General features: G+C 48.0%; 2 protein-coding genes across 3 annotated transcripts; one reads left to right on the forward strand and one right to left on the reverse strand.

The window, feature by feature from the left end:
* Window positions 1-24,470: 24,470 nt before the first annotated feature.
* Window positions 24,471-26,493, forward strand: LOC133912570 (probable serine/threonine-protein kinase PBL15). The gene is made up of 3 exons (XM_062355383.1): window positions 24,471-25,287; window positions 25,377-25,513; window positions 25,619-26,493. The coding sequence occupies exons 1-3, from the start codon at window positions 24,732-24,734 to the stop codon at window positions 26,213-26,215; spliced, it is 1,290 nt and encodes a 429-aa protein (XP_062211367.1). The 5' UTR covers window positions 24,471-24,731; the 3' UTR covers window positions 26,216-26,493.
* A 3,967-nt stretch (window positions 26,494-30,460) lies between these two features.
* On the reverse strand, window positions 30,461-48,799 carry LOC133912571 (stomatal closure-related actin-binding protein 1-like). Of its 2 annotated transcripts, none has more exons than XM_062355386.1 (13): window positions 48,527-48,799; window positions 35,520-35,819; window positions 35,176-35,304; window positions 34,844-34,936; window positions 33,742-33,882; window positions 32,955-33,023; window positions 32,772-32,855; window positions 32,152-32,332; window positions 31,890-32,006; window positions 31,743-31,801; window positions 31,288-31,422; window positions 30,898-31,047; window positions 30,461-30,798 (listed from the first exon to the last, which is right to left on the reverse strand). In XM_062355386.1, the coding sequence occupies exons 2-13, from the start codon at window positions 35,805-35,807 to the stop codon at window positions 30,760-30,762; spliced, it is 1,485 nt and encodes a 494-aa protein (XP_062211370.1). In that variant the 5' UTR covers window positions 35,808-35,819; window positions 48,527-48,799; the 3' UTR covers window positions 30,461-30,759. The 2 variants fall into 2 exon arrangements, with proteins under 2 accessions (XP_062211370.1, XP_062211368.1); XM_062355384.1 differs by having other exon boundaries at window positions 35,520-35,827.
* Window positions 48,800-71,758: the final 22,959 nt, after the last annotated feature.

A 71,758-nucleotide genomic window follows, 5' to 3' on the forward strand; every position in this document is an offset into this window, starting at 1 on the left:
TTGATGCAAGGGAGTGTGCAGACTTGGTGAAGCAATCAACGATGACCCAAATAGAATCGTACCATAGAGAGGTTTTGGGTAGTTTGATAGTAAAGTTTGTGCCAATCTATTCTCATTTCCAAGAGGGAATCAACAATGGTTGAAGGGTACCTGCTGGTTTGAAATGACTAGCCTTCACTCTTTGGCAAACGTCACACTCAGCCACATATTGAGCAATCTCCCGCTTAATGCGAGTCCACAAAAACCTTTGCTTTAGGTCTTGATACATTTTTGTGCTTCCGGGGTTAATGGAGAGCAAAGAATTATGAGATTCATCCAATATTTTTCCCCTTAACTCATGGACCTTAGGAATAACTAGCCATTTTGCAAACCATAAGATGCCTTGATCATCTTTGGAAAAACAACTAACCATGTCCTCCTTCATTTTGTCCTGAATTCGGTCCATACCTGTGTCTATCTTTTGGGCTTCCTTGACTTGATCTAAAAGAGTGTATTTTATCTAAATGTTGGCAATAATTCCTTCTTTGACCATTTATAGACCAAGTCCACAGAACTCATCACACAGGGTGGCAACTCCGGGTTGGACCATAAGGCAATTGCATTGGGACCTTCAACTCAGAGCATCGGCAACAACATTAGCTTTGCCGGGATGATAGTAAACTTGTAAATCATAGTCCTTAATTAACTCAAGCCATCTCCATTGCCTCATGTTGCGATCAGCTTGAGTGAAGATGTATTTAAGGCCTTTGTGGTAGGTGTAGATGTTGTAATGATTGTCTAAAAGATAATGATACCAAATTTTAAGAGCATTTACAACGACTGCAAGCTCCAAGTCATGAGTAGGATAGCTTTTCTCATGACATTTCAATTGGCGAGAGGCATAAGCCACAACTCGACCTTCATGCATCGTGATTCACTTGAGTCCGATGCTGGAAGCATCGCAATAGACATCAAAGCTCTTCTACATGTCCGGTTAAGCTACAATGAGCGCGGTGGTGAGAAGAATCTTTAAGGTTCGTAAAGCTTGCTCACAATCCTTAGACCACTCATATAACGATAAGTGTACGGATACATTACACTTAGGGGTATAGGATAATAGATTAAACGTTCGATTGGTTTCCCTTATCGACTTAATTTTCTTAATACAGGAGTTGTACTCCTTGTGAATATACCCATACCCAACCCATGAAGAAAGGTGAGTCAGAGATCAAGACTTTTCCATATTAAGTGTGAAGAAATAAGATGCGTGCAACTTTAGGATAGAGAAAGAAAAAAAATAGAGCAACCATACTAAATTTCAAGTTTTAGCTCCGGTTAGTGAATTTCTCAAATTTTAATTAATACGCTAACTAAGCTATGGTTAACTCTGTCAACCTTGGCTCTAATACCACGCAGTTAGACCCAACTAAATTACACCTGATAGTCCCGATATATGCTCAAGATCACAACATATACCGTTTGCATCATAATTTTATCACAAGATATGAACATAGTACAAAAGTTTTACTTTTTATTACAGACCTCGTTCCAAGTTTCAATTTCTACTTAGATTAGAGTTTTCAAATGCAGTGGAAATATATTAATAAAACAAAAGACTAGTGACACTATTGACCATAAGGCACCACCGAGACTACTTTAGACATTCGATCTCTACTCCTAGCCATCTTCAACATCAGTAGGATAAAATTACTAGTAAACCAGTTCATCGTTACTTGCATCAACTTAAGGGCATCATCCTGAATACGAAGATACTCACAAGACTTACACAATATGGGTATATACTATCCTGACTTCAAGGATAATTTTTTGAGTTGAATAGCAAGGAATAGCCATAAAGTTGACTCAGCAAACAGTAATTTAACCAATGTAACAACATGAAACACTAGCATAAACTGATAATAAATATAATCTTCAATAAAGTAAACTTGTCTAATGCAATTTAGTACCAGCACATGCTTCTCCCGAAAGCCCACATATTTTCCATTTCCCAAACTAAACGAAAACTCTACGATATTGCCCAATAGACATAAGCATGCTCATAACCGAGAGCGTAACAAATTTGAATTGTTTTTACACCGTGCATGGGGTAAATCTTTACCCACATGACTCGGGTCCATCCTCTTGGCCTCTGAGACAACCTTTCTTATACCCGAAACCACCCACTTGCATATGCCCCTACGGTACCGGGGTTACTGTGAGAGTATCCTTGACACCTCTGACTCCTCGCCACCTTGTATCTCTTCATACTTTTTCTTTGTGTCATAGGGTCACAAGTCAAGCATTAGCACGACATACGAGAATTGACTTATCTTACCATTAGATCGACATGTGGAAGCACAGAAAGTGCTTAAGCCAAATGACACCACAGACGGTGCTTAAACGATGCAAGCGATCTTTGACACCCAGGTCTCTTCTCCCGAACTTCCCCTAGCACCCGCTCACATCTTGTCTCAATTTTTCCAACTTATTATCCCAACATATCATTTCTTTGTAACTGTAGTTGAAATTCCTGCAGCTCGCGAACAATGATGACATCCATCGCTCGACTTTTACCGATGACCTAAGCAATTACTGCATCATTTTTAAGTTGGACCATGTCATGAAAATACCCAGGTTACAAGGATTAGGATTAACTTCATCAAGGTAGGTGCTATGCAACAAATGAAGGTGATATGCCTTAGAGACAATCATCGAGATGATTGTATCACACGTCTATGTTCATGTACTACCGAATAATGTGTTATTCCAAGAATGACTATCATTTACATTGATTGGCAAGTATGTGACTTTTTCATGAAACTATTTGTTTATTTCATGATGTTATTCTTAGTCGATCCCTGATCGCATATCGTTGTGATGATACATAAGACCAGCACATGTATTGATTGATGATCACGTTTCATGGATCATTGTTATAGAGCTATCAGGTCAATAATGTGGACATTTATGTTAGAGAACATAATATTGGATAGACCCACCTTGAGATAGTGTTGGGATTGTTATTTATGATGTGCCATCAATTGTTATCTCAAATGGTGTACCTGCAGGATCCTTAGACCTAAGGCTGTCAAATACTATTTTGTAACTGGGTTGTCATAAAGGTAGTTTTCGGGTTTATCATGAAACATGTCATGGGGTATGAGCGATCAAGATGGAATTTCCCCTCCTTGATAACGGGAGAGATATCTCTGGGCCCCTCGAGATAGTTGGATTGAGAAAGTGCATGACCATGCCAATATGATTAAAGAGTTAATCATGATGAATCCATTACTTGATCGAGTGAATGGTTGAGCTATCACAAGGGTGGCACGTATCTCGTCTTGAGCTTGACTGGTATCGTGAGGCGAAAGGATCGGTGCATGTGTATATCAAGGTTCAGCCGATATGATCTTTTATGTATACTCAGGAGTCAACATGTCCTGCTGGGGACCGCTATTGATTTCGGTTTGGAAAGGGTTTTCGAGTCATAGCCGCTTGTACATGAACCTAACGGGTCACACACTTAATGGGTTGGAACAAAACATGCGAATTGGATTCGTATATGGGTTTTGATTGGATTGTGATCTATGAGAAGTTAGAGTCCTAAAGGGCTTCCAACATGGGAGTTCATTGGTGAGCTCTATATAAGGAGAGGCGTGGGTAGGGCGTGCAGAGGTTGAGCCTTTTTGAAACCCTAGCCGCAGCTTTCCACACGATCTCCCAAAAACCCTAGTCGCGCGTGCGGTGCTAGCACATCGGTGCTTGGTGTTTCTATTCAGTATGTGTGGATACCGTAGAGGCGTTGCTGCTATTCTGGCGCTGATCCTCTCAGCGAGTTAAACGCGACGTGTTCAGGACTGATCGCCAACTTGGTTGAGGAGCATGACCACCTGCCCAGAGTTAGTCGAGGAGCACGACCACCTGCTCGAAGCTGGTCGAGGAGCATGACCACCTGCTCGGAGCTGGTCGAGGAACTGATCGAGAAGCTACTCGAGGAGTTTGATACGCACGACGTTGGATTGGTCTACTCCAACACTTCTTCCACTGCACTACGCGTCGAGCGGTAACAATCTATGATCTCCTACTAGCATGATTTTCTAGGTGAATGCAGTAGAAGATTTTTGTTTTAGGCTAGCGTAGCCTACCCGTTCCCCAACAACAAACAAGATCTACCTGATTCCCGATATCGACCCATCATCACATGCATATACGACATATAGTAAAATCTAACAAATTGACCAGTAATTCACCAAAATATAGGAGAAATATGATATATACTTGCATGGTGCTTTCCTGATACTTCCTGCGCAATACTCATAGAATTCCACTTGTTCGTTTGTGGTATCAACCACGCGACACTCCGAAGCGTCGTTTTCTAAATAAAGATAACAGTGCATCGCAATAAATATGATGACATGCAATGAAAGAGACTACACAGTGAATGCCAATAGTGAAGATGCAATGCTTCATGACATGAGTTTAAATAATTAAGGATTTTCCTTAATTTAAATTATTGTTAATCATTTAAGAATTTATGGATTTAATTAAGGTTTAAACTAAGCTTAACCCTAAATCAATAGTTAATTATACATAACACGAGGGTGAGAATTTTTAATTAATAGGGCATAATATAATAAGATTAAAAAAATTGAATTCACTAATTTTGGAGTTACCAATAATTAATTATGAATTAATGAAGTGTAAACCAATTTCATTAATTAAAGAAACTCGGCACATATTTCATGGCTCCTAGGATTTTTAACATGGAGAGCATGATCATATTAAGCTAAAAAAATTAGTTTCATTATTTTTGGAACTATATTCATTTTTCTATGCATTTTACAAATTTTAGCCGATTTAATAGTTGAACAATACATCAATTTCACACTTTCTGGATTAACCGAATTAAAAAGGGCCTAAATACCTTTTGCACCCATAGCCAGCTAGCTCAACACATGATTGTGGGTCCGAGGCCCAACTAACTCGGTCAAAAAAGCTTTGAGGCCATGATTGCATAGCGACACGGTCGGCTGGCGGCTCGGCCTGTCCTCGCTGACAGCTAACGGTTGCCAAAATGGCCCAGTCGAAGGCACCTATATTATGACCTTAATTATGATACTAATGATGTTCTTGAATGCTTAATAACATATTTAACAATTACGGGCTATCACAGTAGCGATCAACGAAATATTTGCAGGTTCCATGCATAATACCTTCAATAATTCCAACAAAATGGGAGGGATCTTATACCCCGCATAACCCAGTTGTAGACCTCAGCAAGATTAGTTGGCATTATCCCATACCTTGCCCCTCCAATATCGTACATCAAGACCCACTTCTCTCTTGGCTCATTTTGTATCCACTACGAGAAGTTCCTAACAGATGACCCTAACCTCCTTACTATCTTGAGAGTATCTATTGGTATGAGTCCAAGAGCAACCGGCTCATCTCCGGTGTCTTCTACCTCAGCTGACTACTTTATGGTTAGTTCATCTAGTCTTACCCATAATACGTTGAACTTTCTCTGCTGGTTTTGGCTCCATAATTTTTTGAAAAGATTCATCAACTGCTTGTTTTTGAATTATCTATAAAAGTTTGCATCCATATGCCTCATGCACTACCTGCTCTTCAAGTCGGGCCACTTTATTGTTATACACAACATAGAACAATGCTATTTTGCATATCTAGCAAAGCCTGCAATAACCCTGCATGTGTATCATGAATCAAACAAACATCAGATCAGTCCAGAACAATATCATGTTTCATCCGCTTAAGGAACCAATACCAGCTATCCCCGCTCTCGTTCTCCACAAAAGCAAACCCTAGTGGTATGACTTGGTTTTTCACGTCTACCCTAATTGCAGACATTATCTGTCATTTATATTTCCTAGTGAGGAACGTTTCGTCCAAGCAAATGATGGGTTGACGGTGCCTAAATGCCTTAATGGTTATTGTAAATGCAAAGAAAGCACATGGCAGTACTCGGGGATAGGGTTTCTCACATCACTCGAGGGGTAATACTTGATGTCAAAGTAACTTATAGGGTTTCTCACACATATTATGGCTAATTAACGTGGTAAGTTATCATATGATACTTTGTATGTCCCAAACCTTATCTTAATAGCTTTCTATTTTGCCCTCTATTCCTTGGCGTAGCTTATTGTGTAATGGAACATTTCCTCAATAGCACAAATTATTGATTGTGGATCATACTTTAGATTGTTCACAATATCTTCGTACATCATATTGGCAACAAAAGCAGATGACAGGTGGGCCCTCTCCACGGCGCCCGTTGCCAGTGCATTTATGGTGACGGATGACCGGGTGTGGGACGCATTTTCCACCCCCGGTCACTTCGCCCAGAGGTGATGATGACGCCCTTTCCATTTATGGTGTGTCGGAACTCGTGCCCCCTCCCGTTCGGGGCACGCTACTGCCGGCGGATATTTAAAGCCGCCGGCAGCACAGACAAAAAAGAGAGTTTTTCAGACAAAAAGAAGAACAGCACGGACAGAACAAGCTCTCCGGCGTTTAAGAATATCAGAACAGGCTTTGAGTAGAGAAGAGAAGATCGAGAGCACCCAAAGCCAAGAGATACGTGCAGACCGAAGAACAAGGAGCCTCAGTCTCTATGATAGACAGACATTCTTGTAACCAGCAATATCCTTGAGGGACATTCTCAAGACATATATAGTATCCATACAGGAGTAGGGTGTTACGCCTCCGTGCGGCTCGAACCTGTCTAAACACCAGCGCATTTACTCCGTTCCGTATTAGATCATTCCACCCCACCGGCCATCGCATTCATACCCATTTATTTCTCTGGCGAACATATTCAGGATCATCCCCCCAGCCGAATCTCTAAACAAGGAATCCCTCAGGATCCCTGCGATAGTAGTTCACCCTCCGACAGCTGGCGCGCCAGGTAGGGGGGAAGTATCCCTAAATTTATTTATTTGTTTTCTTCTGCAGAAAAAAATGGCTGGTGGTCATCGTCTCTAGCGCTCCGGCTCCAGCTCCGGCGGGGAAATGGAGCCCCTCGCACAGGAGGCCCCAGTCGCTGCTGCGTCCCAGCAGCAGCCGCGGTTTGCATGCACGGCGTTCCCCTCTCAAGGGGACCAGGGCGCTGGGCCCAGCAGGGCCACCGTCGCCATCGCCGGTGCACCACCCAACCCCCAGCAGGTGGCCAAAACTCCTCCCGCCAGGTCTGCGTCTGGACAGCGCCGGGCGCCTCTCCGGCGTAGACTCGCCTTCGACGAGGCCAGTCCTGGGAGTGCGCTGCTTGCGGCGCACGCTCTCCTCAGGCATCCTCCAGTCCAGGCGGCAGGGGAAACCCCGGAGGGCCGTTGGCTCCAGGAAGTCGCTGCCCTGGTTGGCACTGCCCGCCGCCAGGTGCTGGCCTAGAGTTCCTGCGCCACCACCCAGCGTGGCGCCGCTAGGACCGGCCCATCGACGGGTGGCGTTCGCGCTGGCCGAGGGGCCTCCAGGCGGAGCGCTGCCCCCCTGGCCACTTCTGGAACCCAGGACCTCCGCTTACACCTCAACAAGCAGAGGGGCATCGAAGACGCGCGCGTCACTCTCGAGCGCTAGCGGGAGACCCGGCAGGAGGCTGAAGCCGAGGACCAGGCCTCCTCTTTGCCGGCCCATGATCACCGGTGCTCCCCAGCTCGCCGGTGTTCATCGCCCAAGGGTGCTGCCCGCGTCGCAGGGTACGGCACCGATTGTCGTGCCTTTACTAGTGAGCTCCGTCGGGTCAAATGGCCCGCCAAGTTTCGTCCCGAGCTGCCAGAGAAGTACGACGGGTCCATCGACCCCGTCGAGTTCCTCCAGATATACACCACCGTGAAAAGGTGATAGCTAACTACTTTCATGTTGCCTTGAGGGGCTCTGCCCGCTCTTGGCTTATGAGCTTACCCCCAGGGTCTATCAGCTCCTGGGATGATCTTTGCCACCAGTTCGTGGCTAATTTTTAGGGCACATTCATGCGACAGGAGGGGGAGACGCTGCGGCACTTTATCCAGCACTTTAGCCAGGTCCGCAACACCATCCCGCGGATAACCCCCCACGCCGTCATTGTCGCATTCCGGCAGGGCGTCCGCGACGAGTGGATGCTCGAGAAGCTAGGCACGCACGAGGTCGAGACCACCGTGAAACTTTTCGCGCTGGCCGACAAGTGCGCCAAGGCGGCGGAAGCTCGGGCGTGGCACATTCCGCGCCCTGAGCACCCCGCCGCTGATCAACTAGGTCCTTCCCGCTCCGACAGGTGGGAAAAGAAAAAGAGAAGGAGGCGCGAGGCTGTCCCCGTCGAGCCAGTCCAGGGCCCCGCCCGTGGGCCAGCCCAGGAGCCCGACCGCCGGCCAGCATGCCGGGCGGCCACCGACAGACAGCCCGCGCCCGCAAGGGCTCCAGCCCAAGCCCCTCCTAGGGCTTCAGCTCCCGAAAGGGCTCCGGCTCCCACAAGAGCTCCCGCTCCGGCAAGGGCCCCCGCTCCTGTGGGGTCCGAGCCGGGGAAGTGGTGCCCGATTCACCAGACCAGGTGGCATGACCTCCGGAGTACCGCACGGTTAAGGGCCTCATCGAGCAGCGCCAAAGGGACCGCATGGAGCCCCGCCAGGGTGGCGACGATGAAGCCGCCCCCAACAACCCAGAGCTCGGCTTCCAGGAGCCTGAGCACACTGTCGCCTTCATCGATGGAGGCGCATACACGCCCTCCTCCCGCCGCAGCTTCAAAACCATGCGGCGCGAGGTGTGCTCGGCGACCCCGAGCGAAGAGGCCGTAAGGCCCCTGAAGTGGTCGGACGCCCCGATCACATTCAGCTTGGCCGACCACCCCGCCAGTACTACAGGCGTGGGGCGACTATCCTTGATAGTGTCCCCCACCATCTGCAATGTGAAGGTCAGCAGAGTGCTGATCGACGGGGGCGCAGGCCTTAACCTCCTCTCAAAGGAGGCTTTCGAGAAGCTGCAGGTGCCCTTCAGGCGCCTAAAGCCGTCGCTCCCGTTTTACGGGGTGACACCCGGGCATTCCCTGCCCCTTGGGCAGGTCGAGTTGCTCGTAACATTCGGGAGCTGGGATAACTTTCGGATGGAGAACGTCATCTTCGACGTCGTGGAGCTCCCCCTCCCCTATAACCCTATCCTCGGGCGCCCGGCGCTCGCTCTATTCATGGTGGTCACGCACTATGCGTACCTCACGGTTAAGATGCCGGGCCCAGTAGGCCCCATCTCCGTGTCCGCCGAGACCAGCAGCGCCGCATCCTGCGCCGAGCAGTTGTACTCGGCCTTGGTCTCAGCACGAGCCGAGGTCGAAGGTGCTTCAGGGGGGCCGGGACCCTCTTCATCCAAACCCCGACTTGCTGCCAACGCCTCCGTTCCTACGAAGGAGGTCGTGATGGGCGAAGACGCCTCCCAGATCGTCCGAATTGGCGGTGACCTGGGCAGCAAATAGGAAAGCGCGCTCGTTGCCTTCCTCCGGGCTAACGTCAACGTGTTTGCATGGCAGCCGTCTGATATGCCCGGGATCCCTAGGGAGGTGATCGAGCACCACCTGGCTATGTGCCCGGACGCACGCCCGGTGCAGCAGAAGGTCCGGCGGCAGGCGCCCGAGCGCCAGGAGTTCATCCGGGAGCAAGTCAGCAAGTTCCTTGACGCCGGATTCATCCGAGAGGTCATCCACCCCGAGTGGCTGGCAAACCCAGTTATCGTCCCGAAGGCCAACGGCAAGCTCCGCATGTGCGTGGACTACACCGGTCTAAACAAGGCTTGCCCCAAAGATCCTTTTCCTTTGCCCCGCATAGATCAAATTGTAGATGCAACCGCGGGATGTGATCTTTTGTGTTTTTTAGATGCAAACTCTGGTTATCACCAGATTCGCATGGCCATAGAGGATGAAGAAAAAACTGCTTTTACCACTCCGGTGGGGACTAATTGCTATGTGTCAATGCCTTTTGGCTTGCGCAATGCGGGGTTTTCCTTCCAGCGCGCTATCCGCATCACCCTTGATTCGCAGGTTGGCCGCAACGTCGAGGCCTACATCGACGATCTCGTGGTCAAATCCCGAGACAGCGCCACCTTGCTCAAAGATCTTGTCGAGACTTTCAACAGTCTCCGCACTACCCGCCTGAAGCTCAACCCCGAGAAGTGCGTCTTCGGGGTGCCTGCGAGCAAGCTCCTCGGTTTCTTGGTTTCCAACCGAGGGATCGAGGCCAATCCAGAGAAGATCCGGGCCATCGAGCAGATGCGACCCCCGGCTCGACTCAAGGAGGTCCAGCGTCTCGCCGGCTGCATGGCGGCCCTCGGGTGCTTCAACTCCAAACTCGGGGAGCGAGGACTCCCCCTTTTCAAGCTTCTGAAGAAGACCGGTCGTTTTGACTGGACGCCGGAGGCCGAGCAGGCCCTCCGCGATCTGAAGAAGTATCTCACCTCACCACCCATACTGGTGGCCCCTTCCGAAGGCGAGCCACTACTGCTCTACGTCTCGGCCACTCCTCAGGTCGTGAGCATGGTACTGGTGGTGGAGCGCAATGAGTGCACGGGGTCAGGTGCTGGGTCCCAACTCCCAGCCGCCCCCGAGACACAGTTCGGGCCCGCCGGGTACAGTGACCTGTGTACTTCGTCAGTGAAGTCCTCCGGGAGGCCAAGACAAGGTACCCCAGGCTCAGAAGCTGCTCTACGCTGTGCTCATCGCTTCCCGGAAACTGCGCCACTACTTCCAGGCGCACAAGGTCTCGGTGGTTACTAAGTACCCACTGGGGCCCCTCCTCCGGAACCGGGAGGGCACCGGGCGAGTCGTCAAGTGGGCGGTGGAGCTGGCGGAGTTCGACCTGCACTTTGTCAGCCGCCAGGCGATCAAAAGCCAGGCACTCTCTGACTTCGTGGCAGAATGGAAGCCCGTCCCTAAGGTCGTCCCAGAAGAAATCTCCACATATCCCGGGCACGATTCGCCCGGGTACTGGATTATGCATTTCGACGGTTCTCTCACGCTGAAAGGCGCGGGGGCTGGAGTGGTTCTCACCTCCCTAACGGGTGAAGAACTTCGGTACGTCGTGCAGCTGCAATTCCGCGCATCCAACAACATGGCGGAATATGAGGGCCTCGGGATTCGTCGTCTCCTGGTCAAGGGAGACTCCCAGCTGGTGGTCAACCAGGTATCGAAAGAATACCAGTGCATGGATCCTCAAATGGCGGCGTACGTGGCAGCAGTCAGGAAGCTAGAGAAGCGCTTCGACGGCTTGGAGCTGCGTTACATCCCTCACCGTGACAACGCTCTGGCCGATGACCTCTCTCACCTGGCCTCCTCTCGTGCGCGCGTCCCTGCCGGAGTCTTTGAAGAAAGACTCACACGGCCTTCCGTCCTGCCTGCCGAACAGGACGAAGGGGAACCCTCGAGCTCAATTCAGGGGACCCCGGCGGCGCCCTCAGTGGGAAGCCCCGACAGGGTGCCGCCGTCCGGTGAGCGCGCTGCGCTTGCTGTCAGTTCTCAAGATGCCTCGTGGATGGACGAGATCCGAGGGTACTTGAAGGAAAAGTTCCTCCCCGGGGATGAGGCTTCTGCCGAAAGAGTTGCTCGGCAGTCCAAACGCTATGCTATAGTAGATGGGGATCTCTACCGGCGTAGCGCAGGCGGCATCCTCCTAAAATGCATCACCCGAGCAGAAGGCGGCGAGCTTCTCGCTGAGGTCCATGAGGGCGAGTGTGGTGGCGATGCATCGTTCCGCACGTTGGTCGGGAAGGCCTTCCGGCAAGGTTTCTACTGGCCTACAGCCCTCCAGGATACTTCCGAGCTAGTTCGGCGCTGCAGGGCGTACCAGTTCCATGCAAAGCAGATTCACCAGCCAGCTCAGGCTCTTCAAACCATCCCCCTGTCATGGCCCTTCGCGGTCTGGGGGCTGGACATTCTGGGTCCATTCCCCCGAGCAATCGGGGGCTATGAGTACCTCTACGTCGCCATCGACAAATTCACCAAGTGGCCGGACGCGGTTCTAGTCGTCAAGGTGACCAAGAACACGGCGCTCCAGTTTATCCGCGGTATCACCAGTCGCTTTGGTGTCCCGAACCGGATCATCACCGATAATGGCACTCAGTTCATAAGTGCCCTGTTCGGGGACTACTGCGAAGACCTCGGCATCAAGCTCTGCTTCGCCTCTGTCGCTCATCCTCGGAGCAATGGGCAGGTCGAGCGCGCCAACGCGGAGATACTGAAGGGGCTCAAAACCGGGACCTACAACGTGCTCGCAAAGCACGGGAAAGGGTGGATCAACAAGCTGCCTGCCGTGCTATGGGCCAATCGGACCACGCCAAATCACGCTACCAGGGAGACTCCTTTCTTCCTTGTGTACGGCGCTGAGGCGGTCCTCCCCTCCGAGCTCACTCTAGGCTCCCCTCGGATGCATGCCTACTCTGAAGGCGAACAGGAGCAGCAAAGGCGCGACGACATCGACTATTTGGAAGAGCGCCGGCGGCGTGCCGCCATTCAGGCAACCCGCTACCAACAAAGCCTGCGGCGCTACCACCAGCGTCACATCCGGGCCCCGTCTCTTGAGGTGGGGGATCTAGTTCTCCGACGCGTCCAATCGCGCGAAGGAAAGAATAAACTGTCCTCTATGTGGGAAGGCCCCTTTACCGTGATCGGTGTCCCGCGAGAAGGCTCCTTTCGGTTGGCTGCAGAAGATGGGCAGCCGCTCCCCAACCCATGGAACATCGAGCACCTGCGCAAGTTCTTCCCGTAGATGGCCATGTTTGCAGGCTCAGGTCAACCAGGCCGGGGGTTCCCCCCCCCCCCCGCCCAAATTGAACGGGGGCTACCACTAACTGGGTAAGTCACCCAACCTTGTAAAAAAATTATCAATACAATACATATATCAATATGTCTTTCTTATGTCAAAATTTCATTTTTCTGGATTCCATATGCTTAATCTGTCTGGTGAGATGCTCGATTGTGCGAGAAAAGTTCGCTCTCTCATTTTCCCCGTTGATAAAAGAATCCCGATCGATATTCGCGCAGGCAGTTGCGCTGACTTACGTCTGTTGTGGTAGGCTGTGGTGTTCGGTGTCGTGGCAGGCTCCCGGGCACTACCGAGTCCCTGGGGTTCTCGGGTAATCCTATCGCTCGAGCCGCTCGAGTAGTCCGGAGCCTAGGCCCCAGGGGCGGGCTGTCGGTGCTCGGTCTGGTCTGTTATACCCGGGAGCCACCAAACTATAGGACCTCTGAGTTACGCCTCTGCCTGCTTTTGTCCGCCGGTCTGGGCATTCGAGAGGTCTCGGGTCGAAAACGAGAGCAGTCTATAATGAGTACCGCACTAACAGACCGCACCAAGCAAAGAATTTCTGTATTTTTCTCAAGTTGCAGATCGACAATCAAAAGCAAAAGCAGCTCGACCATGAGGGCCTCAGTGCCCAGGTCGCTGCTTTGCCCTGAGGGTCCTCGGGTGGTCCTACTGCTCAGGCATGAGTAGTAGGGATCGCCTGATCCTGGGCCCCCCTTGCGCCCCCACTGCTCGGGCACCCCAGCCGTGGGAACCAAGTTCACGGGCACCCCGAGCTCGGAGCGCATGCCTCTCCTGGATTGGTTGGCCGAAAGGCTGACAGCTGTCCGGTGAGTGGTTAAATTCAGACGAATTTACATTCAGTAATATATTGTTCCCGAGTTGTCCTCGGGGGCCCTCGTACTCTAATATGTTCAGCGAGATGGTCTCCTCGCGCACAAAACCCTGCCACGTGTTCACTTTTTCCTAGAACGACAGAATGGTCAGTAGAAAGGTGTACCGTACATACGGCAATGTCTGACCGAAGTCTTTCATGGTGGTCGTGGTGTTCGGTCCGCTTAAAGGGCCCCGAGCACTACCGAGTCCCTGGGGTTCTCGGGTAATCCTATCGCTCGAGCCGCTCGAGTAGTCTGGAGCCTAGACTCCAGGGGTGGGCTGTCGGTGCTCGGTCCGGTCCGTCCTAAGCCCGGGCACCACCGAACCGTGGGGACTCTTGGTCGCATTCCCGCCCGCACGTGTCTCCAGTCTACTTGCTGAGTGGTCGCGGAGTGGGAAAGTGTTCACTGGTCATGGCATGCTCCGTGCTGCATCGATCTATCTCCCGAGCGAGGAAGTTCGTGCCTTTGTATTTTGACTTAGCCGTTGCGGACTCGCGAGGGCTCGGGGGCTAAACGCGCCAAGAAGGACTCACTGCTCGGGCGACGAGTGGTCGGGGCGACTTCTTTCTCGGGGAGGGAAAGGTCGGGCCTGCTCTGACTGAGTACTCCTCGGGGCATCAAGTGAAAAAGAACGGAAACTTCATCAAGCACTCAGAAGAATACTGGACTTGCGACCCCAAAGAAAGGCTTCCATTATATTCACAAAAAAGGACAGCTATTCTGAGGGATCACTCCCATATTTACATCAAGACAAAGGAAAAGAAAAACTACAAAAGCCTACTCTAATTCGGAGCCCTCACCGCTGCTCCCCGGGTCTGGAGTCGGCGGCGCCTCTCGCGTAAAGCAGGCCGCCACCTCGGCGGCGGCGCCCTGAACTGCCTCCCGGGCGGCCTCCTCCTCGGCTTCGACCACCCCTTCCCGAGCTGGTTCCAGCGGGAAGTTCAGGTCCCGGCTTCGGTAGCAAGCCAGGACTTGCTCGGCCACTGCCTGGGCCAAGCCTCGCCCTTCCCGGGCGGCTAGCTCCTGGACGGCCTGGGGAAGCGCCTCGAGGCGCTGGCTGATTCTCTAAAAGCCAAGGGCGACCTGGCCGAGGCTCTTCCCCTTCGCCTCCACATGGACTCGCCCGAGCCCGGCCACCCTCACGGACCTCTGTGTTTGCCGAAGGATGTCTTCCATCGTCTGCTTCACGCTGGCCCGTTCGGTCTTGGCGGTCTCGAGCTCCTCCGTCATGCTCCGCAGCCGCTCCTCGAGGCCCTGTCCCCCGATCGCACCGGACGCTTGGGCTTCAACCTGCTTCACCCGCTCCGCAAGGGCGGAGAGGGCCTGCTTGCGGGTGGTCAGCTCGGACTCCCACTTGGTGGCCCGCTCCTCCTGAGCGGTTGAGGCCAGCACCGCTTCAGCAGCCTCCGTCTCCCAGAGGATCAGCTGTTCCTCCCGGGCTTCCAGATCCGCCGTCGTGATGCCGACGTCGGTCTCCCTGATCGCGACGTCCTCCTCCCAGTGCTGGAGTTTGGCGTGGATCTGGTCAGCCTCGCCTTTCAGGCGGGCCAATTCAGCCGGTGAGGCCTCCATCGTCCTCTCACGGGCCAGGACTGCCTCCTCCTGCGCCAGCGCCTGCCTCTCCCTGGCGAGTGCCTCGGCAACCTGCTGCTGCGATGCCTCGGCCAGGCGGGTGGCTTCTTCCCGTTCCCGCACGGCCTCCGTGCGAGTGCCCTCTAGGGCCTTCCGCTCCTCCTCCAGAGCGCGCCGCTCGCTCTCGTTGGCGGCACGCGCCGCGACGACGCGGGCCTCAAAAAGGCGCTAGCCTGCGACAAGCCGCTCCCTCTCTGCGGCAAGGGCAGCGCGGTCCGCCTCAAGTTGCGTCATCTCTCCCGCCACGGCCGCCTCCAGCCACCCAATCACCTCCTGGGTGCTTCCCAGCACGACTGGGAGGGGGTCGGCGGGCTGGCTGGGCGACGGCTGGGCGCTGGGTCCCCTGCGAGCCTCCTCCGAGGGGCTTGGGGTCCCCGAAAATTGCCATGCAGGCACCGCCCACGATGAGGTTGACCGCCCCATGCTCGACGCGCTCGGGGCGGACTCAACCGGCGCCGGTTGCTCGAGCACGACCGCTGCCACCCGCTCGGGGCTGGGCGGCGCCTGAGATTCCGTCTCGACCGTCGCGCTCAGCGGCTCCGGCTCCACCAGCGCTTGGCTCAGGCACGCTCGGCTCGGGGGCTGGAGCTGACCTCGGTGCCTCCGGCCGTCCTTGGTCTCCGGCGGCGCCTGTAGGCGGCCTGCAAAAGAAGAACGAAGGTTAGTCTCCAAAGTCACTCCCGGCAAGGTATGCTCAGGAAAAAAGGGGGGAAACTTACGCAGATGTGGGTCTTCGGTATTGCCACCTCGATGCTGGGATCCTGTACCCCAGGACCGATGGCGTTGGCCCGGAGTCCTCCCTCCTCCTCTTCCGCGGGGGGCTCTACGGGGCCGCCGTGCGGTCTCCGGGCTCCAGACCAGGCCCAAGCAGATCAAAGTCTGGTTCCAGAACCGCAGATGCCGCCCCCGCCGACGGCCCCGCGCTGGACGACTGACCGCCCCGGCCTCCCTCCTCGCCAGGCGATGGCGATGGCGGGGACGCCGGTGTAGGAATGAAAGTCCGGGGGCGCTTCCCTCTGTCCCCCGGTGCTATCGCCGCCCCGCTGTCAGCGGCGCCTCCTTCTCCGGCCTAGCGGCTGCTGCCCACAGTAGCCCCACCGCTGGCTTGCGGCTCGCCGCCTGCGGTGCCCGGGCCACCGGTCTGCGCCGGATCGCTTGCGACCTCCTCGCCGGCCGCCTCGTCCACCTCGGGAATCTGAATAGTCCCGGGGTTTCGGCGCCCTGGCCTGTCGACCAGCCCCTGGGCGTCGAACTCCTGCAGCTTTGCCTGCAGTGCCACCAGGTCAGGGTCAGCGCAGAGCGCTAGCTCCTTTCACGGGAGCTCCGCCCGCCGGCGGGAAGCTCGCCGGCGTCACCACAGAGGCCCCCCGCTGGCCCTCGGGCACAATCAGCTTCCGCACCCTGTCCGCCACCTCCTCATTCACCAGCCGGGACTCTGGCAGTACGCCATCAGGAGTCCTGTCGCGGTGGCTTCCTCCTGCTCTCGACATCCCGTCAGGGTGGGGGACGATTTGGACGGTGGGGGAAGAGGGGTGCTCTGATCACCTAAGGAAAGTCTAGGGCTCAGGAGCGCAAAGAAGGCAAGAGCTTGATTGCAAGATGGCATAAAGAGGGGGGCGATTCGCTCCCCTCCTCCTTTTATACCCTAGGGAAATTCAAACTTTGCCTGCCGCGGTGCGCTTGGTGGGACGGTTTCCTCGGCCAGCGCAACCGCCAGACGAACCTCCCTCAGGCCGTGCGGTGTCAGCAGTTGCCAGGCGTATTTTCCTCGATTTGCGCGGTTGCCACGCGTGCCGCCTGCCTCGTTATCACGCGCCGCCCGTCCCGTTATCACATGCCTCGGGAGTCGGTTGGACGCGCGTCCGTTCGGCTCCCCGTTGGGCCGTACCAGAGGCCCGGACCGGAAGGACCACCATCTAAAAGCTCGCTGCGTGGTGTCAGTACTGGCTTCAGCCTCGTTGACGACGAAGGGCCCATCCGCAGTCTCTGGGCCATCGCCTGCCAATAGGCCCGGGGGCTGTTGTCGGTGAATCAGGAACCGGGGGTCCCCGGATCCCGAGGCCAGGCCAGCAATCCGCCACATGGCACCATCCCGTGGAGTCTCCTCCGCAAGGTAAAAAGGATTAAGTCCCGGGAGAGGGCGCTCGGGGCCACAGTCAGTGGTCCCCGAGTACCCGAGTTTCCCAATGATCCACGAAGTCTAAGTGCTGAGAAGAAAGTGCTCGGGAAGGTATACAGTGGCCCCCGAGCACCCGAGTCCCCCGACGGTCAGGAAAGCCAAGTACCAGGAGAAACGTGCCCAGGGCCGCGAGCGGTGGCCCCCTGGGCACCCAAGTATCCCAAGGACCCACTGAAGGAAGTTCCGGGAGAGAGTGCTCGGGGCTGCGTACAGCAGCCCCCGAGCACTCGGTCCCCCGAGGATTCGTACAAGTGTGCCCGGGAGAGAGTGCTCGGAGAGGTGAACAGTACCCCCGAGCACTCGGTTCCCCGAGGATCAAGAAAGGGCATTCTCGGGAGAGAGTGCTCGGGGAGGTGAACAGTGACCCCCGAGCACTAGGTTCCCCGACGACGCAGAGAGCCCCCTGACAGTGGCCCCCGAGGGGCCCACTGATGAGGTGTCAGCCAGTCAAAGGCCTAAGGCCTGTCACCTCCAACTGCTCTCGCCACACTCGGTGTCAGTTCCTGCCACATTCTGGCAGAAGGGCGTGGGGTCATTGAATGCACGGGTCCCATCCCGTGCCATCCGGCCCGTCTCGGGATAACGTCGTAAGGGCCAAGGCGTTCCGTCTGCCGCGCTGCTGTGGAAGGGGAACAAGACAGGGCGGACACGCCGGGCCGCTCTGCGGCTGCCCGGTGGGCCCTCTCCACGGCGCCCGTTGCCAGTGCATTCATGATGACGGATGACCGGGCGTGGGATGCATTTTCCACCCCCGGTCACTTCGCCCAGAGGTGATGATGACGCCCTTTCCATTTATGGTGTCTTGGAACTCATGCCCCCTCCCGTTCGGGGCACGCTACTGCCGGCGGATATTTAAAGCCGCCGGCAGCACAGACAAAAGAGAGTTTTTCAGACAAAAAGAAGAATAGCACGGACAGAACAAGCTCTCCGGCGCTCAAGAATATCAGAACAGGCTTTGAGTAGAGAAGAGAAGATCGAGAGCACCCAAAGCCAAGAGATACGCGCAGACCGAAGAACAAGGAGCCCCAGTCTCTAAGATAGACAAACATTCTTGTTACCAGCAACATCCTTGAGGGACATTCTCAAGACATATATAGTATCCATACAGGAGTAGGGTGTTACGCCTCCGTGCGGCCCGAACCTGTCTAAACATCAGCGCATTTACTCCGTTCCGCTTTAGATCATTCCACCCCACCGGCCATCGCATTCATACCCATTTATTTGTTCCGGCGAACATATTCAGGATCATCCCCCCAGCCGAATCTCTAAAAAAGGGATCCATCAGGATCCCTGCGACAGGAGTTCACCCTCCGACAACCCGCCACGGATAATCAGACATCAAACACTTGATGTCGTACTCCCTTTTGCTTTACTTTATAATATTGCATCCGAAGAGACAACAACCAATATTTCACTGCATCAATAACAATCTCCTTACTAGGGTACATAGCACCATGGGACACCTCGTTCTGATGATATTCCGACGGTGTCCGATGACCCTAATTGACCACTAGATGTGAAAATTTCTAATTCATCCACTCTACAAGAACAGGAGCACTTTCCTTCTCGTCGGATAAATCTTCATCGGCAATAGCTTCCTCGAGCTCTAGATCCTCCCTCTCCATCTCTTCAATTATGCTAGAGATATGCTTCCCCGACGTTTATCTCTATTAGATCCTTTTGGTACGCCTCAGCTAGCAGCACAAGAGGGAGACCACATTCACATGCTTTACCTAGGTACTACCTCCAAGTAGCTATCGCATTAATTGGGATGAGCTCCTCGATGTACCCCTCAGTAACATGGCTAAGTACAGCTCTCAACTTAAGCTCAGGTGCTGGGGATCTAGTTGAAAATGGTGCATCAACCACTTGCACACGCCCACTATTGTCCTCTCATTGGCTCTACTAAGTCCCTTCACGATATACTGAAATCCAGAGAGATCTACACTGTTATGATCATAACCAATCTGACATTTACTATAATATATTTGAAAATATAGCTTATCCGATATACCTGGAAACATCCGAAAATATGTCCAACATTAATACCATAACCCTATACTTCTGATTATCGAAACTCTTACAAAATTTTCGGAACTGATGATCATCTAATAATACGTTTAGTTCACTACAATTAATATTGCCCCTACGCAAACTAACCAATTTAAACCAATTAAACCTCCATATACTTGATAAATCTCTAATTATCTATAATTATTACCTACATCACTATTTTGTAAAGTCTATGCAATCGAAACTACCGTACTCTAAATACAACTAGACATCTTATGGTTATTCTAACATATTCAAATATATCTTTACAATAAACTACAAAAGACAGAAAAGTCTTATTTCCTGATTTCCGTGTTAAACCCTAGGTCTCATCTAATATAACTATAATTATGTCACTGAACCCTAGATCTAGTGATATTTTAATTATTAATAAAAATAAAAGTCTAGAAAATTTTTACCGAAAATCAAGATTCAAGACATCTGCAAATAAAAACAGTAAGACTTCACCGCATTACCACCCTCTCCTCTCCTCTCCTCCCTTCCCCTCCCCCTCTCTTTCTTTTTTAAAAATAAAATGGTAATTTTAGCTAAATTTCAGCCCTTTTATAAGGGCTAACCTGAGGGCCTGCGAGGCGAGGGGGCTAACAGCCTACTCAGAGGGCGGTAAGAGGTGGTACGCTAGGGTGAGTCTAACCGCCTTATGAGAGGACAGTAAGGGCAAGGTAGCATTGGCCATGCTATTGTGATATTTTTACCGCTCTCTGAAAAGTTTACACCCCTTTTAAATAGCGGTAGATGCATATTTCTGTAATATTTTTGCCAAAATATACTTTTATTAATATTTATGCTAAAAAGTATGAAAATAAAAAAATAGACGTCTATTTTTATAAATATTTTTTATCAAAGTATATTTTGTTAATATTGTGCTAGAAAATATAAAAATATAAAAAGTCGATGAACTGGTGTCGGTCTGGGCTTGTGATCAGTGGACTTTGCATTGTGATGGGGCGACTACAAAATGGCTGTTCCTTTTGTTTTCCTTTTTTTGCGACTAAAAGTGTTTGATCTCTGCGCGTGCGACACGAACACAGCAAGGAATCGGCGGCACGAAGAAGGGGAGCAGGTCCAGTACGTAGCCACTGGGATGACGACGATATGCGGGAGTGTGGTGCAAGTTCGCGTCCATGTCATCCCTGCGACCACAGCCAACTGCTCCTCGATCATATGCTTCGAACACTACCCTCGCGACTGGTCATAGAAGAAGGCTCCGCTTCCTCCCAAAAGAAGGAGAAGACAAAAAAGGAAAAGGAAAAATCAGACCACACGACTGGTAAGAGAGGAAATCTAGAAAACGCCATTGAGAAATATTGATGTTCAGAAAATACCACTTATAAGTTAGAACTCAGTCACATCACGCCATTTTCTCTCCCTCCTTCTTTCTTTTATTTTTAGCCCAAATTGACTTGCACAATGACTATTTTGCACTGGTCTCTAACGAGGATTGAATTTTCACCTTGGATTGGTTTAATCAAACTGGATAGACTATACATATGAAGTTTATAGTCAGAGTGTGGACTAAGGCCAGGCAGGTTTACCTCTAAGTTAAACTGGATAAATCTATATATTCTATTGCAATTTAAGACATAGTCTATTGTCTAAGTTATGAATGAGTGTAGCTTAATGTTTTAGACAGATGTTCAATTGTAACGGATCTCCATCGAAACACTGGTATATCAAATTGTATTGAGAAAAGATAAATCTGTGTGAGACTTTGAGATTTGGTGGATGATTGTTAAAATATATAGGTTTGGTCTATTATATTTGAGTAATTCTAAATAAATTTTAAAGGCCTAACAAAGTGGAGGTATGTGTATATTACCTATTTTCTCTCTGCCGTAGTCATACGCAGTCTGCTCTATCCTGCTGCACCAGCATACACCGACGAACAGGAGAGCGTTTTTTTGAAACCCTTCGCTCTTGGGATCCTGCACAGGGAGAGAACGAATAAAGTTTTTAGGAAGCGCTCTGCATGACTACTCATGATTTACTTTATCATCGCCGTCAATTGTTCACAAGATATGCTTCCTGATTGTCATCAAGTTGTTTTTTACATCATCATGGTCTGCTTTCTCTATGTTCTTTTCGTCGTCGTTTGCTGCATCACTATCACGAGGATATCTGCATCTTACACTGCCAACAGATACGTTTATTGAGATCCGTCATATTTAGCATGCATGTTTTCTTGCTGTTTTGATCCTAAAATATATTAGAGAAATGTATGTCTAAAACAAACTCTTATAGCATGATGATAATCCATCTATTACTATTTATACTATATTTAGAAATTAAATTAAATTTGAAAGTACGCTTTTTTTTCAACGCGATCCTCTCCTCTCCTCGGTTTGGCAAACTCAAGTACCCATCCGGCATCCGCACCACTGGTTGTTGCGCACCGCTCCCTTTACATCGCTCTCAGTGACTACACGTGCTAGCTTTTTCTGTGCCGGATTGATTGATTGATGTCCTAGCCTATCTGGAAATTTCAAATTTTTAGTTGATATCCCAAAATATCCGAGCGACAGATGCACAAATTTTGCATTGCAAGGTTCAGCAACAAATTCAAACCTTTCCATTTTTCTAGGTATGCACGAAGTGGTTGGCGCCAGATGACCCAACGCAACGCTTGCCCATGTCTCGTACGTCGGCGCAACGTTATCTGTTTGTATAGGAGCTTTGGGATGGTCCCCGACCCCTCTTTGAAAACTTTTGACGTGCTTGAAAATGCATGAAAATTACTCCTTCCATTTACAAATAATTTGATAACTTTAATTTTACTATTTAAAGTTTAATCATCAATTTTTTTCATAAATATATGAGCAAATATTATAAGTGTATGATGCTATAAAGTACTTTTATAGCATATCAAGTGATACTTATGTTACATCAATCAACTAAATATTTACAAAACTAAAATTAATCAAAGTGTGAATAGTAAAAATCGAAGTTATGAGTGGTTAACACCAGCATGCGTGCTGGTTACTGAATATTTGGGATGATGCAATCCGCCGCTTACATACCCCTGCAAAAGATTAGATTAAGCAATTTCGCGTATATACACTTGATTAATATATTATATAGTATCCCGTGCCTCATCATGCTATATCGATCAGCTAATCTTTACAGTCAGGTTCTCGACTCTTGCTGACTTGCCGCAAGCACACAATAGTCAAATATATTCTGTTCTATAAATACACTAAAGATGTAATACATACCCAATATATTCTATAGTATCCCGTGCCTTTTTCACTAGCTGACCAATCATTGCGTTGAAACAACTCATCATCCACGGCCTGGGTCCGCAGCGACCAGTCAAAACTCAAAACTGGTCATGGTGATGCCAATGCATGCAATATTGGTACGTACTATATATATATATGTGTTGTACGGTACATGTGCGCAACGCCAGGCTAGCATACGGCAGAGAAAAGAGGCCGGTTGCCTTGCCAGACCACGTGTAACACGACTACCCTGAGCCTCTTTATCACTGGATGCCTCCAATATAATACTGGTGCATGCTTGTTCCAATCAGAGTAGTGAGAGATGGGTGTCGTTCTGAAATGCTTGCCGCCAACGAGCAGAAGTACTTCGAATAATTTGATGAATAATAATACGCCACGACATTTAGACTATTTAGATATATATTGCGTGAATACTAACATGGAATTTGATGAATATAGTATTATGTGAATACGATGATGGGCATGTGAACATAATTTGAGTACTTTATGTAAAAAATGCTATACAATTTATAAGCTTTTAATGAGAGTGAAGTTCATCTATGGTCATAAACTTGTTCGTGTGCATCACTTAGGTCTTTGAATTTCGATAATGCGGCTTTGGGCCACTAAAGATTAGTTTTTAAGTGGTTCATGAGAGGTCCAAATCTCCCCAATCAGCAACTAAGCACCTACATAGCATGTTGACTATGTGTCAGTGCGCAACAAATATGTAGATTTACATGGCAGCGGCTCATGCCGGGAGGTATGATAATTTCTTTGTCTCTATCATATTTCATCCCCCACTTACCCTCTTTCTCTCCTCTCTCAAAATTGAAGGGGTTCACTTCTCTCCTCTCTCAAATTTGAAGGTGAAAGTGAACCCCGTAGGTCTATCGGACAAGACTCCTTGCTGGTAAGCCTGGACCACGATGTTAGTGTGGCTAGATCCGAACCTCCGTTGTGTGCAGGTTGGCAGTTTCAAGGGTGATGGGCAACGATTACAAAGGTCATTGACACTTCCAGTGCCATATCTCGTTGAAGGTGATATGGGTCACCACATTCCTCCCTAGACAAAAGATCTTAAGCTCCACGACGAGGCATGCCTATGACGGACCAATTGTGCCTGCATCGCCTTTGCTAGCTAGCGTAATTGGAGCCATCGCGTTGGGTAGGGGAGGGTTTGGTGGGTTCAGATCCTGGTGGGGACGTGGAGGAGGAGAGAGAGGAGGCAAATCCAGAGGTAGCTAGAGAGGAGGTGCGGGTAGGGGACTGGCGATGTCTAGCCTGATGGACTAGATTGGACTATCGGAGTTGGGAGATGGGTGATGGGAGGGGAGATCAAAGTTGTTCCCAAATCTCCTTAATTAGGATCATCTAGCTGTTGCTCCCGGTCAAAGAGCCACACAAGCATCTAGTCACCGAAAGGTAAGTAAGAGGAACTGGTTCCCTAGTCACCACGGCACATCAGCAGCTCGAGGGGATCTAGGCGCTGACCTCTGTTGAACCAGGTAACAAGTTTAAGGGCTTTAAAACTGTATTTTCAAAGTTCACGCACACTTAATTGACATAGGCAGACAAGTTTAAAACTGGGCGCCAATGTGTTTTACTCTAACACGATATACTGAAAGCTCCGATCGAATTGACTGAAGAGTGATGAGCTAGGGTCAGTACTGATATGTGATCGCCTTGATGCGAAAGTTTTATATGGAAAAGACAAACGAAGGCCAAGCGCATGCGAAAGGCAAGGCCGGCCAATGCTGCCATAAGCGCACACTAGCCTCGAAAGGGGGAGTGGTTCGGAGCAGTTGGGTGGTGTGTTGGAACGGTTGGCCTCGCCCTCCCTTTTCGCGCCATCCGATCCCACGTTTCCTATATCATCCCCACGCCTCCCCCACCGAGCTAACCACCGCACCGCCGCATCGACACTCGTATACTACTCTCCCCCCACCCCCACCTCGTTCCTTCCACTTGATCACACGCCCAAGGCCACCACTTGATCACAAGGACGATGCCGAGGCCGTGGAGACCGGTGCTGGCGTCGGCGACCAAGTGCTGCGCGGCCGAGGAAGCCGTGGTGGCCGCCGACGGCCTCGCGCGCTGCCGGCCCTCGGGGTCCGAGCTGTCGCGCCGGCTGGCCTCCTTTCGGCGCCTCTCCTCCCTGGCCAACAGCCCGGCCTCGGCCACGCCGACGGACAAGGACGACAATGGGGAGGCGGCGGTGGGGCCGCTGCAGCTGTACGCGTTCAGCCTGGGCGAGCTCCGCGGCCTCACGCACGACTTCTCCAGCAGCTACCTGCTGGGCGAGGGCGGGTTCGGCACCGTGCACAAGGGCTTCGTCGACGCAGGCATGCGCCCGGGGCTGGACGCGCAGCCCGTCGCCGTGAAGCAGCTCAACGCCGCCGGGTTCCAGGGTCACAGGGAGTGGCAAGCCGAGGTCATCTTCCTGGGCCAGTACCGGCACACGCACCTTGTCAGGCTGCTGGGCTACTGCTGCGAGGACCAGGAGCGCCTCCTTGTCTACGAGTTCATGCCGCGCGGCAGCCTCGAGAACCACCTCTTCAGGAGTACGTCTTTAACTATACCGTTTCGCATCCGCATGCAAATCCATTGATCAATAGCTAATTTGGGCGTGTTCTTGCCCGTGCGTGCGCAGGGATATCGACGTCGCTGCCATGGGGCACGCGGCTGAAGGTGGCCATCGGCGCCGCCAAGGGGCTCGCCTTCCTCCACGGCGCCGGCACGCCCGTCATCTACCGGGACTTCAAGGCCTCCAACATCCTCCTCGACTCGGTCGGTGCTACACTACTAGTTATTTTGCAAAACTTCAATCAAGAATTCAAGATTGATTGGATCAAATGATCAACGATGTGCACATGTACACATTCTACTGATCAGGATTTCACGGCCAAGCTGTCGGACTTCGGGCTCGCCAAGATGGGCCCCGAGGGCGAGGACACGCACGTGACGACGCGCGTGATGGGCACCCACGGCTACGCGGCGCCGGAGTACGTGGAGACGGGACACCTCAACGTGAAGAGCGACGTGTACAGCTTCGGCGTGGTGCTCCTGGAGCTCCTCACGGGCCGCCGAGCCTTGGAGCACGTCCGCGGCCGCAGCGCGCACGCGGAGCAGCATGTCAAGCTCGTGGACTGGACCCGCCCCTACCTCAACGGCGGCAGCCGCCGGCTGCGCTGCATCATGGACCCGAGGCTGGCGGGCCACTACTCCATCAAGGGCACACGCGCGGTGGCGCAGCTCGCGGCGCAGTGCACGGCCACGCAGCCGCGGGACAGGCCGCGCATGGTGGCCGTCGTGGAGGCGCTGGAGCGGCTGCAGGGGCTCAAGGACATGGCCATCAGCGTCGGGCTCTGGCCCGCCGCCGAGCCCATTGCCGGGAGGAACGCCATCTCGGCCAAGATCCGCGCGGAGGTCAAGGGCGCCAGCGCCGGCGTCGGGTCACGGCGGAGGAGTGCGTCCTCCAAGCTCCCTTGAGTCCTTGATCGATCGATCGATCGACCGACCGACGCCTGGGCAGCTACCACGTCGTGTACCGGAGTGTACGAATCGTATTGTAATCTGTATGCGCGCGCGCGCGTGTACACAGTAAGATTTTTACGTGGTGATCGAGCACTGCTATTTAGTTTAGGTGCTGACCATGAGATCGGTGAGGCCGATGATCATATGCCTGCATCATCCATGATCTGTACGATCCATTGCTTTTCGCATTTCATGATCGTTTTGCGAATATCACGATACAAGTTTTTCAGTTCCATCTCCTGTCATTCTAGCAGTGAATTGAAGCGTCTCTCATCTCTTCTATGTGTGTGAACAAAAACTGTCGATGGGTAACATGTGCTTGAGTTAGTACTGATGGGAAATATTTGGCGCAATCTAACAGGTGGGTGTAGAAGTATAAACAGTGAATGACTTTCTTTCTGTCCTATCCAAAAGCTACATTGATCTTACCATCCCACCATTGAAGAGGTTAATTTGCAAAAAATCTTCCTATATAGCTACAAAATATTGTAAAATAATTTATTCACTAGTAGGATAATAAGATCAATTGCAATATTCGGATAAGGATCGGATGGATGACATTCGCTGTTAGTATATTTGCACTTATTTGCCTGATTGCTCCAAAGATTCTTTCCGGGATTCAAAGCACCAACCCAAAGATAGGATGATAGAACACCATTTGTTCGGTTGCGCCTGCGTCTTCCGTTTAATCTTCCAGTGGGAGCTTTAAATCAAGCAAAAGCAAGAGCATCATAGCAAGCGGACAATCTAGTGGCATTCTACGAAAGCGATCCTGCCGCCGTACGATGACGGACTCCCCGGCGAACATCGACACTTCTCCAGTGGCGTGTCTCTGTACCTCGATCCCTGGTCTCCTCAAAGACTTGACTTGGCCTGCGTAATCTCCATCCGCGCGCGTACCTTCTTCTCCACGGCGGGATGGTGACCGTGGTCGCCGTCGAACGGGCGCGACGGAGTCATCCTGATATTTACGCGAACTTGCGAGACTGCTGCTCGCTTCAGTTCTTGCTCGTCCTCTTCTGTGGCGAGTGTGGATCCCGGGCGGCGATGTCGTCGTGGTCGACTTGTAGCCGGCCAAGTTCGGTCTCGCCTCACGCAGTCACGCAAGCGGGGCATCTTGCAGCTCGCGCGTGGACAACGACGCAATGGACGCGCACAGTAACGTGCTGATCCTGTAGCTCCCTCGCGGAGGGCGAGAGGTGCGTGCGGCGACCGAGCTGGGAGGAAACAAGACGACGGCGAGAGCTAGCGCGCGCGTGCGGCTGAATCTTGTGCCCGCGGAACGGGACAAGCAGTAAATTTCTTGGCTCGGCCACGTGCACACGGCGGCCACTCTGGGATGATTTGTCCGCGCGCCAACTCGACGGGCTCTGCTTGGGTCAGTCAGTCTACTCGACGTTGGTCGCCGATCCCATGCCCCAGGGCCCCGCATGGAAGCGAGAGACTTACATGGTTGGCTACAACTCTTCGCTAGTTTCCATGGCTCAAGATGCATGAGAAAATTACAAGGAAACGTTGCCACATTCCTGGAGATGGAAGATATCGCGAGCCAAAGCTACAACATTTTGGCTAGTTAAGTTCTAAAACATCACGTTTTTAAAGAAACTGGAGAGAGCACTTGCGTTGGGGAAGTGGAACATGTGTGCTTCTCACTCCTTGCTGACCTCAAATGAGTCAAGCTCTAAAACATCACGATTTTAAAGAAACTGGAGAGAGCACTTGCGTTGGGGAAGTGGAACATGTGTGCTTCTCACTCCTCGCTGACCTCAAATGAGTCGCTGCATGCAAAGGAACATGCATTACTTTTTTTTCCGGAAGTATGGTAAGAGTATTATCGGTTTCTTAGTAGAAGAAGAGAATTGATTCAGTTTATAAGAAAAATTGAGCTCAAAAACTCACAACTGCGATTTAAAAAAAACCGACAGACAACCTTGAGACGATAATACGACCTCAACTTAAATCAAATGTCCCCACCAAAAGACACAACCAGACAAATCCAACCTAACTCAACTCACGCGCTAACTAACCAAACTATTGTCTCCCTCACGACTCGAACGATGGAGTCCTGCTCCCATATCGCACCTATCTGTCACACAAGCCGGCAGCGCATCGCTTCGAAAGAGCACCCATAGGGACAAATCGCTGTCGAGAAGCGCCAAACCAGTGAAGAGTCGCCGCGAATTGAGGACGTAGAGGTAAACCTACAAAAGAAGTTGGTGGTTCAAACCGAACCTGACCAAGCCGTCACTAAGTTGATGACCACTATGGTACGAGAACTGGACCTCCAGAGTGATGCCTTCAAGGAGGACGCAACGTCTAGTCACCACTGAGACCTGTTCAATCGCACGAATCAGGTTTTTACCCAGGAGCTCCAGGGGAGGGGAGTGGGGAGACTCCCTGACAACACCTCCAAGGAGGAGAAACGACGCCCGAGGGCGTCGCTATTATCAAAGCTGACGAAAAACCAGGTAAAGCTTCCGCTAGCGGCTCCCACTCCCCGCCCCTCGCGCATGGCCAGCCCGCACAAGGGCCATGACCAAAGCAGCAACAACGCTGCCACTTAGCAGTCGTGCCATCCCATAGCCATCCTAGCATCACGAAGCTCCCCATAGGTCTAACCTGCGGAAAAGGGGGAGGCCAGGCAAGGGGAGGGGCAATGCAAATGCCAGGAGTCAGGACCGTCACGGTGCCACCGCCACCGGACTCAACACCACCACCTTGCAGCCGCACCATCCCATGGCACACCCAGCATCACGAAGTTCCCCACAGGCCTAACCTACAGAAGAGGAGGAGACTGGGCAAGAGGAGGAGCAACACAAACTCCAGGAGCCAGGACTGACATGGTGCCACCTCCACTGAACACCAGCCGGAGCAGAGGAAGGAGCGACAGCCACCACCGATGACGCCACACAAGCATACCTCACCACAGGCAACAGGTCGGCGTCCACCACTGCCAGCACCGACGCCAGAACGAAATAGAGGCTCCACACCACCGAGCGCGCGGAATAGGCCTCCAAGCCATCAGGTAATGCCTTCGCCAACACGGAGTGCAACGACCACACAACCCCGCAGCACGACCAATCGCCTATGCCCTACAACTCCATCGAGCTGGACCACGTCAATGGCCAAAACCCACGCCATGGGCGCACAACACACCAGCACGCCCACACAACCTGGGAAAGCACACCAGCACTGTCAGGACGGCCCAGATCCAGCCTAGAGCACAACAGGGACGCATGCAGCCATCCAAGAACAACTCGGCACATCACCGATAAAGATCTAAGTGCGGCAGCCAAGGTGATCGACCATGCTAGACCACCACTGGGATGAGGGCGACATGGGTAGCCACGCCAATAATCATGCTAGAACACTGTCAGGAGGAGGGCAGCCCACAACGACCTACCTCCACTAAATCCAGGCTCAAAGCCAATGGATCCGAACGGGACAAGTGCAGATCCGGCAAGCTACCGACGGATTTGGCTAAGCACATCCATAACGCCGGAGGAGGGGGGGGGGAAGAGGGGGAAGGGAGGGGAGAGAAGCTCAAACGGCGTGGGAAAAACCGGCCATTGTCATTGGTCGTTGCCACCGCCGGTAGGCATCGATGGCGACGATCGATCGGGGTGCAGTGCCTCGGGCTCGAACGGCGTGACGCGGTCGTCCCTCGAGTAGCCCCTATGGAACGATGCAAGGGTCAAAAGTATCTCTCCAACTTTCAGTTAGGGACATGCATTCCTACCATTCCATTTTAAGGGAAAATACAAAGAGATTATACTGGGCATCTAGCATTCACAGGAGAGAGAAATGGTGGGCCCTTCCACCTCTCACCGCTGCTCAGTCCTCAATTTAGAGTTGGAGGTAGTGGCAAATCTAGGATGACCAAATAGAAGAGACTTTTTTTCTCTCTTTTTCTCACTCTTCCCTACCTAAAAATTGAGTGAGAGTTGGGAGGGGTGAGAGTCCAGGTGCACCCGGAGTAGATGGCTTAAGCCCTCTCCACCCTCGGTGGATCCACCCCTGGTTCGGGGCTAGGGCTAGGGTTCCAAATGGAGTACTAAGTTTAGAGGGATTGTCGGGGCATGGTGAGGTGGGGATGGCACGGTGAAAAGCTCGTCATCGACATTGAAGGGCCCACAGTGAGGTTTCATATAATTTCTATTGTTGCAAACTCAACACTACAATATGTCGGTCATACTTAGATGTGTACACAGCATCAAACTTAGATTACTGTCGTCTCTGTTAGCAAAATATCACAACCCTAGCGACTGAACAACACAGCATGGTACGAAAGAAAGATGGCGCCGACACGGTTAAAACGGTGCGCACGGCGTCGTCTTTCAGAACCTAACACACAACGAAGAACAGAGCAACCACCCAAACTGAAGTAGAAAATTAGGGAACTGATGCAATCACACTGTGCATGCAAATGTACATCACGGCACGGGTTGCGGATCGATGGCAGCAGTTGGATCGGTAGAGCACCGGTGTGCCATCTTCCTTCACCAGGGGGTTTTGTCGCCTGGGCCAGCAAGGATGATCTGCAACCATTTTACCAAGTCGAGAAAAAATGTAGCAGTGAGATGAGGCTGGCAGCATGGCGTAGTGGTAGGCAGTCACTTCGCGCTGAAGACACGTACATTGCAATCTATAGCGAACCGCCGAGCAAGCATGATCGCTGCGTTCCGTTCTCGGGTTGTCTCGAAGGCCAGCACCAAGCTGAGGTCATCTCTTGGTCGCCAAAAGATTGCCTGCGGGGCTGCTTCGCCGCCACCTCTCACACCACATATCTGAAACAGAAACAGCAATGCTGTAAGAGCAGGCATTAGCTAATACTACATACGAGCAGCGCAGTCTCTGCTTAAGGAACTACCGCCTACCAGTGAAGTTACTGAAAACCTTTTGCAACAAACCTTGAAGGCAGTCATGCTTTTTGCACCAGAATAGATGCATCAAGTAACAAATCCCTTCGCAATCACTATATAACCATGAAAGAGAAGATATGATGTTCCTCACTCATTGTACCATACCTGCATTGATGAGGAATAGAATTCCTTGGCAACTACTAACTTCCCTTTAGTAAGCCTCATCCGCAGTCTTCCGACATCGAGAACATGGACCGACTCTTTTGGCTGATCAACTCCATTCAATTGAAGCACAACAACCTACCATGAAACACAAAACAAGCGGGACTTAAGAAACAATAGTTCAAGAATCTAAATTTTGTGTCTCGAGTCTTGACAGGATTTGACATATGGCAAAGTGCTCAGCGATCTCATTCAAATTAAGAACATTGGATGACATGTTCAAGAGCAGTGCATGTGTACACTGGAAAGCTTTGAGCTAATATGTATTGGCCATACCAATTCAAACTACTGATTTGGTAATTAGGAAGAAAGACTTTTGCAAATCCCAACAATTACCACAACGCAACATATTTGTGCAAAAGAAATGCCATAAAGTGGCAAGGATGGTGTAACCATACATTGAACTCAGTTTCAGGTTTCCTTACAAGTGTCTCCACGTAATCAACCAATCCAGCATCTGTTAAGCATACCAAACTCATGTTAGTCAAACAATAACCAAGCAATGCAGTTAATTTTGCCAGACATATATGTTCAGTCAAACAAACCAGGATCTACTGGACCAACCGTCTTCGCTACTGCAATTTCACCGTTAAAATTGATTTCAGCTTGCACATAGCGTCCAACATCATGTGGCTCTAGCGCATATACTGATCTCGTGGCACCTAAAGAAGTTCAGAAACAAATTATGTCTAAAGCACTGGCATTCTGAATTTAATGTGAAGATCACAACTGTTGCATGTATTGTAAGCATAAGATAAGGTGGCAAAAAGAAAAGGAGATAGAGAGACTGAGAGAGCATGATTCCACCTGAAATGATCTCTTTGTTGCTTCCTTTTGGATGTATGCGGAACCACTGGATTGAAATATTTGACAGATCCATAGAAGTACCACTCAGAGCAACTATGTGTAATATTGATCCTAAGCATTGGAGGCCCTCCAAATCGAACAAAGGGGCATCACTTTCTTTTAGCCTTTTGTGCAGTTCCAACTACCAAAAACATACTTTGCAATCAGTAATATAATGCATAAATATTCTATTACGCAAAGATCTCTACACACTGGAAATACTTCAGATGATGAAAATAAAGAGCTTGAGGCTGCTAGCAAGTAGCAACACAGAAATAAAAGCAGAACCAGTTTCGTCTCAGGACAACATTGTATAGACACACAGTTTACTTTTCAGGACTGATCCAAGTACCACCATAACTAGCTCCCTGAAACATGCATCATGCTTCTGAATAAAATGGTGCGTAACAAACATGCTTGTGTTATTTGTACTTACTATTTTTCAGTACACTATATGGTACACATGACAAAATGTTATGACTTCAACTTTCAATCTTAAATAGGATGGCATCTCAAAAGTAGTCATGTACAAAATGTATGCAAAAATAACTGAAGCTAGCATTTGCAATAGTAACAAATACCTCTTTCAAAAGATTAACACAATCCGTGGATTTCTCAGCAAATGTCTTACGTAAAACTCTTATTTCATTTTCCAGATCCATTGCCTAGAGAAACACGAAATGCATCATGTGATCATACAATAAAGAGAGTATACACACTACAATTAATATACAGAGTTGTGCGGTAAGTACAAACAATCCTACCTTGCTGGGGTGATGCAACATTTTGATTCTCCGGGCCTCTCTAACTTCTTTCTTGAGTTCTTCCATGTCCTTCAAAAAAGCAAATAGATATCACATACACATTGATAGCTGAAAATGGAAGTAAAATGAGATGATTTGTAAGTTTGAAATGAAGTCAACCTCTGGATGTATTCATGTATATAAAGGAATATGCATCTGGAAATTGTGAAGAATAGCATGTCACTAGAGATTTAACTATTGAACTAATAACAGCAACAACAAACCAAAAGGCACGCATTAAGTTAGGAAGCGTTTTATCTACTCCCATGTGCGTATCTCACAATGTGATTGTATCACGCATGACGGTGGGTATCTACATGGATTATGTGAACATACTACACCACTCCCGGGTGGTACGTGCACTTTTGATAGGTAGTATGTACTCATTTTCGCAGAAAACATGTGCACAATTAAGGGGCAATTGTGGGAGATATCTTCCATCCAAACTTCACAGATGTGCATGATATAAACTTTCATGTACTTAAAATTTTATAACGATGTATCAATGGGCTCAGAGAGATAAGACTGATCAGAGCCATTTATGTAGATAAACCAATTATCTAGGAATAATAGGTTCATAAAATAAGACAAGATGTATGAACAAGTATATTGAAACTTCACTTAAGCTGGGAGTTTTCCTTCAAAAAGGAAAAAACTTAATCTGGAGGCAGCAAATTGAGTTATTGCACTAGCTTGTAGTGATCGAAATGTATATGAACATGAAAACTTTTAAACTGTGTCCACATACTTGCTTCCCAGTACTTTGGGACATCTTTTCATGCTCCCGAATTGCTTGTTGAACTCTTTGCACAGCATTCCTAGCGCTTTCTATCTCTGAATGAGCATTAGCTCTTTCTTCTTCAACAATTCTCTTTGCATCTTCAGAAGCCTATGAGAAAGATTAGAAAAGAAACAAAGCCTCAAACGTGTACACAAATGACAATATGAAAAGAGGGGTAGAGAATAGCTAAACACAGGGGTGGACCCAACCTAAAAATTGAGTGGGGGCATTCCAATGACTGGGCCTTTGCAACTTCACCAAAAAAAAAAGAGCTAAGTCCACTGAAAACAAGAATTTGAGCGGGGGGTTGTGCCCTCGCTGGCTATATGCTGGGTCTGCCCATGGCTAAACACATAAAACCTTGGCCATGCTTTATTGTATATAAATATCCGTATCAAATGGCAATGTTTTAAAATGAGTCAAGATATTCAATCCTACTCGGGATAATTCATGTGTTATGCGAACAGCAGTAACTGTATGACTTCTCCTTTACCATTTGTAAACTTTAGAGAAGCAGGTGAAATGAAGGCTGCCATTACAGTAAGATTCAATTTTTTGAGGGAGATTGTGGACAACAGTGAATATCCATAGTATAAAGTGGTGTCGCTACAAGAATCAAGTTCCTTGAGAAAAACATTCTCACCAATTCAATTGTAAAATAAACTAATGTTTCTCTAAAATAACAGTATGTCTCCTAATTTTCTATGATCAATGGATGTGTTCCTCAACTGAATATATAATCCTTCTGTATGTTTCCATGGTAATTCAAGCCACCTATGAATTGGGAAATTTCAGATTCCTAGTTGCGAGTTATTTTCTTGAAGACTTTGAGAATTAACTGTTAAGCCAAATTGTTGCAGATATCTCACATGTTGAGCAAGGTTTTCCTCCAATACCATTACTACCAAATGTCCACCGCAAAAGCAAAAATTGGCGGGGAATTATCAACAGTGAAAGATTGGTGGTTCATGACACTAAGAGCTTTGGAATTTTCCAAATGAACAGATTCTAATTCTTGAAAATATTAATCATCACATTTAGGTAAGTTATTCAACAAATTGGTACACACCTGCTTTAATGATTTCGCTAATTTTGTGACCTCTGCTTTTTGCTGAAGCAACTCAGTTTCTCTTTTGGAGAGCTGAACTGCAAGAATCTCCACCTACACAACAGAATTACTTCAATCAAATGTTGACAATAAAAAGGAGCTCCTCCTCGGTGGGTAGCAGGAAATATCTAGACAAAATTATTGCAAGAGAGTAAAAGCAGCAAGCTTACAAATCAAACTAGGCTATGTAGAGTATATCCTTTATGAAGATATGCTATTGGATATAAAAAAACACAGCAAGAGGAAAGATAATCCTGAAAAGTGCATTATGCAAAGGATATGAAGAAACCAACCATAGATATAGACTCCTTGATTTCATCCTTAGTTTTGCCTGTCACTCGATCTCTCAGTGACTCTAATACACTCTTTAGATTCTTCAGAAGGATATCTCGCTCCAGCAAAGCTACTTGTCTCCACTTAACCTGACAGTTTGTGGAAGTTAAGCAAAACATTAAGTATTCTATCTTTTGTCAGGTTTACAGTTATTAAATTACATTCATCATGGAACAGATCAGCCAACACACCACAAAGTGTAAACTACATATCATATAACCATAAAAATATGAAAACTGATGTTCTACTATAGAATTAATTTAAATCAATGGCACATAATCCACTGAAATGTAAAGGTCTGAACCTCATTTGATAACAAAGTGGCAGTGTTGAGACCCTTCTCAAACTTCATGGCGAGTTCACGGACAGAGAGACGCTGACGACGATCAAGTAGATCTGCAGTCTCCTTTGCAACGATCTCCTTGACAGGTGGCATTTCAGGGCCATCAGCCAACTTGATCACTATACCATTTGAACCATTCTTGTAGGTAGGAAATTTATTTCTGATTATGTTTGCTGGCCGCAGTGGCCCTGGCCGTAGGGCTTCACTCTGCGTCTTGCCCCCATAATCAAGAGTTGCTGCCCTGGTCATCTATAAAATGCCCTGCAATCCTAGTCCACAAAACAAATCGTTCTTCAAAATTCACAACATTTTCCTATATTATATATGTCATTTGGATAAGCAGATGTCGGTTCACGATTTCTTTTGCTCAAAAGCATGCCAAAAAGGAAAAGAAGAATGGCCGAACAGCAAGACTTGCACAAGGGAATCCAAGAACATAGAGGTAATAATTTTTAGCGCGTACAACTTGCGTGCAGCAAATGATTTGTTGGAATATGTGTCGAATACGTGTACATAGTAGGTTACAGATAGACTTGAGTTATAATTAGGTGGGACTAGGATTAGAGTTGTAGTCGAACTTCTAATTCCGAGCTTTTAAATAGAAGGCACCACCGTTGTAATCAATGGCAAGACTGAAACAGTTGGGGAGGAGCGCCCGTAGTCATGCCCCAAGGATATAGACAATTTGGCCGAACCTCGTTAAAAAACATCGTGTCTTGTGTATTGATCTTGTGCTTGGCTTGATGATCCTGGTGATGCTTCCGCTAAAATCCTAACAAATGTTACCAGATCCATGTAGAAAGATCAAGAGAAGACACGAGGATATGTTCCACACCGTGCGAGGCTTACACGGATCCGGGTAAGGACGGCGCAAGGTGGAGCATGGCGGCGATCGACGATTCGGTCGGTGGATTTGGACACTTCGAGCGCGACGGCTTGAACCGTTCGATGGGCTGCATCAACGGGGATCCGTCCAGACGTGGAGATCAGGTTGATGGCGGCTGATGGTTGTTGTTCGATAGGGGTCGGTCAAACATGACGGCCAGGTTCGACGGTGCGGCTGGAAGACATCGCGGACGAGGCGACGGCTTCGACTCGCGGTCTGATTGACGGGTAGTCAATCCAGATCGAAGTGGCTGTCGTTGGCTCAAGGTGGAGCTGCGACAGTGGTGGCGAAAGGCATGGTGGACTTCGGAGGTTGTAGATGCATTCGGGAGTTGCAGAGAGACGCGTGGCCGAGGTGGAGTGGGCGGCTGCAGTGTGTCCGTGATGGATACGGTGCCGGGCATGTACTGGTTGGCAGTCTGAGCTGGGGCGTGATGACGCTGTGTTGGACTCGACGTGTTGGACTGCGCAGGGTTCTGGTTGGCTGTTCGTGTAAGCTGCATGATGTGGCCATTAGGGAGTCGGTCAGGAGATTCGTGCGCGTGGCACGAAGTACATGCAATCTCCAGGTGATTTGTTGCAGCGCATAGGACACGTGTACGGCTTGGACATCAGAGGGCGTCGCGCTGATGGTCTGGCACATGGAGCAGTTTGATTGGCTCACACGATCATGTGGGCTAGCCGGCGGAGGCTCAAGCAGTGCGCGGGCATTCGACTCATGGGGCCGGCCTGTTGGAGTTGGCTAAGGAATCTTGCATGCATGCATACTTGTTGGGTGCATGGGAGACAACTTAAGTCCGTCATGGGTTTGGCTAAGGAATCTTGCATGCATGCATACATGTTGGGTGCATGGGAGACAACTTTGGTCCCACCATGTTCTTGCATGCGCAGCAACAGCTTGTGACCGAGGTGGGCACGCTGCTCGGTAAGACTGCCCAGGTGGGCGACTGCTTGCATGCATGGCCTGGTGCGCGTGATTTGGCGGGAAGCTGCGTGGGGCCAGCGAGAAACGGCAGAGGACGCGAGCGTGAACGCGTGACGATTGGCTCGGTGTTTTGGATTGGTATTGTGCATTGTTGATTGGAATAAATAGCGGCGTGTTAGCATAGGAGACCGACAAGAATCATGGGATACGTGGCTGTGTCCTGTTCGTTTTTGGAGTTGGATTTGTTCGTGGTTCCCGAGTCGGTCACGACTCCTATGTCAGGAGACTGCAGCGAGGAAATAAAAGGAACATGTGCGCAACAAAGGAGAATGCATAGTCAACCGAAGAAGGAATTCACTGGATTGCGGCAATCATGCTGTTTGTGAACCGTTGCTTGTGGCGGTTAACGGCAAACAACGGGCGGCGATCGAGCGGGTCGACTTCATCGTGTGCAAGCGGCGTGGTTGTCGATGGGGCTTGAGAGTGGCGGATCGTGCACGAGCGGTGTACGAGGCAGCATACGCGCAGTTCGGCGTGTGCGTGGCGGTGTGTCCAGGCGGGGCGCGGGTACGAGCGTGCGGAGGCGCGTTCAGCACACGTGAGGTACCCGTGAGCAGGATTCAGCGGTCCGCGGCAATAGGCAGATGGCGTCGATAGCATCCAAATTCAAGGTGATGAGATTTAACAGGATTGACAACTTCGGCCTTTGGCAGACAAGAAGACCTTGAATGTGATGCAGGATGGCAAGACTGTGATGATAAGTGAGAAGACGGAAGGTCATCAGTACAAGCTGAAAGGTGAAGTCATGGAGGTGAGAGCTGCAAATTTTGTGGAATACGTTCCTGACGGCGAGGCATCCTCGTCGGATTGTTCAGGATGAGCAGCGAAGATAGACGGCTCAAGTCTAGGCACACGGAGGTTCACACATGGCAGACTCAAGTTGGCGTGCATATTCATCAAGGTGGAGTTTGTTGGAATATGTGTCGAATATGTGTAGATAGTAGATTACAAATAGATTTGAGTTGTAATTGGGTGGGACCTCGTTAAAAAACATCGTGTCTTGTGTGTTGATCTTGTGCTTGGCTTGATAATTTGGTGATGCTTCCGCTAAAATCCTAACATGATTAACATCAAACGGGCTTATCTTTGAGATGGCAAAACAATCAAGGAAAGAAAAGGCAAAATCTTATGAGAAAAATCAGTATTGTCCAAACGTCTTCTTTATCAATAGGCACTAGGAAAAAATTAGGGAATGGAGCCGTTACGCTCTCTCGAGCGCTCTGGCGACTCGTCCTACCGAGCTACTTCTCCACAAAACTCTTCCCTGTAATCCACCCAGATCCTCACCGCCCTCCCCCTCCTTGGGCCAGATCTGTCGTTCGCCGCCTTCCTTTCCTCACCCTCGCAGGAATTGCCTTAGTTCTTCGCGTCCGGTTGTTGTTTTGCTTGGTCCATCGTTTCCGATGTTCAATCCAGATCCGGATCAAGCTCCTTCGCCCGATGCTCCATCTGGTCGGATCCATCATGCTCAACGTGTCTGCCGCTTCTATGCTAAAGTTGTCAAGGCGAGGCCTCGTCCAGTCGCTGCTCCAGCCTTCACTGCCCCTTGCTCCGCTTTAGATCCACTTTCAGGCTTGGGTGGGAGTAATGGTGTGGCTCCGCCGTCCAGCAAATCCGCAAGTGGTGTGGGCACTTTGAATCGTCTAGTCACCTCTGTAGTCAGTTCAAGCTCTTTGCCAGCAGTGCAAGCGAGCTCCCGGATTTCTCTCTGGTGCATCAGGCCTCTCAGCTTTCGGCCCAGTCACGAATTCATGGCGATGGGTGTTAAGCCTCTCAGAACAGCGGAAAGCAGGTGGCTGAAAGGCCTATTCGTGCAGCGGCCTTTGAAGTCTGGCATTCCCCTCCTTTGTTGCAGCCATTCGAGAGGATCCACAATACTCTTCTTGAAGAGACAAAGGGCAAGTGAAAGATTTCCCGTAAGCCGAATCCTCAACCATGGCGGGACGTGGCGCTCGAGATAGGGATTTGCTCGCCGAGGACTAGAAATTGGTGAAGCCAAGACACTGGTGGCGTAGGGAAAGCAAGCATTCAAAGCCTCCTTCTTCCTCTGGCAATGAATTAAGAGCTTCGCAATGCTCGCGACCAGACAACTATCTGAGAAGACTGCAGGGTAAATGCTTTAATTGCCTCGCAACGGACCACTACTAGGTTGCTGCTTGCGGGGACCCTACAAAATGCTGGCGTTGTGAAGGTTTTGGTCATTGGTCTAGTGCTTGCAGATCAAGACCTTCAAGTACACGCTCCAGGCACATTTCCTGCTCTATGTAGACACTTCCTCCCTCTTCATCCAGTGTTGAATCAGCCCTGTCGGCACCCTGCTGCCACCGCTGTGATGGCGAGCTTCCTCGGTGACCTGGAGGTCAGGCCTTTTGGGCTTTTGTTGCGGTGGCTGCTACGGGCGACATCGAGCGGCGGAAGGAGATGCTTCTTGATAGGGCGGCTGTCTGCTGGCTGGTGGGGATAGACTAGAGATAGAGTTGTCCGTTCTCTCGGATGCACTGACGACAGTTTGTCGTATTGGTGTGCATGACTATCAGTTGGTGAAGCATCATCCTAAGAATTTCCTCATCATCTTTGCTAGCAGATGTGTCAGAGATGAGGTCGTCAACGCTCATCGGCTGCCATATCAGGGACATGATTTCCGCTTTGTGGCGTGGAGTGAGAGGCGGTATGCAGAGTCGTCAAGCTGGGGCTTCCACGTCCGTCTACACATTAAAGGGCTCTTGGCTCACGCATGGTTTGAGGAAGTGGCAGCGTTGGTGGTCGGCAACCAGTGCTCGCTGCACTTCATCGAAGAACAGTCCAGGCGACGAGAGCGCACGTGGACCTATGATCTTTGGGCGTGGTGCAACAACCCCAATCTCATCTCCAAGGTTGTGTGGTTGACCATCACCGATGCCGATCGAGTAGAGATCCACCATGACAAGCCAACAGACGTCAAGGGTGGGCAATGCTACAGACTCTTCATCCATCTAGAGGTGAACCAGGACCTTGCTTTTCTCACAAGTAATCCACTTGACCCTTGCCATAGCAACCGGCGATGGAAGCGATGTCTGGACTGGCAGTATGGCTTTCCCGATGGGGGTGTTTAGGAGAAACACATTCATCAGCACGCTTGCCGCAGTGGCAGTGGCGGCCGTCGTGATTGTGATGAAGACACCGACGGGGATCGGCACCGGCTCAGTCACCACCGCCACCGTAGCCACTCTCTTTGGTCGCGCCTCTCGCGTCCTTGTCGCGATGAAGGCAGCGCCTTTCGTGGTGGGGGTGACCATGGCCATTACGGGCGTCACCGCAATGACGCTGCCGCCCTACTTTCGACCTCGCCTCCGAGAAGCCCTGTTGGTCGCCAACACCACTATGTTCAGAAGAGGAGTTGGCGCAAGAAAGTTTCCTTCGCATCGCCGATCACCACAATGTACTCGCCGCGCCGCCAAAAGCTCCGTCTGATGCCTTCTGAAGGTGACTGGCCTTTGATTGACTTCTTCCCTAGCACATCGTTTTACTCGAATCCTGTTGTTTTTGACCTGATGCTCGCCGAACTGGATTCCTTCTCCACCTCTGCAGGTTTCAGCTACCATTTGCCTCGCTTGCCTTGGTCGACAGTGGCCTCCCCGCTCATGACAGTATCTCAGGCTGTCTCTGCAGAGGCCTTGGTTGAAGCTCCCTGTTTTGCAGAACAAGATGGGGAGGTGTTGGCTGGTTCGAGGGCCCCTACACTAAGCTTGGATAGCCCTCTGGTGCCTTCTCCAGAGTACATTCCATCCCAAGATGTTATCCAGTCTGCGCAGGAGGAGGATCAATTGATGCTTCCCAATCCAGTCGTGGACGTTCCAGGGGAGAATAACACACAAGTACCCAGCAATGTCCCTTTTCTAAAGCTTGTTACTAAACCCCTGGATGATCCACTCTTTGCAAATCCTTCACAGTCTCTGAAGCCTCCTATGGCCAGGAAAAAGAGAGTAAATGATCTAAATTCCACACCTTCTAGAAGTAGTGAACGTATCAAATCGAGAACTACTCAAGGCAAATCTTCTATACAGCTCGCCACTAAAGTTTTAGCAAAGAAACTAGGCTCAACATCATCTAATGATGATAAAACAGAGTTGTTTAACTCTTACTTGCAGATGTTTGATCAGCTGCTGAAGCAGCAGACCATGATGGCCATTGCGGACCTAGTGGATAAAGGGCGACAGTAACAGAAGAAAAAGGCCAAGAGGGTGGTGCCGGTTGATGCACAGGTTGCTTAGCAATTGTGATGTAGTGTCAAGCTGATCAACAACAAGTTGTCGTTAGCTTTAATCAATGTCTTTTTAGTTCAGTCTGTCTGTGCCATCATCGAGTCAGTTCCTTTTGGAGCATTATCATTTGCAGTTCAGAAGGTGGCAACAAGACCAGTATGCTGTCCAGCAGGTTGTTTTTAGGGGCAAGAAGCCCTTGTTTCTTCAACTGTTAAATAGGTGTTTGTGTGATCCTGTTAGCATGTTGAGCTCTGGGTGTTGGTCACCAAGCTATTTCCTTGATCATGAAGCTTCTGCTCTCTCTGGCGATCTTCTAAGGCACTTATGTTACAGAAAGCAAGTCGTCTTTTGGTGCACCTATGTCGCAAGTTAACTGTAATATTCTTTGCTGGAATGTGAGAGGGCTGAATGCGCAAGCAAAACGTGCAAATGTCAGGTTGGTCACGGAATCAACTGGGGCAACAATTGTTTGTCTCCAGGAGACGAAGTTTTCGACATGGTCACAATAGTTGGTAATTGAAACGTTGGGGACCCGCTTTGCGCAACATTACGTAGTGCTCCCAGCTCAGGAAGCCTCAGGAGGGATTCTTCTTGCTTGCTCAGACTATTTTTTCCCTCTGTCAAATAGCAGAATGACGCAACACACAGTCTCAGCTGACATCACGATGTTGAATGACAATACGACCTGGTCCACAACTATTGTCTATGGGCTGCAAGATGACACCGAGAAGGTGGCTTTTATGCAAGAAATTAAGGATCTAAAACAACACATGAAGTTGCAATGGCTCTTATATGGGGAGTGGGGATTTCAACTTAATCTATAAAGAAGAAGACAAGAATAATCACAAGCTGAATAGGCTGATGATGCGACGCTTCAAGGATCTTATTGATGGGTTAAATTTACACGACCTGAAGCTAACAGGCAGGAAATTCACGTGGTCTAATTAGCAGCAAAACCCAACCTTGACTCGCATAGACAAGTTCCTCCGCACCTCGAATTGGCAAAAATGTTCCCAAATGCGCATCTGCAAGCCTTGTCGTCAAATGGGTTAGATCATTATCCGCTGTTCTTGACTAGGAACCTTCTAAGGATTAACTACAGCACTTTCCGTTTTGAATCATACTGGGTCAAGATACCAGGATTCATGGAAACAGTACAGTCTAGCTGGAATCAATCAATCCATTTTGTAGAGCCTCTACTAAGGCTTCATGCTAAGCTTATGCGTCTACAAAGAGACCTCAGAGCTTGGAAGAGGAGAACGATAGGGGACACAAGACTGTGCCTTGCAATAGAGCAATTTCTCCTGATGCGATTGAGTTTAGAAAATTCCTCAAAGGAAAAGTGGTGGGTCTTGCAGCCATTGAAAAATCAAGGCTTAGGCAACATGCAAGACTGACATGGATAAAGAAAGCTGATGTAAACTCAAAAATTTTCCAGTTAAAAGTAAACGCGAGAAAAAGGAAAAACTTTATCCAGAGCTTGCAGACAAATCATGGTGTGGTGGTATCGGCCGAGGCAAAGGCGCAGGAAGTTTATAAGTATTTCAAAAATCATTTCGGCTCTGCTAAGAAACGGGAGCTCGCTTTGAATTGGGACGCCCTGGATTACCAAGCGGTGGACTTAGACGAGCTAGAGGATCCAGTTGATGATGATGAAGTCCTTGCGACAATTAGATCAATGTCGCTGGAGAAATCACCAGGGCCGGATGGTTATATTGGTCTTTTCTACTTAAGATGTTGGCCTATAATCAAAAATGACTTTATGGCACCTGTGCAAGCGTTCTTTCATTTAAAGTGCTCAAACTTGCATGTCCTTAACAATGCCAATGCCTGCTTGCTTCCCCAAAAAACAAATGCAACACACATGTCCGATTACAGACCGATAAGCCTCATTAACAGCTCCTCCAAGATCTATCCAAGTTGTTGGCAAATAGGCTTGCACCAAAAATTCAGGACATTGTCTCAAGAAGCCAAAGCGCTTTTGTCAAAAAACGATGCATTCATGACAACTTTGTTTATGTCCAAAGTGTCACAAATGAATTACACAAGGTAAAGAGGCCATCTCTTTTTGTGAAGCTTGACATTTTAAAGGCTTTTGATTCGGTTAATTGGCAATATCTAATTGAGGTGTTGGTCCGACAAGGGTTCGGTCAGAAGTGGCGTGATTGGATCTGTCAATTGTTTGCCTCATCTTTCTCTCGCGTTCTACTGAATGGGGTGTCGGGTTAGGAATTTTTTAATGCGCAAGGTCTAAGACAGGGGGTCCTCTTTCGCCTATGCTTTTTATCATAGCAATTGATCCGCTTCAAAGACTTGTGCAGATGGCGGAGGTGAAAGGATTTCTAAATCCGGTGATGCCTGTAAAAATAAAGCTAAGATGTTCCTTGTATGCCGACGATGCGGCCATTTTCACCAATCCGGATAAGCAAGAACTGAAGACTCTAAATGAGGTGCTTACGGCTTTTGGGAGATGCTCCGGCCTGATTACGAACTTATCTAAGACATAGCTGTTTCCAATTAGATGCCAGAATGTGAACTTGGATGATCCGCTCTCGGTCTTCCAAGGCAGCTTAAACCTTTCCCATGCAAGTAACTTGGGCTCCCACTGCACATAAGGAAGTTAAAGAAAGTTGAAGTTCAACCTTTAATTGATAAGCTCGGAGGAAGACTTCCGGGTTGGAAAGGCAATTGTTCTCCTTGGTCGGTCGAGATACTTTCGTAAAAACTGTTCTCTCCACACAACTGACCTACCACATTACGATGTTCCCTCTGCAAAAATGGTTTGCCAAGAGGATCGATCGCATTAGAAGAGCTTTTCTTTGGAAAGGGGAAGTTCCGAAAAAGGTTTCTAGGGCACATTCGCTGGTAAATTGGAGCATCACAGCTTGGCCAAAGGAGCTTTGAGAGTAAGATGGTTGTGGTACCAATGGACAGACAAGCATCGACCATGGGCACAACTCCAACCACCATGTGACAAGACAGACAGAGATTTATTCATGGTGTCCGTAGTAGTCACTATTGGAAATGGCGAGAAAGCAAAGTTCTAGCATGACAATTGGGTCGATGGATTGGCACCAAAAGTAATTGCGCCGGATTTGTTCAGGCTTGCAAAGAGAAAGCATAGATCAGTGTAGAAAGAATTGCAAGATGACAATTGGATTCGATGTTTGCGTAACTTAACAACTCAAGAGTAACTTGCGCAATTCATCGACCTATGGAGCACATTGCAGAGGGTACAACGCGACCACACTTCAAAGGATCAAATTAGATGGAAATGGACACTAAACGGGGTGTGTCGGAGGGTTAGCTCCTGTCGCAGGGATCCTGAGGGACCCCTTTTTAGATATTCGGCCAGGGGGATGATTCTGAATATGTTTGCTGGAGAAATAAATGGATGTAAATGCGATAGCAGGTGGGGTGGAATGATCTAATGCAGAAAAGAGTAAATGCGCTGGGGGATTTTTAGACAGGTTCGGGCCGCACTGCGCGTAACACCCTACTCCTGTGTGGATGCTATAAATGCCCTAAGAATGTCTCTCAGGAATGTGCTAGTTACAAGAATATCTGTCTATCCTAGATCCTTGGGCTCCTTGTTCTTCGGTTTCTATGCTCGTACGAAGGTGTTCTTCGATCTCTGAGCGAAAGTCTATGAGGGTGTCTGAGAGTTCGAACATTGCCTTCGAATTAACTAACTGCCTTTGTCCGTGCCTGCCGGCTCCTTAAATACCCGCCGGCGATAGCGTGCCCCGAATGGGAGGGCGCGAGTTCCAAGGCGCCATAAATGGAAAGGACGTCATCATAGCCTCTGCGCGAAGTGACGGGGGTTGAAAACGCGCCCCGCGCCCGGTCTTCAGTCGTCATGATGGCGCTGGCAACGGGCGCCGTGGAGAGGGCCCACCGGGCAGCCGCAGAGCGGCCCGGCGTGCCTGTCCGGTCTTGTTTGCCTGCCACAGCAGCGCGGCAGACGGAACGCCTCGGGCCTCGCGATGCTATCCCGAGGCGCGCCGGATGGCACGGGATGGGACCCGTGCATTAAATGTCCCCACGCCATTCTGCCAGAATATGGCAGGAACTGACACCGAGCGTGGCAGGAGCAGTTGGAGGTGACAGGCCACGCGCGCTCTTAAATGCGGCATCGGGCCTTTCATTGGCTGACACCTCATCACTGGACCCCTGTGGGGGCCGCTGACGGAGGGGTTTCCTGGGTCGTCGGGGAACCGAGTGCTCGGGGGTCACTGTTCACCTCCCCGAGCACTCTCTCCCGAGAACGCCCTTTCTTGGTCCTCAGGGAACCGAGTGCTCGGGGGCTACTGTTCATGGCCCGAGCACTCTCTCCCGGTCTTGACTGTACGGATCCTCGGGGAACCGAGTGCTCGGGGGCCGCTGCTCGCAGCCCCGAGCACTCTCTCGGAACTTCCTTCCTTGGTCCTCGGGGCACTCGGGTGCCCGGGGGGCCACTGCTAGCAGCCCCGGGCACACCCCTCCCGGTACTCGGTTCTCCTGATCGCCGGAGGACTTGGGTGCTGGGGGGTCAATGTTCACCTCCCCGAGCACTTTCTTCCCGGTCACTTAGTCTTTGCAGATCATCGGGGAACCCGGATACTCGGGAACCACTGACTGTGGCCCCGAACGCCCTCTCCCGGAACTTAATCTTTTTTACCTCGCGGAGATGACCCCGCGGGAGGGCGCCACGTGACGGATTGCTGGCCCGGCCTCGGGATTCGGGGACCCTTGGTTCCTGATTCACCGACAGGGTGTATACCACAAAGAGCGCATACAAAATCTAATTCATGGGGGCAATTAAGCGGTTACAAACACGGCCTATCTGAACAGCCAAGACAGAACCTAAGTGCAAAACATTTGCCTGGTTGACGATTCAGGGGAAGATTCTTACAGTGGACAATTTGGAAAAAAAGGAATGGCTAGATGATCAAAATCACCACCAATGCAAACTATGCACCACGTCTTATGAGAATACTAAACACCTGTTGAAGGATTGTACTTTTACGCGTCGAGTATAGCAACATGTTGCACAATGGTGCGGTTGGGATTATATGCCGAGCCTAAATGACTTCCCTAATATCCGAATGTGGTGGTGGAAAGCAAGATGCAGAATCAACAAGGAGGGTCGTAGGGATTTCAACGAAGGAGTTATTTACTTTTGGTGGAATATTTGGAAGGAAAGGAATCGTCGGGTTTTCCAAGGCTAAAGTCAAGATGAGGTCTCAATTGCACGGAAAATAAAAGAGGACATCGACCAAAGGAACCAGGTGTGGCGTTTGTCTTAACTGTTTTTGTTTCTCTTTGGTAGTCCGGTAGGTTTGATGGGAGCCTCAGCTCCTTTGCTCGATGTGCATGCTCTTTTTTCCTTTCTTTGCTCTTGGAGGTTTCGGCTTTCTAGTTGCGTTTGGAATACATGTCGTTTTAGCTCCTGCTGTTGTGCTCCTTGTTAATAGCTAGTTGAACTCTTTGTGCTTTGTTTTTCTCCTCTTCTTTAATATATTTCGGCAACTCTCTTACCGCCCTTTCAAAAAAAAAATCAATAGGCCTGAGAAAAAAACGGAAACAAAATAGAAAGAAAGACTATCCCCTCAAAAAAAAATCCAAAAAACTGAAAAAAGGTTGGTTATCTAGCAGCCAAAGGTTGGAGTTTGGAGCACAAATGATTGCTGCCTGCAGGTAGTTGGAAAAAATAGTGCAGCACCCATCCATAAAGCTCCCATATTGTTTAAATAACTCTTAAGAACAAATTTGAGTATTAACATTGAAATTAAGACCAAAGTGGAACCAACCACTTTTCACATCACTTTCTTGAATTGCACAAAAAGGATAGTTACAGGACGGAGAGAATGCAACTTTATCAGTGAATAACAAAAGCATTCCTGCTTTACAGTTGGATTGGCCCACCATTGTTTGTTAGGCGAATAGTATTTGGTACAGAGCTAGAGAGGTGACTGAAAGCAGGAGGACGGCATCTATTGACACAGAATATTAAGAAATCCCGCAGGACAGCTTCCCATTCTTACCTCATTTACTCCACAGATAGAAAGTCAAACAAATTTCTAGTTCTAGAACAAACTCTGCGGTTACCAGGGTAGACTAAAAGTAAAGTGTACATTAAATCCCTATATTGTGGCGGTCTCAGTTCTAAGGACCTTTGTTATAAGTAAAGTGTAGAAAATAATCATACCAGTACAATACACTAAAGCATAAGTGCATAACAAGTAACTAGAACTTTGTAGTTGCTTAGCCCGTTGATTTGGCATCCACTTGGAGCATTTCTTTTATTTGTAACAAGAAAGTCTTTGTACGTAGTAAGCGTAATGAAGCCAGTACAATTAATAGCTTAGATCCAAAGATAAGATCGTATCTTAGACCCAAAAAAAAAACACTTTGGACTGTGCATAGTTAAGCTAACTCCTATACCAGCCCTCAAATGCTACTATTGCAAGCTCTACAGGGCCCCATCAAGTGATAAACAATTGAAATACAGCTGTATCACTCCACTAATTTGGACTGCGCACGGCATCCCATTTTATTTTCAGGGTTCCAACACTACCCACCCAACTGCTCCATGGAAATGCGAGCCTGCGCTTCAATCTTCTCTCCCCGAGACTTGAAGGGAGTGAACAGAACACAGCTAAAACGTCACCGATTATACATTGGAGGATACAATCACGAAGAGAAGAATTTTAATACTACCATCAAACCATGCGAAAAAGATCCAAGCTTTTGGCTCCCCGGGCAAGCAGTTCATCAATTGTTTCGAAAAACAAGCAGCTCATCGAACAAACTTAATAAAATGAACACCAGAATCCGCGGAGGGGAAGAGAAATTGGTGCCAAGAACTAACTAACCCGCGGAATGCGCTGCGCGTGCCTTGGCCGAGGCTCGGATTCGAGGCTGGCCTTCTCCACGCGAACCGCGCTCGAAGCCGGCCGTCGAGTCGCCAATCCACGACGCAATGGGGGTCGCTCCGGCGAGGAATCTGCGGCGAAATTGGGGATCTGGCGAGGGAGGAGGGCGCTGCAGGGGGAGGAGGTTACCTTTCTAGCGCGGGTTCTGCTCGCGCCTCGCGGTCTCGCCTTCTCTCTCCTCTTTCTTGTAGGGGGGCTAGGAGCAGACAGCAGAGAGCGGGTGGCAGCTTTGAATGGTTTTCTCTGGTCCGGGGGCATCTCTTTTTTGCTAGGGCCACACCACATTACCAAATAGAAAAAATGGGATCATATTCTTGCTTTATACTTTGTACTGTGTTTACACTCAATTCTTTTCATGCTAATACTACAACACATTAGAGCACCCCTTATGTGCATTCGATTTTATAAAGAAAAATAGTTCACGTCGAGTTAGGTTTGATGGCTCTGGTTGTTTACTGGCCCCAATAGAAAAAAAAAACTCTCTTTCCCCTCCGTGTCTATATATAAGTAACAAGAAAAAAATTTCATCCCTTTCTCTTCCCTAGATGCATGCAGTATGTTCTTTATTCGTATGGTTGAACACAACTTGGCTCGATTTTGATCTATGACGCACATGGTTTGATTTCCACAGTTGGTATGGTTCTCTTTACCAAAAGTGCATGATTCGATTAATCTATACAGTAGAGTTGCTCTTATGAAATTCCACTAGTATAATTATATCGGACTCTACACATAAAATACACGGTGTATGGTTGTAACTTTTTTTTACACTAGCCAATAGCATGATTGGATGTCTCAAATAATTGAATGGAAGATGTATTCCATCCATTTCGTACTTTATTCAACACCCCCCATGTGTGCAAAATAGATACAAAATCAATTGGATTAAAAGGCACAATTAGACTATATCTATGCCATTAAATGGAAAGCATCGAGCCCTCCCTGTGCAATCCTTAAAAACATTTTTGAAGACAATTATCAAGGAGTTGGGTTCTCCTTGGTTGGGAATTTTTTAGGTGCAATCAGTTTGTATAATGCAATTCAATTTTAGCTGAAAATATGGGAAAAAACAAAGTTGGTGATGTAGTCTATGGAGTTCAATACAACCGTTTATAATTTTGGTTCTAACTTAAAATGGTTTAGACGAAACATAAAAAATATTGTAAATAAACAATACTTGTATTTTCTTTTCTTTTTTGTTCTAATTTAATGTTGCCACTTTTTATTATTAAGTATTGACATAGAAAAAAATTGAACAAAAGATATGCATATCAATAGTAGCTTGAACACGTAGAATTATTCTTTAGATTTTTTTATTGGCTTAGTTCAAAGACAGAAGTCCAACTCAATCGTGCAATTACACCGTATAGGCAAATCATTCAACGCCAACCAAATTTTTAGTAAGGACATAGTCCATTAGTCATACAGTACTCTGTTCGTTCCAACGTTGACGAGACAGAGGCCACAAGACAGACTTTCACCAAAATCTCGACTAGGTATGGCGTAGCACGGCTAGTTTGGGAACAAACCAAATTCGTTGTCCTGGGTGAAACTCGTTTGGGACGCGAGGCGCATCGCCCTGTGTACAAGTGAAAGCAAGAGGCCCGACCGGTTGCTGCCCCCGTGCCCGCGCTCATCCACTGCCGCAACCCACTCTACGGTCCCCCGTATGGTGCCACCTTGTCTGTCCGTCTGTCTCGCACGCTCAGTTGCGGTCGCGGCGCAGTCGAAGAAATGACGCCGGCGTTCCATCCATGGCCGCAGAAGATCCCACGAGGCGAGCAAGAGCAACCGGGCAGCAGGTAGCGCCGTAGCGGGCCGGTCCCCCCCACCCCGACGACCGATCGCTGCCGTCGCCGCCACCCGGACCGCTCCTCGGGTGGCGGGAAAAGGAGACCGGAGCGGACGGGGGCGGTTGCGGCAGTCCGTTGCGGACCGTTACGAATTTTTACACTTACCCCCTCGCGGTTCTGCGTTATGCGAGGGACGGCCCCGATGCCACCACGGCGAAGCAGCCGCGGATGCCGGGCGGAGACACCGAAAATTCTCTTGCGTCCTGCCCTCCGAGCGAACGACTGTTATGTGATTCATGTAAGAGAATTTTCTTTGAAAATTTCTGAGTCAAAATTTTCTGATTATTTTTTTCTTAAAACTTTTAAGTTAAATTTTTCTCAAAACTTTTTAAGTTAAATCTTTCTCGTGTAAAATTTTCTCAAAAAAAGATGAGGAGGGAAAAAGTTTTCGGAAAAAAAGTGAAGGCTATCAGAAGGTTCGCGAGGCTGCACACGCGTGCTAAATAGCAGGCTCCGAAGGCACGCGTATGAATCCACCCACGCTCTCTGTCGACTGTTGGGTGGTCAGCCGCGTTATTATCCCTAAATTATCGGCTCCATCGGCCCATACTAACGTAGACCACATGCTGTTGTTGATGTCGAGTTTGACATGAGAGAGAGAGAGAGAGAGGCTGTCAGCAATATACATTTTTTTCCCCTTCTGCATGCGATGACGGACACATGCCGAGAACTTGAACTGATCAATCACCTAACTTGCGATAAAGGATTCACCTTTTTCAAGCCCAACTAACAGGCTAACACTAGCTTGCTCGCTCACTAGCTCACTAGAGCCTGAACAAATCGAGATTCAGAGGTTACCTAGGCTTAACGTAAAGATGCATGCATGTCCTTTGATCGATCGAGCTGAGACAAGCGAGCGGCGGCCGCCCATGCATGTAACACTTGCCATCATTGCTGGTGCAGTGCGGTGCGGTGCAGATGATATCTTGAGATGAAAGGTACAATCATGGATGCCCTAATCCCTAATCCTCTGATTACGCGGCAGCTAATCAAAGTGCTTAACTACCGAGAGCACCGATCGGTGATTACTTAAGGTTTTCCCTGCTTAATTGTCGTCTTTTGCCTTTTCAGAGTGGACTCAATCATGGCATCGGTCGCCCACAAGGACGACGGCATCATAACTTTGAAAGAAACTAATTCATGGATCGAGATGCCATGTAAATTTGGCATTGTATATTTTTTGAGATGCCATGTAGATTGGCATTGCTAATACGGCACCGAGCATGCATGCATGGTGCTGTCCAGAACGGTGACAGAACAGTACTATATCCATATGCACTAGCGCATCTCGACAACACGCAAAAGATTTGCGCGCGTTTGATTAAGAAGCACAGTAGCTGATAGTGACCCGCGCCACTGAAATTCAGCTGAACGTAGCTTCAAATTCAAGCTCAACTACCTTTCTCTGTTCCATCCTGAATTCAGCCCCATTACTCACACATGCATGATCTTGCGTCAACTCGTCATTGTCAACTCTCCGGCTACACTACTCTATCTCTAGCATCACGCGTGGTTGACCAGCTGATGCTCATCGTTTCAAGCGTCCCTCTGCATTTTGCTGCTCTTTCATTCGTCACATGCTTGATCACCAATTGAGCAAATGAGAGAGAGAGAGAGAGAGAGAGAGAGAGAGAGAGAGAGAGAGAGAGAGAGTAAATTTGACAGACTTGTATCTGAGCACGACACGAATGGCTCAAATATGTAGTTCTGAGGGAGCAACATGATTAAATGTGCCTGTCTGAACGGATATTCTCAACGGGAAACACTCATTCTCATCTCCAGCAATAAGTCAGGCCAGATCAGGCATACAGGACCCTCTTGCTTTGTTTCAGCGATTAGTACCAGCTAAGCCCCAATAAGTAACAGAGTCCTGCCAATCTCTGCATTCAGATTGATCATTGTACCACACAGTTAGTTGCTGATCTAAGTGTCTTCAATCCAAGGAGCTTCATCGGCCGATCGATCATTTCCGGACATTTATCAGGTACAGCTGAGCATTTGCAATACATGCATGCATGCTATGGCCCGATAAATCATGTGGCCCTGGTCCAAGATCTTTCTCAAGACATCACGTTCAGGCTTCAGAACACAATCAGTGCGCTGCCTGCTTACCAATCTTTTTCAGCAAATTAAACTTTCCCCAGCAGAGCACCACGACTTCATGCAGTTCAGTTGCCGAAAAGACGTGAGTTAGCCACTCAGCCTGATCAACGAGTTATGTTTCGTTGCTCAGCACTTGCTCTCCACAGATAGACTTCGTTTGTCTTCCCCAGTGAAGAGTCGAGGTCTAGCCTCCTGCGGTGGGGACATTGTTGCCGACTTAGATGGGCGCTGAGAAACCAAATGAAAATATATCTTAATTTATTTGTGATAAGTGATTGATAAGTATGTTGATTTGGTTTGATGATTTTGAATGGTATAAGCATGTATATGTATTGCAATTGTAATTACGACTAATCAAAGTTGCAGAGAAAATAAAATTGGTGTTTTTATGACTAAGTCTAGAAAAATTGTACACGCTGGATGATCTAGTGTAGAAGAAAATAAACTCGCTGGATGATCCGGTGTTCATATACAGTACACACCGAAGCATTTCAACGAAGAAGCAAAAATTGAAGTATACACCGGATGATCCGGTGTTGGGCATCAGTGAACGCCGAAGCTTTTCTAGCAGAGATGTTGCAAATTGACTTTGGTAGACTTGTATACACCAGATGGTCCGGTGCTGATCAATGTGTACGCCAGATGCTTCACCGGAGTAATTTTTCTAGAGAGGATGCAAAACGGGTTCCAACAAGAATGAATACGCCAGATGGTCCGGTGATGTGCATGAATACACACCATACTATTTCTTGCAGAGAGGATTTCAGGCGGCCTGGTCTGCTGAGTTGAACATGTCGGATGGTCCGACGCTCAGGAGAATGTTCATGGCTTCAGTGAGATATGATTTTGTGCAGTGATTTTTGTCTTTGACTAACTTGTGGTGGGGTTAGAAGGTGCTGGAGATACATATTTGCTTGTCTTATGGTGTGTATGTGATGTATGTAACTTGGCAGCCGACGATGGGAAGATCGGGGCTAAGCGGGGAGCTTGGTACCGAATGATCGAGGGAGCCGGCGGAGTCAAGGGTGATCTAGTTGTACACGTGGAGGTCAAGCAAAGTATGATGTGGAGGATGAAGACGGTGTGTTGATAAAGTCAAGTGAAGGGGATGCCGGTGCAAGTGATAAGACGGCCCAAGGGATCGGGAGCGAGAGAGACTTATCGACATCGAGAAGCTTGCTTATGTCAGAGCAAGTAGCAGTGAGTCACACTTTGAGAAGCATGTGAGGTGGTTTTACAATTTAGCCTCAAAACCGTTGAAGGATGGAGAGAACGTGGCATCATCGCGAAGCTAGCATCGAGGCGAAGCTAAATTGTGAAAAAGCTATAGCTGTTCAATGGATGGAGAAAAAATAGACCAAAATGCTCCGTTGGTGGGTAGGAGGCAATCGGAAGAGAGGGATATTTTAGGAACAAGGAAGCTTAAAAGCTAAGTTACCTCTCTAGACCTAAAAATAGAGGGGTAGAGCTGTAGGGAAAGCTTGAACTAGCCACTTGTGTTTGTGTGCTAGGGTTTTAGAGGAAAGTAGAGAGGAGAGCTTAGCCTTTGTGATAAGGACATAGCTCCTTCAGATACAAGCAACATTGCTAATAATCCTCAAATCGTATAATGATCAATTATAAGAGTACGTTCGTGGCAATTAAACCACCAGGTGAACTCATTCCTCACAGTTCATGCCTTCTTAGATGGATTATTACTAAATTATTATGATGTTTTATTGCTTAGAAATATTGGAGAGGCATCACAAGCTCACCTGGACGTAATTACTCGAGTGCCAAGTTTACTCAAACAACAAGTCAAGCTCAAGTCAGACTCTAAATTTAGCTCGAAATCTCAAGACATCACGTTAGTAAAACGAGCATAACTTTCACATACGGAGTACAATTAAGGCGATCTTGGACTTTATGTAAAGCTTATGAAGGGTCATTTCCAATGGATCTGTGCTCGACCAAATATTCATTATAGTTTAGTCAGAGTTAAAGGAATAATATGATGCGTCACGGTTTTAGACCTTGTTGGGTCATGTAATCATGTCGGGGTCGGAGTCTAGGTTGTATACGCCTCTTCTCAGGTCCACATAACCCTAGGGTGACCTCTTCACGTCCCTCTATATATACATAGTAAGCGTCGTAGTTTAGGCTTGTGTTTTGCTTAGATTATTCTATTTTAGATAGTTTCATCGTACATCAGTTTGTAGAACTCCAAACTTGAGTACTTCATTGGTAATCCGTAATATTCAGATTGCATCTACCTATTCTTACTTGTGTTCTCGATTCGTTTGTAGGAAAAGCTTTCTTGGCAAGAACTCCAAACTTGAGTACTTCATTGGTAATCCGTAATATTCAGATTGCATCTACCTATTCTTACTTGTGTTCTCGATTCGTTTGTAGGAAAAGCTTTCTTGGCAAGGTCAATCGTATCTTGGCACGGTTGATAACCACAAAGTAGTGGTGTAGTAGTTGTAAGGGTTCTCGATCTGTTTAGGTCAGAGCCTTTGGATCATCAATGTCAAAAATCCATCAAATCGACTTATCATATTATCTTCAGAAGATCGGGCAAACTCACATCAATTTGGTATCAGAGCTTCGGTTGCCCGTTAGGTAATCTCAATTACCCCTTTTGTTTCATCGTGTTCTATTACATAGAGTCCAGAAAATTACCCCATAAAAAAATTTAGATCTTAGTTTTTCCGTTGCCCAAACCACTTTGTGCCTTTCGCAATTTTGTTTTCAGTTTTCGCGTTATTGAGTTTGAGTCCATCGTCTGTGTCTTTGTTGCTGATCGTGTCATCGTGTTCTAGTTTCTAGCGTCGAGTCTTTGCTATTTTAGTCGTCGAGTATCTCGGCTTGCCCTTGTCTGCTATAGTTGAGATCGTGTCTCTAGTCGAGTTAACCATCTACTCGAGTTCGATCACTGGTCGCTTCAACCATCTACTCGAGTTCAACCACTGGTCGAGTCAACCATCTACTCTGGTTTGACTACTAGTCGTTTCGACCATCTACTCGGGTTCGACCATTAGTTTGAATAGCAACTCCTTAGCCAAAATAGAGCATGACAAAGTTCAGAGAGAGACAGAGAGACAGAGCAAGCCAAAGTTCTTTTATTACCTTTATACCCCTGCTCTCTAGAGAACATTTGTGTCTCATATACCTCTCTGATCCTAGAAAAGGCAGTAGAGGAGTTTTGAGTTTGTGTCACATTCAAAAAAAAAGAGAAAGTAAGAAGCATAGAGTGCCAAAAAAAGAAGCAAAGAGTGAAAAAGAAAGAAAGAAAGAGAATTCATGTGGCATTGTGAATTTTGTTTCATTGTGCTTGTTTCTACCCTATTTTTTTCAGAGTCTGTTAGGGCTAGTTCTAGGAACACATTCGGGCCAACAACTGTGACAAGTACCATGAACTTTTATTTAGTTTTGATAATCAAATTTTAATTATTGCTAGTCCTTACTACTAAATATTGCCTATCTAAGCTCCACCTTCTCTCGATCAGAACCGTTCTCCCTTTGCGACTACCTCACTCGCACTCGATAAGGTATCACGAACTAGCCACCGGTTGTGTCATCTGTAGTGATTAGTAAGAACACTTGCAAGAGCATGGTAAGACGCTTGAGAGTGTGTGATTCCACTTCAATCTCCACCACCTAGTAGTCGATAGTGATAATATATTTTTGTTGTTTCTTGTTTGCTACTAACCATGACAGGTGAAGCATCGGATGCGAAAGATTGTGTTTTGAGGGAAGAACTCACAATGTTGTTAGATGATCATCATAAGCTATTAATGATGACATTGATAAGAAGCTTGTGGGAACAAATACCGCATTGCACCTACTCAACGATAGTATTGCAAATATTGATCGATTGGTCACCAACGAACAACATCCGTATGGACCCTCATGGTGCAGCCCATGAACATGATAAGTCCATCGCCGATGATGAAATTTTAAAGCAAGAACAAGATGCCTTTGATGCACGACAATGAGACCGATTAAACTTCAATCGTCAAGGTATGAGAGGTAATAATTTTCAGCAATATAATCTATATGCCAATGATGATTCATTTGCTAAGGTTAAGTTCACTCTACCATCTTTTGCCGGTGCTTATGATGCTGTAAAGTATTTAGATTGGGAGATGACAATCGAAGAGAAGTTTAATGCTCATTCAGTTCCTGAAGTGCATAGAGTTAGGCAAGCCACTAGTGAATTTAAAGATTTTGCTATTATCTGGTGGAATAGAGTATGCATCGATGAATTAATTTCTACTACATGGAATGCTTTAAAGGTTGCTAAGCGTAACTGATTTGTTCCACCATATTTTAAACATGATTTGCATAAGAAATTATAGCGCTTAGATCAAGATGATAGATCCGTAGAACAATATTATCATGAGCTACAAATTAGTATGCTACTTTGTGATATTATTGAGAATGAAGAGGCTGCAATGACACGCTTTTATGGAGGATTAAGATGTGAAATTCATGCATTGTTGATTGCAAAGACTATAATAGTATTCCTAGATTGTTCCAACTTGCATGTTTGGTAGAGAAAGAATTACAGGGACGACAACAAAGACCCATGAATAAATTTGGAAGCACGACTACTTTAAAATCAACATTGAGACAAGTCAAAATAGCTCCATGTTCAGCTACACAGTCTACTGCCCCCTTCTCGAGTAGGGCGCGTTCAGCAACGCCTCCAACACCGTAACACGTTTCAAAGATAAGCAAATCTACTAGCGTGCAGGCTCCGACCAAGAACTCTTCTTCAGTTGCTTCTATATGCCATTCGACCGAAATTGTATGCCACTGATGCAAGGGAATGGGACACGTCATGAAAGATTGTCCAAGTCAGCGAGCGTACATTGTGACAGAAGACAGTGGGTATGTAAGTGCTAGTGACGTTGATGATGCTAACCATGCAGGAGATGAGGACGAACATGAGATGAAAATTGACCATGAGAAAGAATTGAGTGCCACTGCCATGAAGAATTATAGAACACTCATTGTGTAGTGAGTATTAAGCACTCAAATAGAGCAAGCGGAATAGCTATAACGCCACAATTTATTTCAGATGTTCCTCATAGTCAAGGACTACCACGTCCGAGTCATTATTGATGAAGGGAGCTGCAACAACCTGGTAAGTTCAGATTTGATCAAGGAGCTTGAATTACCAATAATACACATCCTCATCCTTACCACATTCAGTGGTTCAACAATAGCGGTAAGGTGAAGGTAATGCAAACAGTTATGGTGTATTTTTCTATTGATTCATATCATGATTGTGCTGATTTTGATGTAGTTCTCATACAATCATGCTCACTCTTGTTAGGTCGACCATGTGAATTTGATACTGATGCAACATATCATGGCATGAGTAATAAGTACACACTTATGCATAAAGGAAAGAAAATAATTTTTGTACCTTTAACCCAAGCTGAAATTATGAATTGCAAATAAGAGATAGCTGAAATTAAAATAAAGAGCGTGAGCATAAATATGAAAATCAACAAGTAGCAAAATATGTTTTTCCACCCAATAAGGCGAAATTGACTACAAGTTTTACGTCCAATGGAATTAAATTGAAAGGGTGTGTTATGCTTGCCACTAAATCTGATCTTGCTGAAAGTTTTGATAATGAGCTATCATGCTATGCTTTGATATGCAAAGATACTCTAGTTTCACTCAAGGATATATCTAACTCTTTGCTTTCTGTTGTTGCTAACATTTTGTGGGAGTGTATGGATGTATTTTCAGCTGAGGTACCTTTGGGATTACCACCTATTTGAGGAATCAAACATCAAATTGATTTAATTCTAGTAGCAACCTTGCCAAACCGTGTTGCATATAGGACCAACCCATAAGAGACTAAGGAAATTTAGTGATAAGTCTAAGACCTTTTGGATCGCACGTACGTATGAGAATGTCTTAGTCCTTGTGTTGTTCCCGTTCTTTTGATTCATAAGAAAGATGGTAGTTGGTGTATGTGTGTTGATTGCAGGGCCATCAATAATATTACAAAAAGATATTGTCATCCTATCCCTAGGTTAGACGACATGCTTGATGAGTTGAGTGGTTCTATAATTTTCACTAAAATTGACTTACGAAGTGGATATCACCAGATTAGGATGAAACTTGGAGATGCATGGAAAACTGCATTTAGAATTAAGTTTGGCTTATATGAGTGGTTAATAATACCTTTTGGATTAATTAATGCATCTAGTACTTTCATGCATCTGATGAATGAAGTTTTACGTCCTTTCATTGGAAGATTTGTGATGGTTTATTTCGATGATATCTTGATTTACAGCAAGTCATATAAACTACAATTTGATCACTTACGTGTTGTTTTTTAATATTTTAAGAGATGCACGTTTGTTTGGTAACCTCAAAAGTGCATCTTCTGCATGGATCAAGTCTTTTTTCTTGGCTATGTTGTTACTCCACAGGGAGTAGAGGTGGATGAAGTAAAAATTGAAGCCATAAAAAGCTAGCCAGCCCCTAAGACTATCACATAGGTAAGAAGCTTTCATGGTCTTGTGGGTTTCTATTAGTGATTTGTGTGGGATTTCAGCACCATTATTGCTCCATTGAACGAGTTGACAAAAAAGGAGTGGTTTTCAAAGGAGGACCTGCACAAGAGAAAACATTCAAGTTGTTGAAAAAGAAGCTCACGCATGCTCCATTGCTCTAACTCCCAGATTTTGGTAAGATTTTTTAACTAGAGTGTGATACTAGTGGGATTAGAATTGGAGGTGTGCTAATTCAAGAAGATAAACATATTGCTTATTTCAGCGAGAAATTAAGTGGGTCAAGTCTAAATTATTCTACCTATAAAGAATTATATGTTTTAGTTTATGTGTTTAAAACTTGGCAATATTATCGATGGCCTAAAGAATTTGATATACATTTTGATCATGAATCGCTGAAATATATTAGAAGTCAGGCTAAACTAAATAAACGACATGCTAAATGGGTAGAATTTATTGAGTTTTTTACATATGTCATAATGCATAAGAAAGGGAAAGACAATGTGATTTTAATGTGCTTTCTGGCGTTATACCATGTTATCTCAACTTGATCATAAGATTTTTGGTTTAGAGACTATTAAGGATTTATATGCCGCTGGCTTAGACTTTAAAGAAGTGCTTGAATATTGTAAAGAAGGAAAAATATGGAATAATTATGTATTGATTGATGGTTTGCTCTATCATGCTAACAGGCTATGTATTTCAGCTAGCTCCGTTCATTTTTTATTGTTACAGGAGGCGCATGTAGGAGGATTGATGGCATATTTCGAAGCAAAGAAGATTAAAGATGTGCTAGCCGCTCATTCTTTTGGCCAAAGATGAGATGTGATGTTGAATGCTATGCGTCGCGCTGTACTACTTGCAATAAAGCTAAATCTCGTTTAAATCCACAGGATCTTTATGTGCCTCTTCCTGTTTCTAGTGTACCATGGGAGGATATTTCTTTGGATTTTGCGTTAGGTTTGCCTAGGACAAAGAGGGTGAGAGATAGCATATTTGTAGTTGTGGATCGATTTTTCTAAAATAACATATTTTATACATTGTCACAAGAGCGATGATGTTACAAACATAGCTGATTTGTTTTTTAGAAAATCGTTCGATTATATGGAGTGCCTATTACTATCGTCTATGATCGTGACATAAAGTTTTTGAGCCACTTTTGGATATCACTTTGAAACAAATTAGGGTCAAAACTGATGTTCTCTACTACATGTTATCCCCCAAATTGATGGACAAACAGAGGTCGTCAACCGCACATTATCGACTATACCGCGGGCTATCTTAAAGAAGAATTTGAAGATGTGGGAGAGTGTTTACCGCATATTGAATTTGCTTACAATAGGTCGGTACACTCCACCACCAAGGTAAGTTTGTTTCACGTAGTGTATGGATTTAATTCTCGTGCTCCTATTGATTTACTACCTTTGCATACTTCTAAAAAACTTAATTTGGATGCTAAGAAGCATGCTGAATGTATTCTTAAGTTGTATGAAACAACTAAAGAGAATATAGAGTACATGACTAGAAAGTATGGGATTGTTGGAAGTAAAGGTAAGAAAGAAGTAAAATTTGAATTAGGTGATTTAGTTTGGTTGCATTTGAGAAAGGATAGGTTTCTAGAATTTAAAAAATCAAAGTTGATGCCTAGAGCTGATGGTCCATTTAAGATAACTGAGAAAATAAATAATTGCAGCGAAAATGACCCTATTAGACCATGATTATGATTTTAGTGATTAATGACAACATATTCAATGGGACTAACATGTTTGTCAAGAATATAAGTTAGTAGGTCCCATGGATGCAATACATGAAGAAATCACCGTAACCGGGACAAAGTTGGACTGAATTGGAAAAATCCTAGGAAGATTTATCTCACCGGATGGTCTGGTGCTCTGGGTGTTGAACTCGCCGGAGCATTTTATTCAGAGAATGTTGCAGCCATTGAAGTTGAAGATCAAAGCATCGGATGGTCCGGTGATCAATATGTTGCACACACTTGACAATGAATAGTGCAAAGAGACAGAATGAAGTTCAACGCATCGGATGGTCCGGTGATGAAGGTTGTGCACACCGAAACATTATTTTCAGAGAGAGTTGTATTGGCTTGGTTGGCTGAACTCAACTTATCGATAGTCTGGTGATAAAGTAATGTGCACCGGATGCTTACACCGGATCAATTTACACATAGAAGAAGGAAATGCTTGGATGGCTCAGGATAACTCACCGGATAGTCCGTTGATGGAGATGAAGTATATACTATAGTGTCCGGTGTTCACAAAAGCTTGAGTGGGGTTCCAACGGCTAGTTTATGAGAGTGTACTCACCGGATGATCCGGTATTAGTACTATTGTTGTCACCGGATCATCCGGTGTTAATAACTTTTCTGAGCCATTGGATTAATGGCTAGTGCTTAGGTTTGAGGCTATAAATACCACCCACTCCGCTATTTGAAGGTGCTGGAGTCCAGAGAAGTTCATGTACACCTGAGAAGACATCCAAGCTAACAAAGTGCTTAAAATGATTATCCAAGGTGATTAAGCATAAAATTAGTGAGTGATTAGTGTTTATAGGCCTAGAGAGAGTGTTGTTAGGTTATTGCTGCCTGGAGAGTGGATCAAGGAGTGATCCAACCGTGTACCAAGTGGTACGCCGATACCTTAGAGTCTTGGTGACTCGCCGGCAAGCTTGTTGACCCTCCGACTTGGTGTGGAGCAGCAGCAAGGTGATTGTGTGGGGACACGGAGACCCTTGCCTTGGTGGCTCAAGCTCCGAAGTGATCATGGCGGCAAGGAACCAGAAGAGAGGCTAGTGGTGAGACCTTGTCTTAGTGGCTTGGTGGCTCATCCGGTTGAAGGCCTTGTCTTTGTGACTTGGTGGCTCAAGAGTTATGGCCGGGTGCTAATCAGGAGCATATCCTTTGTGGAGCTCCAACATGGACTAGGAGTGGCATTCATACCATCGATACCACGGGAAAAAAATCCTTATACCGAGTTTGCTCTCTTTATCTTATTTATGTTTCCACATTTACATTTTTGCAATTTACGTGCTGTGTCATCGTTTTTGGATCTTGTTGGATCATGTAAAGGATATGCTCTAGGAATAAAGTGCAGTGTCATCGTTTTGGACCTTGTTGGATCATGTAAAGATGTCGAGGTTAGAGTCTAGATTATGTACATCTCTTCTCAGGTCCACATAATCCTAGGACGACCTATTCACGTCCCTCTATATATACATAGTGATTGTTGTAGTTTAAGCTTAGGTTTCGCTTAGATTATTCTGTTTTAGACAGTTTCGTCCTATATCAGTTTGTAGAATACCAAACTCGAGTACTTCATTGGTAATCTGCAATATTCAGATTGCATCTATCTGTTCTTGTTTGTGTTCTCGATTCGCTTGCAGGAAAAAGCCTTCTTGGTGAGATCAACCGTGTCTTCGCACGGTTGATAACCACGTAGTAGTGGTGTAGTGGTTGTGAGTTTTATCGATTTGTTATGGTCAAAGCCTTTAGATAATCAACGTTGAAAACTCCACCAAATTAACTTATTATATTACCTTCGGAAGATTGGACAAACTCACATCACTTAGTAATAGGTGAGAGCTTTTTATGAGGAAGTCATCTTGTAATCTGCCTAAAATATGGTTGACCTCTTGAAAAAATGAAATGCATGTTTCCTCTGATATTTGTGTTCATCTCTTTCTAGTTTTCTTCTATCGGCTCTTTTGCTTTGTTGTGAGTTTTTGAAGTTTCCTTATTGATTTTCGTTTTTCTTGAGAGCTTCCCTTTTTGAGTCGTGCAAGAGGTGTTCTTCTTATTGCTAGCGACTTTATCTTCTCATATGAGTTAGTCTTGAACCATTCCAACCCTTTGGATCCATCAACTTGAAGAATCTCCTTTTCGGTGACTAGTTCTCTTGAGTTTAGGAGTTTTTCTTCAAGTTCATTGATTTCGTGTGCTTTGACTCTTGATACAGCCTTAAATGAAACCTAGAGTTATCATCCGTCGAAGAGGAGCGTTGATCTTGGAAGTTTTGAAATTTATTCTCGTCTCTTTTGCTTTTGCATGTGGTTTTGAGGTGTGTTGGGTTCAAGAATAGGAGGATGCCATCAATTTCGATAGAAATTTGTTAAGGTGCCTATTCATCTCCCTATAGTCGTCAATCTCGGTCCTACAGGCATAGATCGATCCATGGGTATTCATAGATCTACTCTAGTTAAAATTAATTAATTAATGATAAGTTAATTGATTTGAATTTCAGTGGATCGTGGCATCATCGGTGCCCATCCCTATTACCGGCAATCACAACTACTGCCTGCTGGTATTGGATTGTTTAGCATCTTTGTTGCCAAAATTGTCGGGTATTTGGTTAGTAACACACATCGAACATTTCCTTGATAAAGTGAAAGGACAATGATGTCGCCTAGAGGGGGGGGGGGTGAATAGGCGTTTTTACAAAAATTCGTCCCTTTTTACCGTTGGCCTAAACTTGCAGTGGAATATAAACTAACGGATTTTTCGCAAGTGAAAAACCTAAATATGCTAGGCTCAACTAGTGCACAATCACTCTAAATAAGTGTGTAAGTTACAATCCTAAGGTAACAAAAATTATTCAATTCTAGCAAAAGATATGCAAGAAAATATTAATTAAAAATTCTGAAAACACTGTTCACCAGAGTATCCGGGTTGATCCGGATGCTCCGAGTTGTACAGTTCCAGAATCTCTGGGGTCTGTACAGAAACTTGCCCGAAACTAAAATTAAACAGCGGGTAAAGAGTTCTAGCTGAAACTAAATGAAGTCATGTGGTACAAATGATGATTCCAAGTAGATCCACAAAGAACCTACAATCAAATTCACACGAGCAAGTAGATCGAGCAATATGTATAAATATTGAGCAAGAACACAAGAACAAGGAAACAAAAGAGGAGACATAATGTTTGTTTCCCGAAGTTCGGACACCTCCTCTACAGGTTCCTACGTCTTCGTTGAGGGCTCGGTCACACTTGAGCCGGGTCTCTCTCAACCTTTTTCCTCTCCAAACTCGATCACACTTGAGCTTGGCTTCCACTCCTAATTTCTTCCCTTGTGGAGGTGAAATTGAAGTCTTTACAAACTTCTCGCGGCACACCACAATCTTGGGTGCTCGCCGACAACGTCTAGCCGTCTAGGAGCTCAAAGTTCCAAGAGTAACAAACGCGATGATAAACTTCTTGCCGATGAACTCGAGTGCTCAAGAATGAATTTTAGCTCACTTGCACTCAATCTTCCAATCTCTCAACCCAACTCACTTTTCTTCTCAAATCTCTCACTAAAATGGAGTGGGACGATGTTCTTTTGGCTCTAAAATGTTTTTCTTTCGTGCTCTTGCAGCCAACCCAAAGGATAGGGGTGAGGGGTATAAATACCTAACCCCCCAAAACTAGCCGTTATAACACTTTTTGTACTGTCACGGAGTCTCCGGGTCAACCCGGAGTATCCGGATAAGCTAAAGAATGCAAAATCGAGTACCCAGACTCGGAACCTCACCCGAAGTATCCGGGTCAACTAAAAAGGCCCAAACCGAGACCTCTCCCCGGAACCTCACCCGGAGACTCCATACAACTTGGATAATTCGGGTTAACCCGGAATATCCGGATTCAGCACAGCTGACCTTCGAAAAATGGCGATAACTTTTGATCCCGAAGTCTGATTTCGACGATTTTGGACTCTATGGAAAGCTTATTCAGAGGGCTACACATCCCAACTGAATTCATGACCTAAAATACATTGGATCAAATTAGCACACTCTGAAATCCAATTCGGACACTTTCACACTTTCCACACCGGGATTTCTAAGAGAACTCTCACTTGAGTTTGGTTAGAAACTCTTGAGCACTGAGATACGACAATTAGCTCTACATTGCATCCCTCTTAATAGTGCGGCATACCTATACACAAATTTAAAGATAAAACTCATTTAAACCACTTTGAGCCTTTGAATAACTTTCAAGTACCGCTTCTTTCATTCAAACCTTGAGGGTTGCCAACTTTCATATAATCTTCACTCCATCTCTTTTTGATTCTTCATATGATTGATGTGAATCATTTATAGGTTTCCATAGCCTTACACAGTCCATTGGCGCAAAGCCTTCACTCGCTCTTCACCACCACCTTGGTCCTTTGGCGCCAGGCCATTTGCTTGCCCTTCACCATGGATGGTCCATCGCAGCCGAGTCTTGCTTGCCCTTCACCGTCTTGCCATAAAAAACCACTTTGTATTCGACATCTTAAAGGAATTCATTTTATCAAATATAGAGTCCACTCTTGTTCTTCACTCTTGGCATATATGATTTCAATTCAATTTATGCATTCTTATGGATCCTAATCCCAACTCACTCTCAAGCACAAAATATGTGGGTTAGTCCATAAAATCTAATTGACAACTTTTGTGCCTTAAGTTACTTGATCTCCACACGTAATTTATTAGTATTCATGCATATTGTCAAACTTCATATGGAACCTAACCCCACTCATTTTTAAGCACATAGCACACGGGTTAGTCCATAAAACTCTATTGACAATGTCATACCTTTAGTTACTTGATCTCCACAAGTAACTTAGTCTTCAAGTTTATTGCCAATCTTATTGAGTTTTTTCTTCTTCTTATGAGCATCACTAAGAGCACAATGACAATGATGCATTTATTTTGTTCTCATGGCATTTCTCAGGAAATCCATGATTCATCACTTTTACATCTCCCGAGCATCACTTAGAGCTCATTCATCTTGATGCATTTTCAATCTCCCCATTCACCTAGAGCTCATGCATATCTTTCAATGCATAGCCTATGGAACAACCTACTAACAAACTCAACACCATTGATAGTCCATATGTATTGTAATTAATTATCAAAATCACACATAAGAGATAGATGCACTTTCACAAAGCACTAGGCCCGTAGGTGCAGAACTATTGCCTTTGCCTTTGCCTTTGCCTAGCCACTGTGCTAGGTGTGGCAGTGACATCATCTCCAGTGATGCCGATGGCGGCCTTTGCCACCCCACATAGGGTTCGCCCACCACGGACCTTCAATCGGTGATTGCGCCTCTGGTGGAGTCGCTTCGTTCAGACCTCAAAAAATGGACCATGTCTCACCTTGAGGAAGTGATGCATTCAGAATTCTAGGAATTGCTAGTGACCCATTTGGAGGATGTGGTCCGCCCCCTTAGAGAAGAGGTCTCTACAATCAAGATGTGGCTAGCATGTGTGGCCAATTTGCTGGAGCGCATGGAGGTGTCGAGCAATGGTCCCTCTACCACCAACATGGTTGGGCTCTTTGGCCCTTGTTCTTCTGTTCAACGCTCGCTGACCTCGTCTTTCTTCGCTGCACTCACGATGGCTTGCACGCCCTCTAGGGGTCCTTTGCCCACATGGCGACGTCTGCGACCACAACATATCAGAATGATCGTAAGCTTCCTGTCGCCAATGAGGTGGATATGGTGTCCTCAAAGACCTCCGTTGCACTTGAGCACCATGAACCGCCCATGAAGCAGTTGTCGTGCGTAACTGCATCTACGACCGCTGCAGTTTCAGATGATTGTGAGCTTCTGGTCGTCAACGAGGTGGATGTGATGCCCTCACAAACCCCTGATGCATAAGAGCACCAGGAGCTGCCTATGGAGCAAACATTGCTCCAATTCGTAACCTCTGCCATAGGGCCCCCTGTTGCGGCTAATGTTGCCCAGTCGACCACTGATGACTTTGCGCAACCGCCTGAAACTTACCTCCCTGAGATTCTAGATTGCTATTTGGATCTCCCTGTTATGCCTGCTCCATACTTAGCCAATATGACTGAGCACCCACTCTCCGTGAAGTCCGTTGCCGAGGGCTCTGTCGAGGACCTCCCTTCCACTCACCTACAGCCTTTACCGCTGCTGACGACATCGATAAGACGTCAACAAAGATCTTATGACAGGTCGTCGATTCGTTGGAATGCTCGCCTTGCTTTGAGTTTTCGGTCAAATTCGATGGATCGCCACCACTATCACCGAAGGAGTTCTCTCGGATCATCTCCGTCGTCGACCTTCAAGCTTGCGCGGGGCTATGAGTCATCATACTTCCTTGTGAAGGGCTAGATTACCGGTGTCGCTGTCGTGTTGTCTTTGGCAACGTGATCGCAAGTCGTGAGGAGGCGATGTCACTTTGATCTTGCTTTTAGTTGTGGTTTGTTTTGTCCCGTTGTTGTGGTAGTTAAGTGTTGCTAGTTCTGTTGCTAGTTTTTGTTGTCCCGCCAACTAGGCTGACAGTTGTTGTCTTTTTCTTTTCCTATATACAGCCTCTTATAACTGTATGTTTGTATTTATTCCTGTTTTATTAATAGAAACGAGCACTTTTCTGTGCCCAATCATTTCAAAAAAATAGACCGGCTAGGTCCTGCCTTTTTGTTCAAGAAAAATAGCTGAACACATTATCTTTCAAAAAGGGTGTCGGTTCTGGAAACAGCTTCGAGCCATGTTCTTCATATTTAATACAATAAAACAATATCAATATTTAATGTCACTCGACAGCAAGAACCGTTCCGGTGGGCTGATCGAGTTTGCTAATGACTGGTGGATTGAAATATTTTATTTTGTTCACCTGACAGCAAGAACCGTTCGACCGGCATTAGATTGGTGCAGCGTGGGCCTGCATTGCGGTGTTTCCAATCAACCGTGAAATAACCAGACCTGTATAAAATACTATCTCAACAAAACACATATAAAATAATGAATACGTATGTTTAAAATTGCAATGTGCACAATATCATGCTGATTCGTTCAATAAAAAAGTTGAATAACGTCTTTATAATTGTTGAATAGGTCTCGTAAATCATCAACTTTTTTGAATTGTTGAGTGTGTATGAAAGGAAAAAAAAGTTAGAAATCAAGGTCACATGATTAAATTATGCGTAATAGAAATAATGGAGTGAAAAAAGTAAATAAAATGTTTTATGGACCGGCCCGCCGGACCGAACTGGGCTGATCATTTTGAAGAAAACGGTCCATCGACCTGTGGGTTGGTCTCCGATGCAGCCAGCGGATAACAAATAATTGGATCCGTGGGTTTGAATACTTATGGGTTCTATACTTGATGGGTTTTGTCGGAGAGTGAACTCCTGTCGCAGGGATCCCGAGAGACCCCTTTTTAGAGATTCGGCCGGGGGGATGATCCTGGAAAAACTTGTTTGGGAAATAAGCGGGAATGGAAATAAATGCGATGGCTGGCGGGAGACGATCACCCTAATGCAAGAAAAAGTGGGTACGCCGGGTTTTAGACAGGTTCGGGCCGCACGGAGGCGTAACACCCTACTCCTGTATGAGCACTATATTTATCCTTGAAGGGAATTCTTCAAGGAGGTATCTGGTTCTAAGGGGAGAGCTGTTTACAAAGAGCTTGAGGCTCTTATGTTCTAGCTTAACTTGAGCTGGTTCGAGTGTCTGTCGATCTATCTTTGGCCTGGTTCGTCGGAGATTATTGGTTGTCTGGTGGTCGAAGGCCTTTTGCTCCTTTTATAGGCGCGCCGACCTCAACATATCCTGAATGGGAAAGAGGGGACGCGAATGCCAAGGTGCCACGGAGAAAGGCGTAATCATTTCATTTTGGCGAAGTGACAGGGGCGGTGGAGAAATGCGGCGCGCATTCGACCACCAGCCGCTGCGGAAGCCTCGGGGCGCCCTAAAAGGGGCCCACCGGTCAGCCTCAGAGGTGCCCAGTGCGCCCACCCTGTCTTGTTCTTCTGCCAGGGCAGGGTGGCAGGCGGAGTGCTTCGATTCTGGCAACGTTATCCCGAGGCACCTGGATGAAACGGGACGGGACCCGTGCATTTAATGGACCCACGGCCCCCTGCTAGTGCATGGCAGGGTCTGACACTGTGGCGTGGGCAGCTGAGAATGTCAGGATGTCAGACCGCGCGTGCCTATTAAATGCGGCATTGGGCCTTTGACTGGATGACACCCTGACGACGGGACCCTTTGGGTCGTTGAATGATCTTGCGCGAACCTTCGGGGCACCGAGTCCTCGGGGGCTGCCACGTGCAGCCCCGAACACTCTCTCCCGAGTACTGCGGTGGGACCTTCGGGGCACCGAGTCCTCGGGGGCCGCCACGTGCAGCCCCGAGCACTTTCTCCCGAGTACTGCGGTGGGACCTTCGGGGCACCGAGTCCTCGGGGGCTGCCACGTGCAGCCCCGAGCACTCTCTCCCGAGCACTTCGGTGGGACCTTCGGGGCACCGAGTCCTCGGGGGCTGCCACGTGCAGCCCCGAGCACTCTCTCCCGAGCACTTTGGTGGGGCCTTCGGGGCACCGGGTCCTCGGGGGCTGCCACGTGCAGCCCCGAGCACTCTCTCCCGAGCACTTCGGTGGGACCTTCGGGGCACCGAGTCCTCGGGGGCTGCCACGTGCAGCCCCGAGCACTCTCTCCCGAGCACTTTGGTGGGGCCTTCGGGGCACCGGGTCCTCGGGGGCTGCCACGTGTAGCCCCGAGCACTCTCTCCCGAGCACTTTGGTGGGGCCTTCGGGGCACCGAGTCCTCGGGGGCTGCCACGTGCAGCCCCGAGCACTCTCTCCCGAGCACTTCGGTGGGACCTTCGGGGCACCGAGTCCTCGGGGGCTGCCACGTGCAGCCCCGAGCACTCTCTCCCGAGCACTTTGGTGGGGCCTTCGGGGCACCGAGTCCTTGGGGGCTGCCACGTGCAGCCCCGAGCACTCTCTCCCGAGCACTTCGGTCTTAGTATTTGGACCCTGCAGATCATCGGGGAACTAGGGTGCTCGGGAACCAGAGGCGGCGGCCCCGAGCACCTTCTCCCGGGACTTAGCTTTTTCTTACCTCGCAGGGTGGTGACATGTGGTGGATAGCCGGCCTGGCTTCGGGACTTAGGGACCCCTGGTTCTGAATACACCGACAGTAGCCCCCGGGCCCGTTGGTAGCCGATGGGACGGAGACTGCGAATGGGCCCTTCGTCGCGACCGAGGCCAAGGCTAGCGCGGACGCCATGTGGCAAGCTTTCGAGAGGTGGCCCTTGCGGACCTAGACCTCAAGTACGTTCCAACGGAAAAACGAGTGGACGCGTGTCCACACAACTTCCGAAGGGTATGATAACCATACGGGCGGCACGCGCGGTCGCCGCGCAGATCGAGGAAAATACGCCTGGCAACCGCTGACATCGCGCGATCGGTGGGAGATTCGTCTGACAGTTGCGTCGATCGAGGCGACGCTTCGCCGAGCGAACCGTCTGGGGCGGCAGTTTCCGAATTTTGAGATATAAAAGGGGGAACGGATCGGTCCGTTTCCCCTTTTTACGCTCTCTTGCACTTGCGCTCCTGCCTTCTTGGTGCTCTGCCTGGAAGTCCCGGGGAGTACTCAGTCGGGCCGTTCCCGACCTTCCCATCCCCGAGGAATGAAGTTGTTCCGGTCGCTGGCGTTGGCGCAGCCAGCCCTCAAGCTCTCGCGAGTTCGCACTGCCTAGGTTAAGAAACGAAGACACAGACTCCCCTGCCCGGGAGATAGATCGATCCTGCTCGGAACACGCCGTGCCCAGTGAACACTTTTTCACTTTGCGACCACTCAGTTAGTAGAAGGGAGACGCGTGCGGGCGAGAATGTGACCAAAAGTCCTCGCGGTCCGGTGGTGTCCGGGCTCAAAACGGGCCGGACCGAGCACTGACAGCCCGCCCCCAAGGCCGGAGCTCCGGACTACTCGAGCAGCTCGAGCGATAGGATTACCCAGGGCACCCGAGGACTCGGTAGTGCTCGGGGTCCTTAAAAGCAGACCGAACACCACGACCACCACGAAGGGCTTCGGTCAGACATTACCGCACGCACGGTACTCCTTTCTACAAACCGCTATGTCGTTCTGGGAAAAAGTAGACACGCGGCAGGGTTTTTGCGTGCAAGGAGACCACCTCACCGAACAGATTAAAGCGCGAGAGCCCCCGAGAATGACTCGGGAACATAAATTTACTGAAAGCAGACTTGTCTGAATATAACCACTCACCGGACAGCTGTCGGCCTTCCGGCCAACCGATCCAGGAGGGGTGTGCTTCCGAGCTCGGGGGCCCGGGGACTTGATTCTTTCAACGGAGCGCCCGAGGGCCCAGAGGCATACGAGGCTCCTAGGGTCGGGTGGCCTCGACCACCCAAGCCTAAGTGGTAGGACCACCCGAAGACCCTTGGGGCCGACCAGAGACCGGGGCATTGAAGCCCTCGCGGCCGAACTGCTTGTGATTGCCAGCCTGTGACTTGAGAGAGAATATAGAATTTCTTTGTCTGGTGCGCTCTGTTAGTGCGGTACTTGCTATAGACTGTTCTCGTTTTTGACCCGAGACCTCTCGAATACCCAAACCGGCGAACAAGAGCGGACAGAGGCATAACCTAGAGGTCCTATGGTTCGGTGGTGTCCGGGTATGACAGACCAGACCGAGCACCGACAGCCCGCTCCGAGGGCCCGAGCTCCGGACTACTCGAGCAGCTCGAGCGATTGGATTACCCAGAGCACCCCGAAACTTGGTAGTGCCCGGGAGCCTGCCACGACACCGAACACCACAGCCTACCATGCCGGACGTAGGTCAGCGGCGACTGCTCGCATGTATACCGATCGGGATTCTTTTGTCAGCGGGAAAAAAGAGAGAGCGAACTTTTTCTCGCACAACCGAGCTCCTCACCAGACATATTAAACATACGGAA

Source organism: Phragmites australis, chromosome 3 (assembly GCF_958298935.1).
Source record: "Phragmites australis chromosome 3, lpPhrAust1.1, whole genome shotgun sequence".
Taxonomy (NCBI): Eukaryota; Viridiplantae; Streptophyta; class Magnoliopsida; order Poales; family Poaceae; genus Phragmites; species Phragmites australis.

Bases quoted from the DNA above. Each gene is read 5' to 3' on its own strand.
- LOC133912570 (XM_062355383.1), top strand. From the start codon at position 24,732: ATGCCGAGGCCGTGGAGACCGGTGCTGGCGTCGGCGACCAAGTGCTGC. The intron at 25,288-25,376 runs GTACGTCTTTAA...GTGCGTGCGCAG, and splicing joins CGAGAACCACCTCTTCAGGA to GGATATCGACGTCGCTGCCA. The intron at 25,514-25,618 runs GTCGGTGCTACA...TCTACTGATCAG, and splicing joins CCAACATCCTCCTCGACTCG to GATTTCACGGCCAAGCTGTC.
- LOC133912571 (XM_062355386.1), bottom strand. From the start codon at position 35,807: ATGACCAGGGCAGCAACTCTTGATTATGGGGGCAAGACGCAGAGTGAA. The intron at 35,305-35,519 runs GTTCAGACCTTT...ACAAACTGTCAG, and splicing joins CCACTTTGTTATCAAATGAG to GTTAAGTGGAGACAAGTAGC. The intron at 31,802-31,889 runs GTTTGTTTGACT...TATGCTTAACAG, and splicing joins GGTTGGTCCAGTAGATCCTG to ATGCTGGATTGGTTGATTAC.